Genomic DNA, 72,089 nt, shown 5'->3' with positions numbered 1-72,089 from the left:
GTAGGAGGGACCCAGATATTTAGTGCTTACTGGTGTAGGAGAGACCTGGATATTTAGTGCTTACTGGTGTAGGAAAGACCTGGATATTTAGCGCTTACTGGTGTAGGAGAGACCCTGATATTTAGCGCTTACTGGTGTAAGAGAGATCCGGATATTTAGCGCTTACTGGTGTAGGAGAGACCTGGATATTTAGCGCTTACTGGTATAGGAGAGACCCGGATATTTAGCGCTTACTGGTATAGGAGAGACCTGGATATTTAGCACTTACTGGTGTAGGAGAGACCCGGATATTTAGTGCTTACTGGTGTAGGAGAGACCCAGATATGTAGTGCTTACTGGTGTAGGAGAGACCCGGATATTTAGTGCTTACTGGTGTAGGAAAGACCCAGATATATAGCGCTTACTGGTGTAGGAGAGACCCGGATATTTAGTGCTTACTGGTGTAGGAAAGACCCAGATATTTAGTGCTTACTGGTGTAGGAGAGACCCAGATATTTAGTGCTTACTGGTGTAGGAGAGACCCGGATATTTAGTGCTTACTGGTGTAGGAAAGACCCAGATATTTAGCGCTTACTGGTGTAGGAGAGACCTGGATATTTAGCGCTAACTGGTGTAGGAAAGACCTGGATATTTAGCGCTTACTGGTGTAGGATCGACCCTGATATTCTGTGGTTACTGGTATAGGAGAGACCCGGATATTTAGCACTTACTGGTGTAGGAAAGACCTGGATATTTAGCGCTTACTGGTATAGGAGAGACCCGGATATTTAGCGCTTACTGGTGTAGGAGAGACCCGGATATTTAGTGCTTACTGGTGTAGGAGAGACCAAGATATTTAGTGCTTACTGGTGTAGGAGAGACCCAGATATTTAGCACTTACTGGTGTAGGATAGACCCAGATATTTAGCGCTTACTGGTGTAGGAGAGACCTGGATATTTAGCACTTACTGGTGTAGGAGAGACCAAGATATTTAGCGCTTACTGGTGTAGGAGAGACCTGGATATTTAGCACTTACTGGTGTAGGATAGACCCAGATATTTAGCGCTTACTGGTGTAGGAGAGACCTGGATATTTAGCACTTACTGGTGTAGGATAGACCCAGATATTTAGCGCTTACTGGTGTAGGAGAGACCTGGATATTTAGCACTTACTGGTGTAGGAGAGACCTGGATATTTAGCACTTACTGGTGTAGGATAGACCCATATATTTAGCGCTTACTGGTGTAGGAGAGACCCGGATATTTAGCGCTTACTGGTGTAGGAGAGACCCGGATATTTAGTGCTTACTGGTGTAGGAGAGACCAAGATATTTAGTGCTTACTGGTGTAGGAGAGACCCAGATATTTAGCACTTACTGGTGTAGGATAGACCCAGATATTTAGCGCTTACTGGTGTAGGAGAGACCTGGATATTTAGCACTTACTGGTGTAGGAGAGACCAAGATATTTAGCGCTTACTGGTGTAGGAGAGACCTGGATATTTAGCACTTACTGGTGTAGGATAGACCCAGATATTTAGCGCTTACTGGTGTAGGAGAGACCTGGATATTTAGCACTTACTGGTGTAGGATAGACCCAGATATTTAGCGCTTACTGGTGTCGGAGAGACCTGGATATTTAGCACTTACTGGTGTAGGAGAGACCTGGATATTTAGCACTTACTGGTGTAGGATAGACCCATATATTTAGCGCTTACTGGTGTAGGAGAGACCCGGATATTTAGCACTTACTGGTGTAGGAGAGACCTGGATATTTAGCACTTACTGGTGTAGGAGAGACCTGGATATTTAGCGCTTATTGGTGTAGGAGAGACCTGGATATTTAGCGCTTACTGGTGTAGGAGAGACCCGGATATTTAGCGCTTACTGGTGTAGGAGAAACCCGGGCCGAGGCTGTATAAACAACAGATATGCTGGCGTAGCTGGTGATGCATAGGCCTACATACATACCACATGATCAATATTCAGTATAAACAACAATAACAACAAGATTTGGCAACATTTTTATTTATTCTGCACCTATTATCAGATTACCGAGCACATTCACTGGAAAGAAAAATGTCTCATTTGATGTTACAATAAACCATGAATCCTGAATCCTGCATTTGGCAATATCGCGCTAATACTCCTTTTGCAAATGGAGACGGCTGGTAGTAAGACATCTTTCTCTCTCTCTCTTTGCCCCCGACGCCAGGCAATTATCCTAATCTACCTTACTCCTCTGCTCTCCTCTCCTCCACCGCATCACGCTGCTTTGGACCACCTCTGTGTCTTCATTATCAGCACTGGGAGTGTCTAATGGCTTGGCTCTCTCACAGTGCAGTCAGATGGAGAGAGAGAGAGAGGCTGCTGAGGAAGAGAGACGGAGGGACCGGGGAGCAGGAGGGGGAGAGGAGGAGGGAGGAAGGAGATACAGCACTGTAGGGAGACGGCACTGAAAGTTAACATCTCAATCACTCGGGACAATACTGCCAGAGTCTGTTAGCTTCAGCTTTTCAGACGTCACCCTGAAAACGAATGGCGGTGGGACAAGGTTGTCTGTCACATTACAGTGTCAAAGAGGTGGTGAGGGAAGGACACTTTGGAGGAGGACACAGAGTGTGTGTGTGTGTGTGTAGGGGTTGGTTCTTCGATCCTTGTGGGGACCTAAAATCCCCAAAAGGATAGTAAAACAAGGAACATTTACCCTCGTGGGGACATTTCCCACATCCCCATGAGGACAAAGGCTATTTTAAGCTTAGAGGTTAGGTTTAGGGTTAGGGTTACTATTAGAGTTAGAATTAGGGTAAGGGGATAGTGGTTAAGTTTAGGGTTAGGGAAAATAGGATTTTGAATGGAAATCAATTTTAGGTCCCCATGAGGATAGGATAACAAAATGTGTGTGTGTGTGTGTGTGTGTGTGTGTGTGTGTGTGTGTGTGTGACGGGATGGGATGGGCCAGCTATGGGATGGGTGTGTTTAGGGCGACTGGTCATGTTTTGAGACGGGACAGAGCGGCTGGTGCACCACAACATACAACAGACTCCCACCTCGTCTCTTGGAATCAGCAAGCCATTTAACGTACAGAAGGACTGGGGGTGGCAATTCAGTTGCACTTCGGGTTTTTGACACCCTTGACGGTTGGAAAAATTTTGGGGTCCCTGAACAGATTTCTGCAACACAAAAATAAATGTGTGACATCAAGACAGACATTTTCAAACCTAGTTTTGAACCCCTAAAGAGAGCAGTGACAAATGCTACCACACCCACACTCCTTCTGTACCGTGTTTTTCCTCACTCCAAAAATGTCATATAGTCATATACTGTGATCTGTTCTATATGGCACAAAACATACATGGCCTCATTCCAAGTGTACTGTAACTGTACATTTCATGCTTGGATGAACGGCACATATTGAGATGGTCTAACGTGTGTCTCTGCTTCCGTCTAAACATATGATGAGTTATAGTGAATATGGAGGTCTTGCACTATATGCCTTCAGAATGGTACTACAGAGCACTCCATTTAAATGCTAATGGTTAGTAACGTATGTGTTATATAATGTTTACGACATGCACACTTAATGACAACGCTTTAGCCTACACATAAACGTACCACATGGGCGCACTCCCTCACTGAAATGACTCTAGATACAGTATTTCATATTCTGTTGAGTGGCCAAATGCTATGTAAATACAATACATGGTGAGCTGTGCATGGTCTCAGTGTAGAGCCTGGGTACTGTTTGGTCACTCACAAACAATGGGGGCAGTGTTAGCCTAAAACATGGCAATAACGCAGTATTAGTCAACAGCCTGAGTCAATACACCCCACCGGGCTGCGTGTCCTTCTACAAACACAACCAATTGCTCTAGCAGGCCTCTGCAACTAGATGGAAACATAAATTACAGTAAATTACACCAAAACAATGAGAAACACTTTCATTTGTTTAATCTCCTGAGCCGTTTTGGATGAAAGCAAGCAGCGTTGGAGTAAGATAACATTACATAGCCCAACGTTATTACCCCCCCCCCCCCCCCCATGCTTATACATACAGCAAAAAGTGGGCTATTTATACTATGCTCCTCAGGACTCACTACGAAAGCGTTATTTCTCGGCGAGCATCAACTTCAAATAATGTTTTCAATGTGCGGCCCACTTTATGGAAGTAGTTGAATTCCAAATAGGCGGCTCTGTATGGGTCCCATGACCCTGAAAACCCACGGCAGCTCCACTGTTCCTCTGGAGAGCTGCAGGCATTCGGAGATACATAGCAGAGAAACTAGCAACAGCTCCATTGAAACACAAAAAGCTTTACGCGCTTGTGTAGGGGAGGAAAACGCACACATTATGTGATTAGAAAATAATTTTATGTCACAATCCTGAGATACCAAAGCCAACACCTCCTTTGGCCACCATTCCATCCAGTTCTCTGCTGCCAATGACTGGAATGAACAGCAAAAATCTCTAAAGCTGGAGACTCCTATCTCCCTCACTAACTTTAAGCATCAGTTGTCAGAGCACCTTACCGATCACTGCACCTGTACACAGCCCATCTGAAATTAGCCCACCCAACTACCTCATCCCCATATTGTTATTTATTTTGCTCATTTGCACCCCAGTATCTCTATTTGCACATCATCTCTTGCACATCTATCATTCCAGTGTTAATACTAAATTGTAATTATTTTGCACTATGGCCTATTTATTGCCTTACCTCCATAACTTGCTACATTTGCACACACTGTATATATATTTTCTGTTGTATTTTTGACTTTATGATTTGTTTTACCCCATATGTAACTATGTGTTGTTGTTTTTTGCTTTATCTTTGCCAGGTCGCAGTTGTAAATGAGAACTTGTTCTCAACTGGTTTACCTGGTTAAATAAAGGTGGAAAAAATAAAAAATAGGTCGACTTTAAAGAGGAGGTGAAAACAATGGACCGAATACAGAGAAACCACAAATGACTAGTCTACTAAATTCTAGCTCTTTTCTAGCTACTCAAACAGTCACTATGCACCAAAACAAAAAGTGAAGAACTTCAACAAAACACTGTAATGTTTCAATGAGCTGCTTCGCCATGGTTGATTATCGGGGGGTGTTGGTTGGATGCAGGGGACAGACAGATGAAGATTTGGCTGTTCCAGAAAGTTTTTTTTTTTGGGGGGGGGGGGGGGGTGTTGGAGTAAATGAAAGACAAATGCCAGTAGTGCCCACTCAGCTATTTTCCCAGTCAAAATCAAAGGCTCCGCCGGACTGGCCTCTCCGCGGGAAACTTGAAATGGGCCCTGCCTTTGTTTGTTGTTGCTAGGAGACCTGCAGACAGCTGAATGTGTTTGCAGTGGGGTACAAGATCAAAAACATTTCCAATATAAATGTTGAAGACTGCCGTGTATTCCAGGCCTTGCAACTTACAGAGGACAATAAAAAAAAGACCAACAAATAATGACGTCTGTGTGTTGGTCATGGACGAAATTGAGGATTTGCTTGATTTTTGTTGTTGGCAAAGCAAGGTAGTTTAATAGTGACTGGGTTGCATGTTTATAACACACTTGGAAGGGTACACCACTGCTCTTTTCTGTAGTACAAACAGTATGATATGTGAGTATCACACGTTATGTTACATATTTTGATATTGTTATGAGCATTAACATAATGGATAAGACAATACACAAACATTTTGTATATTGGTTTGGTTAGTCCAATGCTTGCTCTCTTTCTCTCTCGCTCTCTCTCCCCCCCTCTCTCTCACACACAGACACACACACACACATCTCCTCGCCCAAAAACAGTGTACCAATCAGGCCCACATCCAGTTTGATATTTATAGGGCAGAAGTTAACCTTAGCCACAATGCTAATTATAACATTGTTATAGTTTAATGGGCCCCATGATATTCTGGGTACATACACATGTCACTTGGCTCTCATTAGCTATTATTAGGCAAACACTCAAATAATGTCCAAACCTGCTGAGCCAAATATATTAAGGGGCCCCTCGATATTTACAATACTGTCATACACTCTTAGAAAAAAAGGTGCTATCTAGAACCTTAAAAGGGTTCTTCGGCTGTCCCCATAGGATAATAATTTGAAGAACCCTTTTGGGTTCCATGTAGAAACTACCTGGAACCAAAAAGGGTTCTACCTGAAACCAAAAAGGGTTCTCCTATGGCGATAGCCTAAGAAAAACTTTTGGAACCCTTTTTCCTAAGAGTGTAGGGACCTGAATCATACCAATAGATGTGATGGCCTTCGCTGTGGTTTGACAGTATAGGAGAGTACTCATCTTCTCTATGTTCCTGTTGACTTTCCATTCATGGTAATTTATTGTTTTGGTAGGTTTTGGTAGGTAAGTCATGTGCCTGTTTGTTTAATGAGAGAGTAATAGTGTGTTCAGTCTGTATGTTAAATAGTCCAAGTAAGCCATGCCTCTTAAATCCTCTCCTCATCCTCAATTACATAACATCGTTTGGAGGCACTTAACCCAAATGCATAATCTTACTTTGCCTGTAGCCATGTCTGAAGGATCAAGTAGTCTCCTTCCTTTCAATTCTTCCAATTAGGAATGGTATACCTTGGGCCTAATGGGTATATTGTGTGTAATGCACAATCAAATAACGTAAGACTAGTGTTAAACTTATTTGAGCCTTTTTGGCTTTCTAACACTTCTCAAAGGTCTTCACAATTTAGTAGGCCTATTAGGAACCGTGCGTATCTACTCACCTAACATAATAAACAACAAAAGGTCAACGTAATTACGGTGGCCTCTGGTCCAAGAGCGAAACCTTTTCGATGTGGTAAGTGTGTAATTCAGTTGTGGTTAAAGACGAAATGAGCTCAGTTGATATATAAAAGCTGTGGAATCTACATTATTCTTAATGTAACAAGTAAAACTGCGATCGCCACGAGAGTGACCTTCATGTCTGGAACGATTAAGATTAGAATCGTGCTGCGTCTGCCTGTTGTTTTCACAAACTCTAGCCAACTGGCACAGCACTGGCGTCCTCTCCCGGCTCCCAGTCTGCCGTGGTGACTGACAACGAGATACCGCATGGCGTGCAAAGATGACAGAAATAGTTGCACGCCAACGGACTGCTGGAAATTCCTGACAAACATCACGCGACCAGTCGTGAAAGTCGTTAAGTAGGCTAACGTTAGCTATTAGCGTGAAAAATGCCTTCTGTAGGGTGAAGGGTCATCCCTGACCCATATGTCCATTCACATTTGTAAGACACCTGCAGCATCGTAACTATAGGCTATGCTATGCCGACTAACAACTTCAAAGCACTCACTTTAGTCCCAGCCCTCAATGGGGAGAGAGATGTTACTGGGCTCTCCAGCTGCTGCACCGAGGGACCCACCCATAGAAATAGAATAATGCTATTTCAATTATCATTCTATTTCTATGGACCCACCCATGTGTGACATCACTCAGACATCACTCAGAGCGTAGGCTACTGTACAGGAGCTGTTTTCAAAACGTGCATCAGCAGTCTAATCACACTACAGCCGGTTTCTGCAAAGCCCCTGCCTTAAAAGAGGTATTAGCCTTTGGACTAGGAATGTCCTGCCATAAATACATGAACAACAGCAGAGTAAAACGAAATAGTACTGTGCCTTGTGTAAGAAATTTGGATTGTGCACTCTCAGACAATTGAGTGCGTTTAATTTCTTAATGACGACAGCGCAATTGCCGTTTTTATATTTGTGTGGTTGCATGTAAAAAATTATAAAATCTGAAACCAGGATATTAATCATATTTAACCAAACATTGTTGTGTTTGTCTAAAAAATGTCCCAGTCTAAAATGAGTAATATTGTGTTTTAAATACAATTTTGCTCAGTTACAATAAGGTGATAGCCTACCGCATGAATGAACATAATTTGTTGTCACAGCACCAGACTAAAACGAGAAAAAGCATGATCATTCGAAAATGACGATCCAGCATGGGTATAGCTAATTAAGATTAAATATAGGTAACTTAACGTGCTACTGTTTGTTTATTAATTGTGCAAGACTATATATGAGACATTTAAACCCAAAAATGTATAGGACTAAAGGTGCACAGGTGGGAGGACTATCAGTGACCCTTCGGCAAATATTAAATACCACACTCTGCAAGACCGGCACTATTTGTTTATATTATTAAAGATCAACAACAAAAACCAGGGGACATTGATGGTAAATTAGAAATGTAAAAATTGCGATCCCAAGTGAAGGGATAAACAAATTATTCTTTAACTGTTTTCAGTAGGCTAAATAATGATCATGAGACAACAATTATTCTGAAAACCCACTGCAACAGACTGTATTTTTCACTAGTCACAATATTAGGCTAAACAGGAAAGTAGGCCTACACTGTTTCAACAAGTCAGTAAAAGTTATCCTTCCTCTTGCCCTTGGCACTAATAGTTGACCTGTTGTCGGATGACTGTTGCCTGAACCCTAGTTCCCCGTGGTGACAATAAAATGCCTCGGTTAGGCGTTGCGAAGCAAAGGTATAGCCTGTGTAAGGAAAAAGATTTAGTAACGGTGAGAAAATGGAATTCTTAGTGCGAGGTCAGAGGGTCAAAGTAGCTTTTACAAGCCCCTGAGGGTGTATGTGGAGACCATCGACATAGAACTATAACAGTTAGGCCTAAATACCATTATCATACCAAAGATTTGTCTTTGTCGTCAATCAATAGGCCTATCAATCACCAATTCCACTTGACAGTTATTTGCTTTTATACAATAGTTCATTGGGATCACCAACTTTAGGCTAATCAAACAGGGTTTAATATATATCATGCCTGTGTGTCTATCCAAACCCTATAGGCCTAAATCCTTTCATCTTTCTTATTTCATTTACATAATACATGTATGTAGGCCTACATTAACTTATTTTTAAACTTCAATTTACATGACATCTTTGCCTTACCTTTTGTTGTGGCTGGCAACATGACATTATTTCTCTGCAGCTCCAAATTTACCATACAAATCAGTATCACAGTAGCCACTGACGAGCCAGTAAGCTTGCAAACTATTCAAAACTTTTCCTCTAAAACATATTAGCTAACTACACTCTTGAATAATGCAACCAAACCACATTACACTCCTGAATAATGCAGCAATTCACAAGCATGTGCAGACAATTAAGGGGTTTATTTTCTCATTCTTAAAGGCATTAAATGTAGCTTGCAAGACAATAACACAGCTAGCTAGCTAGCTAGCTAGCTATGCTAGCTAGCTAGCTAGCTATGCTAGCTAGTAACGTTACATGTCAAACAAAGTTACAGCGACAATTTTTGAATGTAACAGCCTGTATTCTTACTGTATGAATGTTGGCCTCAACCAGACAATTCTGTTTACACTGCCCTGGTTAAGGCGTCCGCATGCTTTCCACCCGAAACAGTTCGGAACAGATCGTGCATATTTTATGATACATTTTGTGATGTTTTTATTCATTTTGGTCTTGCACATATTTTTTTTTCTTGAGGCAAGCCGAAGTTGGTAACCGGAGTCCATGCCCCTTCGTCAGTGATTGGTCAACAGTCATGATTCTTCAATGAAGTGTTTGTTGTCATTCAACGATAGATTACTTTTTTTCTGCATCAAACATCTGTTAGATGTAAAATTGCGCGACTAAGATCTCCTCTGCAAAAACGTCAAAATTAATGACAGGTTTCTAGAGTTATCTTAGATTCATTCTGACTATTTTGAGGAATCTAGCTAATACTGGCTACAGCAAAGGTATTTAATTAAGGGAGTATGTGAGCACACTCGTTCGGTTAGCCTAGCCTAGGCGCCTGCCGAACCAAAGCATGCGGAAGCCTTTAGAGAGGGGCAACTGTAGGGTGAGTGTCATGCGCGATTCCAGAGGTAGCATTTGAGACGTGAAAAATACTTAAATATGTACTATGCAGAAATCACTCCGCCATTTCCTGGTTGCTAAAATTCTAATAGTTTGCCTAATTTCAGTTTATGTGACAAAACAAGCAAGTATAGTGTAGAGAATCATTGTACCATCTAAACCGCTGTGAAATATATTTTCCATAACCACATATATTGTATTTTCAGCTGTTTGAAGCTGATGTACAAAACCGAAAGTAAAAGATGCAAAAACGAAACTTAAGAACGGGAAGCATAGAAATAGTGCACATAGAACAGATCTACCGCTTCTTAGACTTGCTTTAAATGAGAATTACATATTTATAACACACATTTCTATATGAATTTAGTCGGGTCGCAGAAAAAGTTACATATTGCAGCTTTAAGTTTACATTACAGTAACCTCTCGAGAATCGATACCATCTCGAGAATCTCTCGAAATTCTTGTCAATGAGAATAGACCCTAAGTCAAATTGGTGAAGGCCTAGTCTAGCATATTGGATGCTGTGCATAACTGTTCTGGTGAACTGGTGAACAGAAAAAGAGTTGAGTTACAATCAACAGAGATCAACCTAAACAAAATAGACCTAATATTATGGGACACAGCCCTAAAAATCTATATAAAAATGGGAAAGTGACCAGTGCATAATCATCAAGGAGATAAATAATATATTTATAATGTAGCCTAAGAGAGTTGATCATTTCACAGTCTTCGAAAAATAAGTGTTATTATGGAGGATTTGGTGTGAGATTCCCTTTTCATTATGACTTTCATTTTGATGTGTGTATTTTCTGTAATTTATGTAATTCAGGGTTCATCTGTAAAAGAGACCTTGGTCTCAGTATGACTCCTTGATAAAATAAAGTTTTTTTTTTAAATCACGGTATTAAAAAGTGTCAAGGCTTGTGGAGACAGAAGGGCGAGGCTGACGTCACAGTCACCCGCCGTGTGTTCGGCGTCTCCAAGTAAAGACTTATCAGCAAAAAGTTTGGACTGACAATGTGGGTGGACAGGGCGTGAAACTACTATCATCATCAGTTTTGAATGAAAGAAAGAAAACATATATTCAACAAAAGGGGAGGCTCATTCCAATTCAGCTGCGTTGTTAGGACAACGAGAACCATCCCTCAGATGATTAGTTCCACTTCAAAATAATTTACTTTCAGCAGTGAAAACGCCCCCCTTTTGTGTCCTTACATAGGGGTTTCACAAGCCAAAAGAAGAATCGTATGTTTAGTCAGTCTGTTTATTTTTTCCTCTGTTCGCACTACAATTGTATTAAATAAATAGAAGATTTATCACAATGCCCTAGAAGTCTATAAACATGTCCAACTCCCGACTAAAAAGGTTGAATGCTCAGACATCATCATAGTCTGCGCCAAAGAATAAAGAAACATGACCTAAATAATACAAAAGGTGTAGGATGGCTGCATAACCCTACCCCACGCCATTTGGGGGCGATTTCAAAAGTTGTAAAGATATAATCCACAATTCCACCGACATGCAAAACACAAAACGTGGAAAATAAAGTGGAAAATATAGTGGAACGTTTGATTCAACCCTTTGCTTCCCGTAGGTTTAGCACTGATTTGATGATAGATTTGGAAAGAGAAGATGCCCCTTGAAAAACAGCGCTAGTTACTGGTGAGGTCTTGAAGCGTCAGTATGACGAGCATAAACCACATTTTTGGTGGATTCAAAACAGAATTATGGATTATTTTCTCGTAGATTCATTCTGAATGCCATTTTTTAAATCTGAATTTCAACCTTGTTAAATGTTTTACATTGCAAAATACAATTGTAAAATGTCTATATAAACAAAAACTAATTGATTCAACAAAAATGTCATAGTTTCATGGAACAGTGGATGGCAACAACACAATATGAACAACTGACCACAGTCAACATATGGGCTGAAAAAGTTAGTCCCTCTTTGTTAAAGGCCCAGTGCAGTCAAAAACGTGATTTTCCTGTGTTTTGTATATATTTCCACATTATGAGGTTGGAATAACACTGTGAAATTGTGAAAATTATGATAACAACACTCGAAGAAGACGCCTTGTTCTCTTAAACAGGTATGTGGTGTACAAAAGCACATTATACACTATACAGTGCATTCGGGAACTATTCAGACCCCTTGACTTTTTCCACATTTCGTTACGTTACAGCCTTATTCTAAAATGGATTTAATTATTTTTTCCCCTCATCAATCTACACACAATGCCCCATAATGGCAAAGGGAAAACAGGTTTTTAGACATTTTTGCAAATGTATTAAAAATAAAAAACAAAAATACATGATTTGGAAAGGCACACATCTGTCTATATAAGGTTCCACAGTTGACAGTGCATGTCAGAGCAAAAACCAAGCCATGAAGTTGAAGGAATTGTCTGTAGAGCTCCGAGACAGGTTTGTGTTGGGGCACACATCTGGGGAAGGGTACCAAAAAATGTCTGCAGCATTGAAGATCACCCAAGAACACAGTGGCCTCCATCATTCTTAAATGGAAGAAGTGTGGAACCACCAAGACTCTTCCTAGAGCTGGCTGCCCGGCCAAACTGAGCAATCGGGGGAGAAGGGCCTTGGTCAGGGAGGTGACCAAGAACCTGATGGTCACTCTGACAGAGCTCCAGAGTTCCTCTGCAGAGATGGGAGAACCTTTGAGAAGGACAACCATTTCTGCAGCACTCCACCAATCAGGCCTTTATGGTAGAGTGGCCAGACGGAAGCCACTCCTCAGTAAAAGGCAAATGACAGCTCGCTTGGAGTTTGCCAAAAGGCACCTGAAGGACTCTGGTCTGATGAAACCAAGATTGAACTCTTTGGCCTGAATACCAAGCATCACGTCTGGAGGAAACCTGGCAGCATCATGCTGTGGGGATGTTTTTCAGCGGCAGAGACTGGGAGACTAGTCAGGATCGAGGGAAAGATGAAAGCAAAGTACAGAGATCCTTGATTAAAACCTGCTCCAGAGCGCTCAGGACCTCCGACTGGGGCAAAGGTTACCATCCAAAAGGACAACGACCATAAGCACACAGCCACGACAACACAGGAGTGGCTTCGTGACAAGTCTCTGAATGTCTGTGTGGCCCAGCCGAACCCAATCGAACATCTCTGGAGAGACCTGAAAATAGCTGTGTAGCGACGCTCCCCATCCAACCTGACAGAGCTTGAGTGGATCTGCAAAGAAGAATGGGAGAAATTCCCCAAATACAGGTGTGGCAAGCTTGTAGCGTCATACCCAAGAAGACTCAAGGCTGTAATCGCTGCCAAAGGTGCTTCAACAAAGTACTGAGTAAAGGGTCTGAATACTTATGTAAATGTGATATTTCAGTGAGGTTTTTCTTTATTTTTACTATTTTCTACATTGTAGAATAATAGTGAAGACATCAAAACTATGAAATAACACATATGGAATCATGTAGTAACCAAAAAAGTGTTAAACAAATCAAAATATATATTACATTTGATATTCTTCAAAGTAGCCACCCTTTGCCTCTATGACAGCTTTGCACACTCTTGGCATTCTCTGAACCAGCTTCATGAGGTAGTCACCTGGAATGCATTTCAATTAACAAGTGTGCCTTCTTAAAAGTTAATTTGTGGAATTACTTTCCTTCTTAATGCGTTTGAGTCAATCAGTTGTGTTGTGACAAGGTAGGGGTGGTATACAGAAGATAGCCCTCTTTGGTAAAAGACCAAGTCCATACTATGGCAAGAACAGTTCAAATAAGCAAAGAGAAATGACAGTCCATCATTACTTTAAGACATGAAGGTCAGACAATATGGAACATTTCAATAACTTTTATGAAACCATCAAGCACTATGATGAAACTGGCTCTCATGAGGACAGCCACGGGAAAGGAAGACCCAGAGTTACCTCTGCTGCAGAGGATAAATTCATTAGATTTACCAGCCTCAGAAATTGCAGCCCAAATAAATGCTTCATAGAGTTCAAGTAACAGACACACCTCAACATCAACTGTTTAGAGGAGACTGCGTGAATCAGGCCTTCATGGTCGAATTGCTGCAAAGAAACCACTACTAAAGGACACCAATAAGAAGAAGAGACTTGCTTGGGCCAAGAAACACGAGCAAATGGACATTAGACTGGTGGAAATCTGTCCTTTGGTCTGATGAGTCCAAATTTGAGATTTTTGGTTCCAACCGCCGTGTCTTTGTGAGACGCAGAGTAGGTGAACGGATGATGTCCACATGTGTGGTTCCCAACGTGAAGCATGGAGGAGGAGGTGTGATGGTGTGGGGGTGCTTTGCTGGTGACACTGTCTGTGATTTATTTAGAATTCAAGGCACACTTAACCAGCATGGCTACGACAGCATTCTGCAGCGATACGCCATCCCATCTGGTTTGTGCTTAGTGGGAATATCATTTGTTTATCAACAGAACAATGGCCCATCACACCTCCAGGCTGTGGAAGGGCATTTTTGACCAAGAAGGAGAGTGCTGCATCAGATGACCTGGCCTCCACAATCACCTGACCTCAACCCAATTGAGATAGTTTGGGATGAGTTGGACCGCTGAGTGAAGGAAAAGCAGCCAACAAGTGCTCAGCATATGTGGGAACTCCTTCAAGACTGTTGGAAAAGCATTACAGGTGAAGGTGGTTGAGAGAATGCCAAGAGTGGGCAAAGCTGTAATCAAGGCAAAGGGTGGCTACTTTGAAGAATATCAAATCAAATCAAATCAAATCAAATTGTATTGGTCACATGCGCCGAATACAACAGGTGCAGACATTACAGTGAAATGCTTACTTACAGCCCTTAACCAACAGTGCATTTATTTTTAACGAAAAAAGTAAAAATAAAATAACAACAAAAAAAGTGTTGAGAAAAAAAGAGCAGAAGTAAAATAAAATAACAGTAGGGAGGCTATATATACAGGGGGGTACCGGTGCAGAGTCAATGTGCGGGGGCACCGGCTAGTTGAGATAGTTGAAGTAATATGTACATGTGGGTAGAGTTAAAGTGACTATGCATAAATAATTAACAGAGTAGCAGCAGCGTAAAAAGGATGGGGTGGGGGGGCAGTGCAAATAGTCCGGGTAGCCATGATTAGCTGTTCAGGAGTCTTATGGCTTGGGGGTAGAAGCTGTTGAGAAGTCTTTTGGACCTAGACTTGGCACTCCGGTACCGCTTGCCGTGCGGTAGCAGGGAGAACAGTCTATGACTAGGGTGGCTGGAGTCTTTGACAATTTTGAGGGCCTTCCTCTGACACCGCCTGGTATAGAGGTCCTGGATGGCAGGAAGCTTGGCCCCAGTGATGTACTGGGCCGTACGCACTACCCTCTGTAGTGCCTTGCGGTCGGAGGCCAAGCAGTTGCCATACCAGGCGGTGATGCAACCAGTCAGGATGCTCTCGATGGTGCAGCTGTAGAATTTTTTGAGGATCTGAGGACCCATGCCAAATCTTTTCAGTCTCCTGAGGGGGAATAGGCTTTGTCGTACCCTCTTCACGACTGTCTTGGTGTGTTTGGACCATGATAGTTCGTTGGTGATGTGGACACCAAGGAACTTGAAGCTCTCAACCTGTTCCACTACAGCCCCGTCGATGAGAATGGGGGCGTGCTCAGTCCTCTTTTTTTTCCTGTAGTCCACAATAATCTCCTTTGTCTTGGTCACGTTGAGGGAGAGGTTGTTGTCCTGGCACCACACGGCCAGGTCTCTGACCTCCTCCCTATAGGCTGTCTCATCGTTGTCGGTGATCAGGCCTCCCACTGTTGTGTCGTCGGCAAACTTAATGATGGTGTTGGAGTCGTGCCTGGCCATGCAGTCATGGGTGAACAGAGAGTACAGGAGGGGACTGGGCACGCACCCCTGAGGGGCCCCCGTGTTGAGGATCAGTGTGGCAGATGTGTTGTTACCTACCCTTACCACCTGGGGGCGGCCCGTCAGTAAGTCCAGGATCCAGTTGCAGAGGGAGGTGTTTAGTCCCAGGATCCTTAGCTTAGTGATGAGCTTAGAGGGCACTATGGTGTTGAATGCTGAGCTGTAGTCAATGAATAGCATTCTCACGTAGGTGTTCCTCTTGTCCAGGTGGGAAAGGGCAGTGTGGAGTGCAATAGAGATTGCATCATCTGTGGATCTGTTGGGGCGGTATGCAAATTGGAGTGGGTCTAGGGTTTCTGGGATAATGCTGTTGATGTGAGCCATGACCAGCCTTTCAAAGCACTTCATGGCTACAGACGTCAGTGCTACGGGTCGGTAGTCATTTAGGCAGGTTATCTTAGAGTCCTTGGGCACGGGGACTATGGTGGTCTGCTTGAAACATGTTGGTATTACAGACTCAGTCAGGGACATGTTGAAAATGTCAGTGAAGACACTTGCCAGTTGGTCAGCACATGCTCGGAGTACACGTCCTGGTAATCCGTCTGGCCCTGCGGCCTTGTGAATGTTGACCTGCTTAAAAGTCTTACTCACATCGGCTACGGAGAGCGTGATCACATAGTCATCCGGAACAGCTGGTGCTCTCATGCATGCTTCAGTGTTGCTTGCCTCGAAGCGAGCATAGAAGTGGTTTAGCTCGTCTGGTAGGCTTGTGTCACTGGGCAGCTCGCGGCTGGGCTTCCCTTTGTAGTCTGTAATAGTTTTCAAGCCCTGCCACATCCGACGAGCGTCAGAGCCAGTGTAGTATGATTCAATCTTAGCCCTGTATTGACTCTTTGCCTGTTTGATGGTTCGTCGGAGGGCATAGCGGGATTTCTTATAAGCGTCCGGGTTAGAGTCCCGTTCCTTGAAAGCGGCAGCTCTACCCTTTAGCTCAGTGCGGATGTTTCCTGTAATCCATGGCTTCTGGTTGGGGTATGTACGTACGGTCACTGTGGGGACGACATCATCGATGCACTTATTGATGAAGCCAGTGACTGATGTGGTGTACTCCTCAATGCTGTCTGAAGAATCCCGGAACATGTTCCAGTCTGTGCTAGCAAAACAGTCCTGTAGCTTAGCATCTGCGTCATCTGACCACTTTTTTATTAACCGAGTCACTGGTGCTTCCTGCTTTAGTTTTTGCTTATAAGCAGGAATCAGGAGGATATAGTTATGGTCAGATTTGCCAAATGGAGGGTGAGGGAGAGCTTTGTATGCGTCTCTGTGTGTGGAGTAAAGGTGGTCTAGAGTTTTTTTCCCTCTGGTTGCACATTTAACATGCTGGTAGAAATTAGGTAGAACGGATTTAAGTTTCCCTGCATTAAAGTCCCCGGCCACTAGGAGCGCTGCATCTGGATGAGCGTTTTCCTGTTGATTTATGGCCTTGTACAACTCATTCAGTGCAATCTTAATGCCAGCATTGGTTTGTGGTGGTAAATAGACAGCTATGAAAAATATAGATGAAAACTCTCTTGGTAAATAGTGTGGTCTACAGCTTATCATAAGATACTCTACCTCAGGCGAGCAAAACCTCGAGACTTCCTTAGTATTTGATTTTGTGCACCAGCTGTTGTTTACAAATATACACAGACCGCCACCCCTTGTCTTACCGGAGTCAGCCGTTCTATCCTGCCGATGTAGCGTATAGCCCGCTAGCTGTATGTTATCATTGTCGTCGTTCAGCCACGACTCGGTGAAACATAGGATATTACAGTTTTTAATGTCCCGTTGGTAGGATAACCGTAATCTTAGGTCATCCAATTTGTTATCCAATGATTGAAGATTGGCTAATAGGATTGATGGAAGAGGCAGTTTACTCGCTCGCCGTCGGATCCTTACAAGGCACCCCGATCTACGTCCACGATATCTCCGTCTCTTCCTCACGCGAATGACGGGGATTTGGGCCTTGTCGGGTGTCTGTATGATATCCTTCGCGGCCGCCTCGTTGAAGAAAAAATCTTAGTCCAATACGAGGTGAGTAATCGCTGTCCTGATATCCAGAAGCTCTTTTTGGTTATAAGAGACGATGGCAGAAACATTATGTACAAAATAAATTACAAATAACGCGGAAAAACACACATAATAGTACAAATGGTTAGAGGGCTGTAAAACGGCAGCCATCTTCTCCGGCGCTGTTTTCATGTAAATGTAAAATATATTTTGATTTGTTTAACACTTTTTTGGTTACTACATGATTCCATATGTGTTATTTCATAGTTTTGATGTCTTCACTATTATTCTACAATGTAGAAAATAGTAAATATAAAGAAAAACCCTTGAATGATTAGGTGTGTCCAAACTTTTGACTGGTACTGTATGTAAATGTAATATTTCAGATTTTAGTTAATACATTTGCAACAATTTCTAAAAACCTGTATTTGCTTTGTCATTATGGGGTATTGTGTGTAGATTGATGAGGGGGAAAAAACAATTTAATCCATTTTAGAATAAGGCTGTAACGTAACAAAATGTGGAAATAGTCAAGAGGTCTGAATACTTTCCGAATGCGCTGTATGTTTCCACCATATATGGGCATATATGTTTCCACCATATATGGGCATATACATTTCCACCATATATGGGCATTTATGTTTCCACCATATATGGGCATATAAAACATATAAGTAATATACATATATTGCCATATATTACTTTTCCGTATGGTGCAAAAATGTTGCATAGAATTTGCTCTTTGATAAGAAACAATTTTGTTTCTTTATGACCATTTTAATTGAAAACAATCACAGTAAGGTACTTCATCGTAACCCGGAAATGATTTGATATTAAGGTTAAAAAAACGCTGCATTGGGCCATTAAATTGATTAAATCTCCCTATTCAAAAGTTAGGCATGCTGTAGTGTTTCTGCATATCTGTATTGTAAATAATCTGTCAAAGTAAAGATAGTATACACAACTGAGCTTTGGCCCAGGAGTATCCATCCATCCTCTCTCTTCATGATCTGTGACAAATTATCTGTGATAACTCCCCTTGCGACCTATATTAATATGCTCAGGTCAAAGTGAGCCTCTCGGCACAGGACACACCAGGAGCAGTCCTTTAATGTTGGCAACTGTCAAAGCTTTGATTTCTGATTGATGAGTAAGGGCTGTGCAACAACAACATAGCTATAAAGGTAGTTATAAATGTATGTTTTGTTATAAGTGGGACAATCACAGGGATGACAAAGTGAAATAACGTCTGATGTGCAAATGAACTGCCTCTCAGTAAAAAGATGGGGGAGGCAATCCAAAATGGCTGACCCAAATATCTTCTTACACTCAACTGATGTGGCATTGAATAGGTCTAAGTCGTCGGATAAATGCATTGATTTCCCTTTGAAAGCTGATGGTAAAATAATACCTTTTGAAATCAAGATTAAATATTATTGCGTTCAGAACGTATGAAAACGTATTGGCTATAGGCTTCTGCAGTATGATATCCCTTTCATACACAGACCAAAATCCCACTAATTTACCATGCCTGTATTTTTATACCAGCTTTTCGTATATCTGAAAGGGGTAGGGGGTAAAAAACATGGAAAAATAAAAGTCATGATTCCTGCATTTTCACAGACCTGTAATATAAATACAGGTATCGGGTCTGTGTGAATGGTTCTCTGCTTTTTTTGCAGGTAAATTCATTAACACTTCCATTGTTTAACACCTCCCTAATTTGAACTGCAAACAGCCCCCATGGTTAAACAACACCACCCACTCCCCACCCCTCCCAATTTGCCAGTGACCCACTGATATGTATAAAAGGGGTAAGTGGTGAATAAGGGGCTATTTTAAAGGTAAGATATATTGCCTTATATCTTATATTTTTTACAGGTAACATACCACATTATCTGTTTGAAATGGGTATTACAGTGTAATAAGAGTCCTCTTCAGTTTCAGACACTACATACGGGAGAGAGGTCCTATTATGATTCTCTACAGTTAGTCGTAGTCTGTAGACAGCTGACCCTCTCTTCAGCACCAGTCTTCTATGAGCCTAGCATACCCTCTCTAGAGACATTCACTATGTCGATACCAGGGACTCAGAGAGAAAAATCCAAGATCAAAAGACAATGACACACTCAGAAATAAATACAATCATGTTTTAACCTAATGCACAAAGAAATCAATGCATAGCTATAACATACAATTCCCCCATTCCCATTAAAGAAGGAAAAGTCATCTTGGAAAAAAGGACACATTCTTCACTCAAGTGCAACTAATTGCTTCTTTCATCTATCCAATTAAAGGCAGAATTCTAATCCAAGTAGTTTATTTCTAACTCATCACCTGCCATAGCCTTTTAATCGGCACAAAAACGTGAGCATTGCATATGAATTATTTCACTGAGGGATGCTTTATGCTATTTACCCTGATGATTTAGATCTTCCTCTCACTGTACTGTATAGGATTCCTCTTGGGCTGCTCCGAGGACTAATTGACAGCTATATAGGAGACGTCAGAGGACGTGGTGACAAAGCTAATCGCCAACTGATAACTCTTTCCATTTAGCTCCATTTAGGTGTGCGTGGGTGTGATGATGTTGTTCAAATGGTGTTGAGGATCAATGGGATGCTGACGTTAGAGCAGGGATCTTTCCCAGAAAACACCAGGATAGGTGCCATCGCACATTGTCATGTGTGATGTTTGCGAAATGCCTCTCTGAAATCCCTCTGCTCTACTTCGAGCTGCTGCGTGTGTGGATACAGTCAGCCAGCACAGTCAGCTCAATTTCGCAGCTCTCCTAGTGATGAAATAACCCAGTTCCATGAGGTAACCACAGCTCTCACCCAGGCCCAAATGAGATGCCAATGTTTTAACTCAGGGAAAACAGGAATACACAGCACGCCACACTCTCACCAGTTCTAGAAGGAGGGTATACCTCAACGGTTTTAGAAGGAGGGTATACCTCACCGGTTCTAGAAGGAGGGTATACCTCAACGGTTCTAGAAGGAGGGTATACCTCACCGGTTCTAGAAGGGTATAACTCACTGGTTCCAGGAGGGTATACCTCACCGGTTCTAGAAGGGTATACCTCACCGGTTCTAGAACGGTATAACTCACCGGTTCTAGAAGGGTATACCTCACCGGTTCTAGAAGGGTATACCTCACCGGTTCTAGAAGGGTATACCTCACCGGTTCTAGAAGGGTATACCTCACCGGTTCTAGAAGGAGGTTAAACCTCACCGGTTCTAGAAGGGTATACCTCACCAGTTCTAGAAGGAGGGTATACCTCACCGGTTCTAGAAGGGTATACCTCACTGCTTCTAGAAGGAGGGTATACCTCACCGCTTCTAGAAGGAGGGTATACCTCACCGGTTCTAGGACGGTATACCTCACCGGTTCTAGAAGGAGGTTAAACCTCACCGGTTCTAGAAGGGTATACCTCACCAGTTCTAGAAGGATGGTATACCTCACCGGTTCTAGGATGGTATACCTCACCGGTTCTAGAAGGGTATACCTCACCGGTTCTAGAAGGATGGTATAACTCACGGGTTCTAGAAGAGTATACCTTACTGGTTCTAGAAGATTGGTATACATCACCTGTTCTAGGAGGGTATACCTCACCGGTTCTAGGAGGGTATACCTCCCCGGTTCTAGAAGGAGGGTATACCTCACCGGTTCTAGAAGGAGGGTATACCTCACCAGTTCTAGAAGGAGGGTATACCTCAACGGTTTTAGAAGGAGGGTATACCTCACCTGTTCTAGAAGGATGGTATACCTCACCGGTTTTAGAAGGAGGGTATACCTCACCGGTTCTAGAAGGGTATACCTCACCAGTTTTAGAAGGAGGGTATACCTCACCGGTTCTAGAAGGGTATACCTCACTGCTTCTAGAAGGAGGGTATACCTCACCGGTTCTAGAAGGGTATACCTCACCAGTTCTAGAAGGAGGGTATACCTCACCGGTTCTAGAAGGGTATACCTCACTGCTTCTAGAAGGAGGGTATACCTCACCGCTTCTAGAAGGAGGGTATACCTCACCGGTTCTAGGACGGTATACCTCACCGGTTCTAGAAGGAGGGTATACCTCACCGGTTCTAGAAGGGTATACCTCACCGGTTCTAGAAGGATGGTATAACTCACGGGTTCTAGAAGAGTATACCTTACTGGTTCTAGAAGATTGGTATACATCACCTGTTCTAGGAGGGTATACCTCACCGGTTCTAGAACGGTATAACTCACCGGTTCTAGAAGGGTATACCTCACCGGTTCTAGAAGGGTATACCTCACCGGTTCTAGAAGGGTATACCTCACCGGTTCTAGAAGGAGGTTAAACCTCACCGGTTCTAGAAGGGTATACCTCACCAGTTCTAGAAGGAGGGTATACCTCACCGGTTCTAGAAGGGTATACCTCACTGCTTCTAGAAGGAGGGTATACCTCACCGCTTCTAGAAGGAGGGTATACCTCACTGGTTCTAGGAGGGTATACCTCCCCGGTTCTAGAAGGAGGGTATACCTCACCGGTTCTAGAAGGAGGGTATACCTCACCAGTTCTAGAAGGAGGGTATACCTCACCGGTTTTAGAAGGAGGGTATACCTCACCTGTTCTAGAAGGATGGTATACCTCACCGGTTTTAGAAGGAGGGTATACCTCACCGGTTCTAGAAGGAGGGTATACCTCAATGGTTCTAGAAGGAGGGTATACCTCACCGGTTCTAGAAGGAGGGTATACCTCACCGCTTCTAGAAGGAGGGTATACCTCACCGGTTCTAGAAGGAGGGTATACCTCACCGGTTCTAGAAGGAGGGTATACCTCAATGGTTCTAGAAGGAGGGTATACCTCACCGCTTCTAGAAGGAGGGTATACCTCACCGGTTCTAGAAGGAGGGTATACCTCACCGCTTCTAGAAGGAGGGTATACCTCACCGGTTCTAGAAGGGTATACCTCACCGGTTCTAGAAGGAGTAATACCTCATCGGTTCTAGAAGGAGGGTATACCTCATCGGTTCTAGAAGGATGGTATACCTCACCTGTTCTAGAAGGATGGTATACCTCACCGGTTCTAGAAGGAGGGTATACCTCAATGGTTCTAGAAGGAGGGTATACCTCACCTGTTCTAGAAGGATGGTATACCTCACCGGTTCTAGAAGGAGGGTATACCTCACCGGTTCTAGAAGGATGGTATACCTCACCGGTTCTAGAAGGATGGTATACCTCACCGGTTCTAGGAGGGTATACCTCACCGGTTCTAGAAGGAGGGTATACCTCAACGGTTCTAAAAGGAGGGTATACCTCACCAGTTTTAGAAGGAGGGTATACCTCACCGGTTCTAGAAGGAGGGTATACCTCAATGGTTCAAGAAGGAGGGTATACCTCACCGGTTCTAGAAGGAGGGTATACCTCACCGGTTCTAGAAGGAGGGTATACCTCATCGGTTCTAGAAGGAGGGTATACCTCACCTGTTCTAGAAGGATGGTATACCTCACTGGTTCTAGAAGGAGGGTATACCTCACCGGTTCTAGAAGGAGGGTATACCTCAATGGTTCTAGAAGGAGGTTATACCTCAATGGTTCTAGAAGGAGGGTATACCTCACCGGTTCGAGAAGGAGGGTATGCCTCACCGGTTCTAGAAGGGTATACCTCACTGGCTTGGTGCGAGGAGCAGGAACATGCCGGGCCGGGCTGGCGACGCGCACTACTGGCTTGGTGCGAGGAGCAGGAACAGGCCGGGCTGGGCTGGCGACGCGCACTACTGGCTTGGTGCGAGGAGCAGGAACAGGCCGGGCTGGGCTGGCGACGCGCACCACTGGCTTGGTGCGAGGAGCAGGAACAGGCCGGGCTGTCGACGCGCACCACTGGCTTGGTGCGAGGAGCAGGAACAGGCCGGGCCGGACTGTGGAGGCGGACTGGAGGTCTAGAGCGGAGAGCTGGCACAACCCGTCCTGGCTGGCTGCCCACTTTGGCACTATACGTGCGGCGTGCTGGCACAGGACGCACTGGGCTGTGCACGCGCACTGGCGATACAGTTCGTAGAACTGGCACAGGATATGCGGGACCGAGGAGGCGTACTGGAGACCAGGAGCGTTGAGCCGGCACACCCCATCCTGGCTGGATGCCCATCTTCGCACGGCACGTGCGTGGTGCAAGCACAGGACGTACAGGACTGTGCCGGCGCACTGGCGACACAGTACGTAGCTCCGCATAACACGGAGCCTGCCCAGTCATACGCTTCCTCGCGTGAGTATGGGGAGTTGGCTCTGCTCTGACACTAGGCTCCGCCAGCCACCCCATGTGCCCCCCCCAAAAAAAATTATTGGGGCTGCTTCTCGGGCTTCCTCCTCGACCGGCCTCCTCCGTGTTGCCATTGCTCCTCTCCTGCCTGGGCATTTACCTTAGCCCATGGTCCTCTCCCCGCAAATATCTCTACCCATGACCACAAATTGCCCACCTGTGACATGGCTACTCTCTCCGCTTGGGCACGCTGCTTGGTCCTCGTTTGGTGGGATCTTCTGTCACGTTCGTTGAATGACGGGTCAGACCAAGGCGCAGCGTGATATGCGTACATGTTGATAAAACCAATAAACACTCGACAAAACAATAAACGAAACGAAACGTGAAGTCCAAGGTAGCACACACAACATACCTTACAAGGAACAAGATCCCACCACTCAATAGTGCCAATAGGCTGCCTAAGTATGGTCCCCAATCAGAGACAACGAGCTACAGCTGCCTCTGATTGGGAACCACACCGGCCAACATAGAACTAAACATACTAGATCCCACATAGAAAATACTACATAACAAAGAATATACACCCTGACTCAACATATACGAGTCCCCTGAGTCAGGGCGTGACAATACCTCACCGGTGCTAGGAGGGTATACCTCACCAGTTCTAGAAGGATGGTATACCTCACCGGTTCTAGGAGGGTATACCTCACCGGTTCTAGAAGGGTATACCTCACCGGTTCTAGAAGGGTTAATTTACCGGTTTTAGAAGGATGGTATACCTCACCGGTTCCAGAAGGAGGGTATAACCTCACCGTTTCTAGGAGGGTATACCTCACCGGTTCTAGGAGGGTATACCTCATTGGTTCTAGAAGGGTATACCTCACCGGTTCTAGGAGGGTATACCTCACCGGTTCTAGAAAGGTATACCTCACCGGTTCTAGGAGGGTATACCTCACCGGTTCTAGAAGGAGGGTATACCTCAACGGTTCTAGAAGGAGGGTATACCTCACCGGTTCTAGAAGGAGGGTATACCTCAAATGCAACTAATAATAGTACATCTATTGTTCCATCTTGACTTGGATTTGCATATGATGTACTTTAAATATAAGATGAAATATATGAGTCAATGGGAACTCTGTGGAAAAAAAGGAGAACAGAAACAGAATGGAGAAGGAGAACAAATCGCTAAATATGCTAACTACAGATATTAAGGAAATTATTTGGGGAGAGTAATGGCACAGAAGATTAATTAACTGAGTTGGTTTTTAAACTGATTGAAAGGAAATATGTCCACACTTAAGCTTGCAGGCCTAATTATTTCCAACCCTTACTTGTCTAAATAGACGTTGTAAACAAAAGTGCCAGTGACTTGAATTGTTCAAAGGAAATCCTAAAAAAGGCAGTGGAATTATCAAAAAACCCTGTTTCATAACTCAATGGGTACTATATGTTAGGTGTTCTAACAGGCATGACACAACGTAAAAAATCTAAACACGATTTCCGGTTTCAATACGGCTCTGAATAATACAAAGTTTACACAGAGAGACTCATGCTTTTATTACAAGCAGGCTTGACTACTGTAATGCTCTCCTGTCTGGTCTACCCAACAAAGCCATTGGTCAACTGCAAAACATACAGAATGCTGCAGCACGGGTACTGACCAAGACCAGATGGAGAGCACACATTACACCGGTTTTTAAATCAATCCACAATTGTGCACCCCAATACATGTTAGACATGCTTTTTAGTTATGTACCCAGTAAGTCCCTCAGATCCTCTGGCACTGGCCTTTTAACTATCCCAAAGCCTAGGACCAAGCCTTCAGTTACTATGACCCCAGCCCCTGGAATAGCCTGCCAGAGAAACTGAGGGGGGTCGAAACTACATTTACATTTTAGTCATTTAGCAGACGCTCTTATCCAGTTAGTGAGTGCATACATTTTCATACTGGGTTCACCTTTGAAACTGTGGACATATTTAAAAGGGATCTTGAAAAACACACTTTTCAGTCTTTCAGTTTTAATTATTCTTTAGTTTTTATCCTCTGATGTTTGTTGTGTAGTAAATATTTCTGTTTTTATTTTTATTGTTGTTTTATTTATGTTTTTTCCTGTGACGCACATTGTGTTGCATCCATGTCTGATTTGATGTCAGTGGCTTCACTTTGTCTCTGGCATCATGCTCGTATGTGTGTATTAACAATGGCCCACGCTGTTACACAAATGTATTACTGTGTTTGCCAATTCACTGATTGATATAAAGTTTCTTCCGAGAAGATGTGCAGATCATGTTGCGATGTGTCTTGAAATAAACCATAAGTACAACAGATACAGGGAGGAGATAGCCACGGGAAGATGTTTGGGGGTGGGGGCGCAGATTTTTTGGTGGGGGCTGAGCTACAGAAGGCTATATCGATCCACTAATACAGGACTAGTAAAGGCCCAGTGCACTACTTTTGTGATTTTTATTATTTATATATTATTTTTATTCTGATTTTTCAGGGGGTGCTGCAGCACCGTCAGCACCCCTACTTCCTGTGGCTATGGAGGAGAATGGTAGGATAGATTATGTTCTGTCTTAATCAACATCCGTAACGGGTCCGCGGTCAAACGACCACCCCTCATCACTGTCAAAAGCTCCCTAAAACACTTTAGCGAGCAGGCCTTCCTAATTGACCTGGCCCAGGTATCCTGGATGGATAGCGATCTCATTCCACCAGTAGAGGATGCCTGGTTGTTCTTTAAAAGTAATTTCCTCTCAATCTTAAATAAACATGCCCCATTCAAAAAATACAGAACAAAGAACAGATATAGCCCCTGGTTCTCCTCAGACTTGACTGCCCTTGACCAGCACAAAAACATCCTGTGGCGTACTGCATTAGCATCGAATAGCCCCCGCGATATGCAACTTTTCAGGGAAGTTAGGAACCAATATACACAAGCAGTTAGGAAAGCAAAGGTTAGCTTTTTCAAACAGAAATTTGCATCCTGTAGCACTAACTCCAAAAAGTTTTGGGACACTGTACAGTCCATGGAGAATAAGAGCACCTCCTCCCAGCTGCCCACTGCACTGAGGCTAGGAAACACTATCACCACCGATAAAGCTACAATAATCGAGAATTTCAACAAGCATTTTGCTACGGCTGGCCATGCTTTCCACCTGGCTACCACTATCCCGGGCCACCAGCTCTGCACCCTCCGCTGCAACTTGCCCATGCCCCCCCCACTTCTCCTTCACACAAATTCAGATAGCTGATTTTCTGAAAGAGCTGCAAAATCTGGACCCCTACAAAGCATCTGGGCTAGACAATCTGGACCCTTTCTTTCTAAAACTAGCCGCCGAAATTGTCGCAACCCCTATTACTAGCCTGTTCAACCTCTCTTTTGTAACGTCTGAGATCCCCAGAGATTGGAAAGCTGCCGCGGTCATCCCCCTCTTCAAAGGGGGTGACACTCTAGATCCAAACTGTTACAGACCTATATCCATCCTGCCCTGCCTTTCGAATGTTTTTGAAAGCCAAGTTAACAAACAGATCACCGACCATTTCGAATCCCACCGTACCTTCTCCGCTATGCAATCCGGTTTCCGAGCTGGTCATGGGTGCACCTCAGCCACGCTCAAGGTCCTAAACGATATTATAACTGTGATCGATATTAGACAGTACTGTGCAGCCGTCTTCATCGACCTGGCCAAGACTTTCGACTCTGTCAACCACCGCATTCTTATTGACAGACTAAATAGCCTTTGTTTCTCAAATGACTGCCTCGCCTGGTTCACCAACTACTTCTCAGATAGAGTTCAATGTGTCAAATCAGAGGGCCTGTTGTCTGGACCTATGGCAGTCTCTATGGGGGTGCCACAGGGTTCAATTCTTGGGCTGACTCTTTTCTACGTGTATATCAATGATGTCGCTCTTGCTGCTGGTGACTCTCAGATCCACCTCTACGCAGACGACACCATTTTGTATACATCTGGCCCTTCATTGGACACTGTGTTAACAAACCTCCAAACAAGCTTCAATGCCATACAACACTCCTTCAGTAGCCTCCAACTGCTCTTAAACACTAGTAAAACTAAATGCATGCTCTTCAATCGAACGCTGCTGGCACCCGCCCACCCGACTAGAATCACTACTCTCGACGGGTCTGACCTAGAGTATGTGGACAACTACAAATACCTAGGTGTCTGGTTAGACTGTAAACTCTCCTTCCAGACTCACATTAAGCATCTCCAATCCAAAGTTAAATCTAGAATCGGCTTCCTATTTCGCAACAAAGCCTCCTTCACTCATGCTGCCAAACATGCCCTCGTAAAACTGACTGTCCTACCGATCCTTGACTTCGGCGATGTCATTTACAAAATAGCCTCCAACACTCTACTCAGCAAATTGGATGTAGTCTATCACAGTGCCATCCGTTTTGTCACCAAAGCCCCATATACTACCCACCACTGTGACCTGTACGCTCTTGTTGGCTGGTCCTTACTACATATTTGTCGCCAAACCCACTGGCTCCAGGCCATCTATAAATCACTGCTAGGCAAATCCCCGCCTTATCTTATCTAAAGTATTCCTTCTAACCCCCCCCCCCCCCCCCCCCCCCCCAAATTGTAAAGTGGTTATCCCACTGGCTATAGGGTGAACGCACCAATTTGTGAGTCGCTCTGGCTAAGAGCGTCTGCTAAATGACGTTAATGTGCCCTTGAGCAAGGCACTTAACCCTAATTGCTCCTGTAAGTCGCTCTGGTTAAGAGCGTCTGCTAAATGACTAAAATGTAAATGTAATCTTAGGTCATTGGTCACCATAGCAACACCCACCCGTAGTATGCGCTCCAGCAGGTATATCTCACTGGTCATCCCCAAAGCCAACACCTCCTTTGGCTGCCATTCCTTCCAGTTCTCTGCTGCCAATGACTGGAACGAATTGCAAAAATCTCTGAAGCTGGAGACTCTTATCTCCCTCACTAACTTTAAGCATCAGTTGTCAGAGCACCTTACCGATCACTGCACCTGTACACAGCCCATCTGAAATTTGCCCACCCAACTACCTCATCCCCATATTGTTATTTATTTTGCTAATTTGCACCCCAGTATCTCTATTTGCACATAATCTCTTGCACATCTATCATTCCAGTGTTAATACTACTTGTAATTATTTTGCACTATGGCCTATTTATTGCCTTACCTCCATAACTTACTACATTTGCACACACTGTATATATATTTTCTGTTGTATTTTTGACTTTATGTTTTGTTTTAACCCATATGTAACTCTGTGTTGTTGTTTTTATCGCACTGCTTTGCTTTATCTTGGCCAGGTCGCAGTTGTAAATGAAAACTTGTTCTCAACTGGCTTACCTGGTTAAATAAAGGTGAAATACAAATAAAAATACAAAAACAAAGAGAGAGGGGGGTTCTCTAGAAACAACTATATTTTTGTCTTCCTCATTGGCATTATGTAAATTTACATTTACATTAGATTAGGATCTCTCACAACTTCAGTTATGTATATTTTTCTCGAAAAGACAACATATACCAAACAACCCCAACCTCAAGGTTATTGTCAAGGTTACCAACCACTAATCCTCCCTTTGTGTAACTTGTTAGCTAATCACAATGAGATGCGGCAGTGACTTGACAATGTATCTGTCAAACCAATGGGGATTTTGCATATGCACTTTATCACCGCAACTAGCTTCTCTTTTTTGGGGGACAAATTCATATTTTGAAACCCCTCCCAGTTATGCAAGGCCATTGCGTAATTCTGTCACTTTCATAACTGGGAGAATAACATGTGTGTCATTCACAACATCAGTAATGCAGGTTTATGATAATGTCACAGATATGGATGTGGAGCTGGGGATGAGTGCTAATTACCCCAGCTATATCCCCCTCTAATAACGGGCTAAAGGAACTCTATGAAATACACTGTTCTTCCATGGGGGAATGAATTTTTGATCCTCCACCCAATCAATATCATCTAAAACACAGGAGTATTCACTAGGAGTCAAGATAGCAATCATAATATCTACCTTGGTCTTTTTCAAAGTCATTGGTATGGGAAAACTTTGCAGCTTTAAAAGTTGTCAATGTTCATGTTCCTGGAAAGTAGAATGGGAGATGAGTAGGGAGGTAAGATCTGTATCATACTGCCTGACTGCATGGCATTGTGATCGACCCACAGATAGGGACACGTTATCTGTAAGGACACGTGTGTCACCTCATGGGAAAAGGAGTAGTTTTTAGAACTGGAATGTACTAGAGAGTACCCGCAGGCACTGTAGATCTCATTACCATATCATAGCACATGTCCGATTAAAGGTTATAGTACCTTATTGATCGTCAAAAAGATGAAGGGACAGTCCACCACTTTCTCTCTCTCCCTTCTAAATCCACTAGCTACCTGGCTTCCTCAAAGGGAGACTTTTGACTGCTTACCCTCTCCCATGCCCCTTCATACTCCCTGCCCTGTGGCTACAGATATGCTAAGGCTATCTCCTAAACTTCAGAGGTGCCAAAATGGCACGAGATGACATTGCTAGTTCCAGCCATCAGCGATTTGCTCTATGTTCGCATCATGATTTAGCATGTTATTTTTGGTGAGGAGTGGACAGATAAAACAGTGCTTCTGAGGTTGGTCTAAAACCTCTCAACAGTGCATATTTGGCTTCACCTTTGAACCTCTCCATCTCGGGCCTACACTGTAGGGTCAGCACCACACCAAATCCCATTTGTCCTTTCCATTAATGCCACATCCTTTAAGCAACATATCATCACAGTTCCAGAAGCTTGCTCTAACTGTCATTGAAATGGCCCCCACCCTCCATCCATCACTGTAGCCCTGGTGCTCTTGTAACGCGGAGAGGTTAACAGCGAGATCGCCACGCACACGCGTACTTACTTCCTCCTGAACAGTGGCCCCTCAGGTCCTTTGCATGTGTACATATGACACCAGCAGAAAACCGGCATACAGCGTCATGTCAAGTACATATTAATTTAGCTGTCAGGTGCCAAGGAGTGTTAGCTCGAGAGCATCAACAGAGGCGTGCTCAGCAAATGGATGGACTTCAATGGGGATGTGATCAGAAACGCCATCCTTCCTTCAGATGTCGAGTTCACAGGCTTGATTACACAGCCCCCTCGCGACACATCGTGCTACAGATAAAATTAAACACCCGCGATTACAAATGGCTTTGAAATACCCTGGACCACGATCAATGTGATCCCTTATTTAAGCTCATCCTCAAAAGATGGAGATTTGAGGATTCATACACAAAGTATTCAAATGCTATATCTCACAACAGCCGCAAATTGTTACTAATGAAATGTGATGGTGTTAAGAGACAGCAAAGACAACAGCCACTTAAGGTTTCCTGGTGTTTATCAAATCTAAGGGATTCTTCTCGTCGGGCATTTTGATCAAAGCCTCTTTAACATTCTTTCACAAGTACTGAAAATGTATTCAGTGTAATGTAAATCATTAAGCAACGACATTAAAAAATAAAGTCTAATTTCTCATAGATAATAACCAGCCACGATGAAACGCACATACACAGAAATGGGCAAAGATTTCTGCTCCAATGTGCTGTTTTAAGCATATTCATCTGGCTCTTCACATACATGAAAGCTGCCAGTTGCCCTTGCCAAGAAGTGGAGGACATTAAGGCAAGCGTCCTAGTTGATCTCTGATGACAAGGATCTGGATGAGAGATCATAGGCAAGGGGGTGAAAGCTGTGGTCATCCCTCTGAAAGGATGGCATTGCTCCTCGTGGGTGTTGGGCTTGCTAGAAGTTGCCCCAACTTCAAACAGCACGAAATAAAACCTTAGAGATGTGGAATTTGAAAGATGGACACAAACAATTCAGTATGCTTCCCCCAACCCCCCCCCCCCCCCTCCCCCCCGGAGGGTCTCCCGTTGACATGTTGTTGCACCCTGCCATGAGATAACCATTGTCAGCCGCATGGGCAAACTCCTGAGCTGATTGGCTCGAAAGAGACCTTTAAAACCTTCATTGCTGCCTAGAGACTGGCTTATCAGAAAACTGTCTGAAATATCTCTTATGTAAGGCATGGATAATGAATGAAAGAAGAGGGGAGGAAAAAACAGCTTTTTAAGAACCATCCACAGGGGTTAATTTGAATGCATCAAAAGACAAAAATGCATAAGCTACCGAGATGGGCGCGGTCTTTAGCTCCTCCCAGATGCATCTCTCCCAACGATAGCCTTTTTGGGGGAAAAGTCTGCAACCAAAAAGTCTGTGAGCGCTGTATGTTGGGGGGCTTGGGCTTTAGTTGACAGTAGAGCCCCAATTGCGAAGTGTGAATAGAGGGCTGTTTTAATAAGCCTGGTACCGGCTGAGCTACACAGGGGGGCTGGCACCAGAAAACTGCACTGCAGATGAAGATGAGAGAGAAATCCAAGGGATCAGTCTGGCCACATCACAAGATCAGTGCTCATGGGGATTTCTGATTTCTGATTCTGCATTTCGCTGCGAGAAATATTACGCTTTTACACACTCGGTTGTAATCATTGCATTGTCTTACATAAGAGTCCTGCCACTGCTGGTGTGGTTCTTTTGAACTCTTGTTAATTGTCAAGTTGTCAACGGAACATAGAGGACATGAAACAGATTACCTTGTGAATGTTCTTTGAAAACATGTCCCACAACTCAATAGTACTCTCCATGAGTAACATCCTCCTCTGACACCCGTCTTTCATCCCTCTGATTGCCTACTGCACCACCTGACCTTTAGAATCCATGTTGGGTTCGTCTTCACCATCACTAACATCACACACTGTTAGCTTCAGAGTTGCATCTGTGCCAAGCCCCTCTGAGCCCCATGTGCTCCATTTGGAGAGAGAATAAAAATGAGACGAACACAACACTGGCAGAAAGACGACGGAGGGGCAGCTGCATCCAGTTTACCATGTAAAGGGTTGCAGTTTCATGTGGCGCGAGGCAAGGACCAGATAAAACCACAAATGGTAGCATGGATAAGTGGAACTTCATGTATGGTGGGGGAATATGGTGGAGGACACTATAGCTACCACAGGCCCACACTGGCGAGTATGAAGACATGAGGGGGCCAGTGTGAAGAAGTCATGGAGGGTAGCCAAGAGCAGAGGGAGAGAGACAGATGAGAGAGAGAGAGAAACAAGAGGAGGCGGGGAAAAGGAGGGGGTGGGCAGGGATGGATGAAATGAAACCGAGTTAGGGAGCAACAACACTACTGGCTTGACCTGGCAAAGATGGATCCAATTAAAATCACACTTGGTCACCCTTATCACCACCGCCACCCCCTTGCCATGCTGACGCAGCGCCACACTGGTCGGCCTAGCGTGGTGTCTATACCATAGCAGTAGAGTGGGGAGTGGGCACTTGTGGGGGCCACACGGCCCATGCAGGTTACATAAAATGTCTTGCATGGCGGTTGGCGATGACACATCTCGCCCAAAGAACCGGTGTGACAATGCGGCCCACCCTCCGACACACTGGTGGGAATCTTGCCCTGTATATGAAAACAGAGATCGGCACAGCGGATAGGCTGAGTGTGACAGTGATTCAACGGATTCCAAGGTGAAAACGACATATTCACAGGAATTGGAACGTTACATTAGCCGCTGAAAAAAGGGTGGCTGATTCTTGTTGCTAGGCAGAGAAGCAAAATAAAGATGGAGGACACTAAACGGCAGACTGGGAAGATAGGGTGCTATCATGCAGTACCAGTGATTAGCAGGGGGAGGGGGAGGGGCAGGGGTGTGGTAGGGTTGAGTGGTTATGGAATATTGCCATTGCTTTGTCAGGGAAATTAATATAGAGCTGGATCTGTAAGAGTATTCTGCACCGATGAATGGGTATTAGGGAAAATACATCTAATTTCAGGGTTTTCAGCTCTGGCCTTCCTATGTACACATTATCACTGCGCTTACATAACAGATCAAATGGAGAAATAGATTTCCCCATGCAAACAGATACATTTTCTAGGGGAGTTATGTGCACAATGAAATTACTGTTTTCCCCAAAATGTTTTCTGAGAGCAGATTTACCATCTTGGGAGGAAGAGAAAAAATCATAGTCATTATATAATGGAGGTTACATAACCTTCACAAGGATAATAGCTGGGGTTTGGATAGGATAATGTTTATGGAGGAAAGAAATACCAAATAACCTCACTAACCTGCAACACGTCTCAGACCCTAATCCGAGAACTATCCAACCAGACAAAGTCCTTAGACAAACGTTCAATTTTTATTGATATTTGATTGCGTGGCCAACAAAAGTAAATTGAACTCAAAATCCTGTTGTTGATTTTTGGTCGAAATCTTGGATAAATTGTAAATTACTATGCATGTTGATGATTTTCGGCAAATTCAATCATGTTCATACATATGTTGAAATAATGCTGAAAAAATATTGAATTCATTAAAAAAATTGCCTGGTGGGATGTCTCTTCAATCAGACAACCTCAATAACATGAATAAATACTAAAATACTGTGTTTCGTCATGACTAATGTCCAGTAATATTGTTTTATCGTTATTTCACCATACCATATCAATTTTATCATGTTGCATCAATGTTGCTTTTTGATTAAATTGATTGAATAAAGTAATCAACATACACAGTTTAATTTCACCCAGGTCTTAAAGGTCCAATGCAGCCGTTTTTGTCTCAGTATCAAATCATTTCTGGGTAACAATTAAGTACCTTACTGTGATTGTTTTCAATTAAAATGGTAAAAAAGGAACAAAAATAGCTTCTCAGCAAAGAGCAATTTCTCAAGCAAGAATGTTGCTAGGACTGTCTGGGAGTGGTCTGAGTGGGGAGGGAAAAAAAATAAAAAAAATAAAAAAAAAATAAAAAAAAAAAAAAAAAAATACTGAAAACTAGCTGTTATTGGCAGAGAGGTTTGCAACTCTCTTTCTTATTTAAGTGATAATGCCCGAGAAGCCTGTGTTTGGAGGATATATTGGCACGGTGTTGTTAGGCCCGAGACAAAGTCGAGGGCTGGCAAACTATGCCAATATATCCTCCAAACATCGGCTTCGAGGGCATTATCACTTTTATACAACGGGTTACCAACCTATTAAAATAATGATTGACATATTTTGATGAATTTATTCATACTATGTCATCCTTCCACAAGATATAGTCCCGACACAAATTTAAGGTTACTACCCAAGACGGCTGGTCGTTCGTTCTATCGGTTCCAGAGACGCGACCCAATCGTTAAGTATTTTTGTTCTGTATCTATTGACGCGACCCAGTTGTTCGTTCTAAATGTTCTTTGCCATACTGGCTGCCAACTATCTTATCCCTTGCTTGCTAGTTGGCCAACTACGGCTAACTTACAGTCACATCAGTGCAGCCAGAATAACAGCAAAGTAGCTGAATTTACGTTTGTTTAAGCTGTTTTCTAGTGACATTTATTTGGATACATCCATAAAAATGATACCTGCTGATTCATGATTTCGACTGGCTGAGAAAAGCTGCCTGCCTGTCTGTGTCGTCCCGACTCCCGACACGTTCATTACTATTGGATAACTGGAGATCGAATGTCAATATTGAAACAATGTTGCAAATGTTGGAGAGACAGACAGCAAGGTTTATACAAATCTCCGCTGTTGAAAACCTATTGCTAGTCTAAAAGTAATGGGAGATAATGTCTAGATGCTTTTTACAGTGGAGATCATGTTTATAAATTGCTTGGCTGGGCTGATGAGACAGTGGGATTGCGCAGTGAGATGGAACAGGCATTTCAACGTCATAGATTTAGCCTGTGGTAACTTGTGGAATAGACAGTGGTTGGAATGAGGTTTTACCCAATTAGCATCCAGGATTAGACCCACCCGTTGTATAATGGTCTATTAACTAATTTACCACCTGGTGATGTCACCAGACAGGCCAAAACTCCATCCCACCAAAACAGGCTGAAATTTCAGGCGATCTTTTCAAACAGCTCTTACACTAAAAAGGCATTATCATAATTTTCACAATTTCACAGGATTATGCCAACGTCATAGTGTGGAAATATATATAGAATACAGGAAAATCGCGTTTTTCACTGCACTGGGCCTTTTAACAACATGGTTTCAAGGTTTGGTTGACATCAAATTAAATTCACGTTAGTTGACAACTCAATCAAACATCAATCAAACTGGACGTTGATCTGACGTCTTTGCCCGGTGGCTGCTGACTCATGAAGCAAGCATGACACACACCAGCTGTTGATAAAGTTCATCTAAATGAAGGGAACCAGACCTAATAATCTTGTGAGGTTCTGGAAGGAATAGGCGTGTCTCTCCCTTCTTTCTAATGCTCATATTCTTTTCTGATTGCACCTCATCTCACATTGGTTGCGTGACTTCTACTCTTCTCTCCAATCTGAGGTTCAGACAATTTTATCATCCCTCGTTTAATATTACAGTACTTTTACGAGAGGTTTCTGAAAGAGGGCAACACAAAACATCAAAAGGTTATTGCTAATTATAGGATCCCCAATCAAATGTCTGCTCCCTCGAAAAGCAAATTAGTAAGGGGATCCTTGTGGTGTGACTGGCGGATGACTTCTCAGACAGATGGCTTGGGTCGCCGACCCGCTCGTTATTTATCTCCCTGGGCCGACATAGAGGGCAAAAACCCAACCGTGGTCTAACTCAGTGGGGTTTGCAAAATACACCACCAAAACATCCTGTCTTCTCTAAAGAGGCGTCCTCATGAATATCATGTGCGACATACACTAATACGGCACACTTCAGTTTACATGAAAGCCTTAACACGCTTATCACCTTTTGCAGCATCCGGAAAAGTGCTACCTTGTGAGGAAATTGACCTATGTGTGCTGAGCTGCCATTGTTGGCGATGGGTGCTGCAGTCAAAGCAGGCAGGGAAAAAAAGGTTTAGGTGGTGGAGAACTCAAATACATGATAGGACCCACAGCTTTGTGCAGCCGTGTCTATTGATATCAAGATGCTGCAGGTGATGGGCCTCAATATAACTAAGAACAAGAACATAAAGCCAGACAGTCAGTCAATCTGAGCTGTAACCATGACATCGCAGTAGGCCATGACATCATCATTACAGGAGCATTCTGGGAGGAAGAAAATCAACAATTAACTTGTTTCAGTTTAACTTGTTCCACGATATTGGTTCTCTTTCATCAGTAGAACATTGCTTTAGAATCAATCGGTAAAGATATTTGGTGTGACAATAATGACAACACTTCTGACCTATCAAACTTTCAGAATGACACAATTATATTGTAGCCCAGCTTTGCACATCAAGAGGTAGAGTATAGTATGCATGGGGAACACAAAATGGTTTGGAAAACATTATTTTAGCATAGTTCTATTTTTCCAAAATCGTATAAGGCCCTGTCAGACACTGTCCCGACTTATCACACTCCAACATATCTATGTTGCCGACTAAACTAAATCACTGCTGTCCCCTTATAAATACCACAGAGTGTATTCTAAGAAACTGAACAGTGTGACGTAAAAGTATGGAATGGCAGACTCATAGTGTGGTACACCAAAATGGTCTCCTCAACCATAAACTGTCTGCACAAGTTTATTTTACTGCAGTAAAACACATCCATACACTCTTAGAAAAAAGGGTTCCAAAAGGGTTCTTTGGCCATCCCCATACGAGAACCCTTTTTGGAACCAAAAAAGGTTATTCAAAGGGTTCTCCGATGGGGACAGCCGAAGAACCCTTTTAGGTTCTTGATAGCACCTTTTTTTCAAAGGGCTTGAGAATAAAAGCCAGATCTATACATAGTATGATATGATCATGTTAAAGCAACAATGAGGTCATCAATGTGAGTGTGACCCTCATCGGGTGGTGTGGCTACTGTACACCGAACCCCTTTCTCCAGTCAGACAAGTGGACATGGACACTTATTGCGGGCATCATTTTCAGCCTGTCACAAATATGCGCCTAGTTAGCTGTGCTGAATTCTGTGGCCACTGCTTTTCCAGCGCCTCTCCCTTTTAACTAGACTGTAATGATTTGTGCCTGAGGCTCCATCTTTGACAGTGGGAATTGGATGTGTAAACTATGAATGAGTTATATTATAGTAATAACTATCCAGGGACGAAATCGGTCGTTTTAACAGTAATAGACTATGGATCTGTCTATGTTACTGTAATATATGTAGTATCTGTCAGTGTAACTGTCATATATGTACTAGGATGCCTGTGTTACTGTAATATCTGCACCAGGATCTGTCTGTGTTACTGTCATATCTTTAGTAGGATGTCTGTGTTACTGTAATATATGTACCAGGATCTGTCTGTTTTACTGTCATATCTGTATGATCTGTCTGTTACTGTAATATCTGTACTAGGATATGTCTGTGTTACTGTAATACCTGTACTAGGATATGTCTGTGTTACTGTAATACCTGTACTAGGATATGTCTGTGTTACTGTAATACCTGTACTAGGATATGTCTGTGTTACTGTAATACCTGTACTAGGATATGTCTGTGTTACTGTAATATCTGTACTAGAATGTGTCTGTGTTACTGTAATATATCTGTCTGTGTTACTGTCATATCTGTACTAGGACCTGTCTGTGTTACTGTCATATCTATACTAGAATCTGTCTGTGTTACTGTAATATCTGTACTAGGATCTGTCTATTTTACTGTAATATCTGTACTAGGATCTGTCTGTGTTACTGTAATATCTGTACTAGGATCTGTCTGTGTTACTGCAACATTATCAGATGAATTAATGGCTTATTAATACCGGAATAACATAGGTACACAGACATGTAAAACTGTCTGTTTTACTGTAATGTCTGTAGTATGATCTGTCTATTTTACTGTAATATCTCTGTCTGTGTTACTGTAATATCTGTACAATGATCTGTCTGTGTTACTGTAATATCTGTACTAGGATCTGTCTGTTTTACTGTAATATCTGTACTAGGATCTGTCTGTGTTACTGTAATATCTGTACTAGGATCTGTCTGTGTTACTGCAAAATTATCAGATGAATTAATGGCTTATTAATACCGGAATAACATAGGTACACAGACATGTAAACCGCTTACACAAAAATAGAACAAATTGGTATATAGTAACAACACAATCATGTGAAACTATTAATGAACAATCTTTATAAGGGATATCTAGGGCTGGCTCGCTCTATAACATCAAATAATTCATTGTTCACAAACGGATTTCACACTGATGCAAGTACACTGTGATATGAGTCGGATCAAACATCTGAATGGTTTTCTCCAAGACTGGAATTCAGACAATACCTCATAGCAGGGCTCCCGAATGGCACAGCGGTCTAAAGCACTGCATCTCAGTGCTAGAGGCGTCACTACAGACCCTGGTTCGATTCCTGGCTGTATCACAATCCGGCCTTGATTGGGAGTCCTATAGGGCGGTGCACAATTGGCCCAGCATCGTCCGGGGTAGGCCGTCATTGTAAATAAGAATTTGTTCTTAACTGACATGCCTAGTTAAATAAAGGAAAAATATATATAAATTGCAAACACCCACAGAGGAACAACGGTGTAGGTCTGTGCACTCCGCTTACAATTGGATATCAACTGCTTACAGTGATGAAAACCATGGGGTAGAAACATATAGTACAATAAACATTGTTTCATTAGTAAAAGGTAATTGTTATACAACATGTATTGAATTTCACTTTAGTTCCAAAGGTCCTGTATATAAACAGGGCTTTCGGGCAGGGCCATTACTTTTGCTGTACAAATCACTAAACATATTTACTTTCAAAACATCAGCAAACTGGTCTAATAATCTCACGTTTCACCGTTTGACAAAGATAGCCAATAGCATCAAAGAATAAAATGTAAGGAAGATATTTTCCAGACTCAACCTGACAGCATGAGAAACACCAACACGGTAAAGACCTCAAACTACGTTGACGTCAATTAGAAAATATAAGGAAGTATTAGTAAAATGTAGTTAATCACAAAGAAAGCAACCTTCACCTAGGCCTACAACCTTGAAAATGCGTACTTTGGATGGTGTGCTCTTGCATGCACAGAGGTGGAGACTGTGACGCGCATTTGAGAAAAACTATATTGTGAGAAATGGAATTGAGAAATGGGCCAGACAATCGCACAGCTATGACTGTGGCAAATACGCACGCCCTAATGTAGACCAGGTGTCTCTGTGATTTCTAGGATATCCACTTTTTTAGGATGGGTTTCTGTATAGCACTTTGTGACATCTGCTGATGTAAAAAGGGCTTTATAAATAAAATTTGATTGATTGATTGAACTGCGCACACTGCAATCAATAATGGCTTTCCCCTGCGCAATCACTGTGTGTCATCATGGGCCAAGACAGCAACAAACTTGTCATCAATACCACTGTTTGTTTGTCCTAAATAGTACAGAAACGGACATTTGCTAAAACATTCAATGATGGGCCTGTAGCCTATTGACCTCGATTTCCGCTTGATTTCGATAAGTTGCTCCTTATCAAATGAAACCCGTCAACTGTCAAGGGCGCAAGGATTTGGTTTGAATCTTGATTCATGTCTTAATACGTGTGCACTCCTAATAACATTTTACAAATGAAATTGAGAGTATATGGGCACGTGTATAACACGTTGGCCAGCTCGCGGTCGGCTATTTTAGGTGAACCAAGATGCTCAGAATTCAGTGCAGGCCTATACAGAATTCAATGTATTGCATGAAATGCTAATTCAATTCCAAGAAACCTATGTATGAAATGCTAATTCAATTCCAAGAAATCTGAAACAGTGCACGGTTATCTAGTAACACTGAAATAAACAAAGCGCATTGAGTCTGTGAGGAGTCACTGTGGCACTATAGCACATTTTCTTTGAAAATGCATTGGGCTTAATTACAGGGCCTGATCAAAGAGAATATACTTTAATTAAATATTGAATGCATAATACATATTACAGTATGTACAGTAGAATTGTAATTAAACATTTACATTATTATCGAGAATACCGTCGATTGTGACTGATGCCGAAAAAAACTATTTTACACAAAAATGCATAAAATATCCATATACAAAGAAAGAATGTCAGTGTATGCTGAGGAGGGAGGGGGCAGGCCGAAAGGCGGAGAGGCGGATCATGCTTCAGAAACTATATTCTACACTCCACTCTTCTTGGAAAAGAGCAAAGCTGCTGAAAGCTTTATAGGCCTTCCCTTCATCTGATGTTAATCATGATATTTAACAAATGAGTGTTATAATGAGTATAATGATATGATACTCAATATGTCTTTGAATTATAGTATGATACAAATCATAGGATGTCATGATTGGTTCACTTGTTATTTGGCCTCAAAATTAAACTTGACGAGAAATAATAGGTTTTAAATAATATTTTATTTCCAAGTTCTGCCTTACATTAAACACGACATGAGTAATGCACGTTTCTATGCTTTCCCACAATACGATACAGTTACATTCCACGAAGACCCAGTCCTTTACATATGCTGGTATATCCTTCCAAGTTAGAATACAAGTATAGTTCCTTTTATATCACGTTTTCCACTTTCAGATATTCATATAGGCCTATATATAACCACACATAGATATTCCCGTTGAATCCATTTCGTTTCCTTGTCCTATAGCAAGCATCTATGATGATGATCATTCAAATAATAGGCAGATGTACTGTAGACAGCATTTGTATTCATGATGTTCTATTCTAATACTCCAACAGAAGGGGGATGAATGTTCAATGTAGCCTACACGTGTGTTACAATAGGCCTGTTTCTTACAATTGACACAACTCAAGGCCCACCAGACATAGGCCTATAGAGTTTGTGCGTCACAGAACAGTTAAAGCTTACCATCACGCACTTTGCAAAGCTGTATATATAGTTTAGCAAGTTTTCAAAACTACGACACATAATAACTTCGACGTGGCACATTTTTATAGCCTACAACATCAACAAAAACACACGCAATAATAGGCCTAGGCCTATATAATCCAAGAATAACAGATGTCATAACACAAATAGACCCAAGTTGTGTAGGCCAACGTCACTCTGGCGACTTAACTGAGTCAAATGGATGATATGTTGTTATTACACTGCTTTGGTGAGAAAGCGTCCACGCCACTGTGGCACGTATACCACCCATTGACAATACTTTTCTGAAAGGGTGAGGCAGTGGAAAATGTCCTGGAGCTCTGGGCGAAACTGTGGCCTGCCTGGCTGCATGGGTATTGGGTGGGCTCAGGTCTGTAACCGCTCCTCTGTATCAACAATGGATCCAAGAGGCCCTGCGACCTATGTGAGGAGTAGTCCAAACTATTGTCGAATGTGTGATGGAAACGTGACCTCAGAGTCGACTCGTTTTGAAGCTCAGGGGATAAGGACTCTTGGGAGGTGGGCGGCTGAGGGTGCGTCACGGTGGTGGACACGGCCGTTTCGGCTTGATCCGTTACGTCAGGTGACCTGGCCTCTGCAAGGTGTTCCCCGTCCCCCTCGCGCCCATCGCTGCTTTTCGCGCTGTAGACCTTGCAGTGGAGCTTCATGTGCTTCCGGAGGGAACTTGGGTGGGTGTAACACTTCTCACACCCTCTGACCTTGCACATGTAGGGTTTATCACTGGAGTGCACGTGAGAATGCTTCTTTCTGTCGCTGCTGTTAGCAAACCTCCGATTGCAGCCCTCGAACTCACATTTAAAAGGTTTTTCACCTAAACGTGCAAAGAGAGAAATGACCGCGTGTTACGATATGGTTGGTGCCTGATGTGTACTAAACCTCTAGGTTAGGCTTGTGAACTCATCTAAACTTACATTTATATTGTTATACATTTGCACATAAAGAAGTGACGATCGAAATGATGATAATTGGGAGTTTATGACCAAGTGGTGTGTAGGCCTATAGGCCTAATTCCAAAACATTCTTAAAATATTAGAAAGTCATGTCGATTTGAGTTGTGGGTTCATTATCCCTGGGTAATGTGCAATTACAATTCATGTGAATGCCTACATTAAACTTGCTCATGTTTTAAGACAGTTGTGTTGTCTTTACACTAACCTTAGGCTTAATATTAACCTTAATATAACCCCTAAACCGTAACTTCGATTGTAGGCCTAAACCCTGAATAAAGGGTAGAATTGCACAAAGCGTAATGAACATTTAATGAAAACTGTAGCTTAATATAGGCCTACAAGGAAAATGCCCCAAAAACTACTCTAAACTGACACTTCTGTCGAAAAGTGTATCGAAGATATGACGAAGATAATCATGAAGATAATCAACATGGCAAGAAGTGGAACAGATCATTCCCATAGAAGTTTACCATACCCACGAAACTCCCTTCATATCGTCAACGATTTACCCCAAGGCTGCAGTAAATAGGCCCATCATCTACCAAGGAATATGTCAAACCGTCGATCTCTCCAAGTCTGACCCTTGTTATTAATGTGTTTTCTCGTCTCAATAAGTCCCAACAAACCATAATTTATTTCTAAAATAATATTTTTCCCCAGACAAACATTTATTAGAAATGTGATTTATTAATATTTCCATACATGCATCTGTATTTACTGTTTAATTCGATTAAAACGATACTATTCATTCAATCCAAAATCAATGTTGTCACGTAGGCCTACATTTTAACATCACAGCAAAGTTTGCTATAACGTGGCATTGGCATGTATAACATTTAAGGGTTCTTACCATAAAAGTTTGTCACTGAAGGTTTTTCTCTGTGTGTTGATTTAGATAACTCTGGCTACCAACGACATCATTATTAATTATTTTTTGTCCACACAACATTTCTCTTTAAGGAAGCATTCGACTCTTTTATTTTTTTTAAAGGACAACATAAACTGTGTTCAGTTATCTACGACCTATATTTTCACTGCACTTTAACATTTAAATCCTGTTAATCTCTGTGAAATTTAGCAGAGATCAGACTACAAAGGCATTGTGTTGTCTATAACATAACCTACATAACAACATAACCTGTGTCGTCATAACCTACTTGGCTGCTGTGTTCTACTACTACAGTACGTCTGGCGTTGTTCCTGCGCATGCGCAGAGAGGAGTCCCCCTACTGGGGCTGCAACTGAGCGAAGCTTAAAAGCTACGTCACAACTCTCCGGTGTCCCGGCATTTATTTATTTATTTATTTAAGCGCAAGAGTGGGCAAAGCACCCAAACAAATGGGCCTGAAATCTACTTGTTTACAGCAGTAGTACTACAGGTCTTCTGTCCTACTATTTGCAGTTGCCCATGCTTCTCTCCTGTGCAACTACCACCACACCAATAATGACAGGCTATAAAGTCATAACCATATTATAGAAACTACACAGACAACAACAGCACCACGAACAACATAAACAATGACAACCGACGACAATATGACGATATTAATAAAAAAATATTTATATTTATAATAATAATAATAATAACAATTATTATTATTATAATATAATTTCTTTAAATAATAATAGACTATGCACATTTTAATTGTAAAAAATCTGGCATGGCAGACAGTGACTGTCATTGAAAACAATCAAAAGTTTGTTCAAACAATTGCTTTTGCTAATATTTTTGTGCACTATAAAATGTTATTATAGTGTCATTATACATAGAGATAAGACTGAGTTGTGTTACACAATCTAACTTGTGTATATAATAATATAATTTAGTAAAATATAACATTAAACATTTAAAATGTGGTTTAAATTAGGTTATCAATATTTTCTCCGAGTAAATTTAGCCCCCCAAAATTTACAAGATTTTGGCAAATTTGATAATTGATTAGATCTTTCTCTGCCAACTTTTATGTTAGCTAATTTCTATTACTATTATTATTATTATCATTATTATTATTTACACTAATAGTTACATACCTGTGTGTGTCCTCTTGTGAATCTTGAGGTTCTCTGATCTTGCAAAAACTTTTTCACAGCCGTGGAAAGGGCAGGGAAATGGCTTTTCCCCTGTGTGGACTCTGACGTGGTTCACCAACTTGTATTTGGCTTTGAAAGGCTTTCTGTCCCTCGGACAATTCTCCCAGTAACACATGTATTCAGAGTGCTCTGGTCCTCCGACATGTTCCACTGTCACATGGGTGACAAGTTCATACATAGTCCCGAAAGTTCTGGCGCATGGCTGCTTCCCCGACCCCTCTTGGCTGTCACTCCACTTACACACCAGTTCGTGCTTCAGATTCTGTCTGGAGCACCTGAGGAAAGCGTCACCCCCTCCACGCTGAATTGCCATGTTCAGCGGTTTGTAGAGACCCAGGAACTGAGAAACAAGTTGTTGGCTATTTCCCCTGGGGCCGTTGATGCTCTGGCCATAAGGGTGCGTCCGGGTGAGGAGGTCCCCAGGTAGACCCAACATCACTTGACCGGAGAGATCTCGGGTTGCGTCGGAGGAACCATGGGCCTGCTCGTGATATGCGGTGAAAAAAGCATGGCTTCTGCTATCTCTATAGCTAGGCAGGTCACGATACCTTCCAATCCCGCCATGTTGGTTACTTCTTGATGCCAGTTGATCAGTGACGGGTGGCATTCCGGCTCCAGAAAGATTGGCTCCAATGATAATACCCCTAGGGCTGTGCTCTAACCGGTGGCTGGAGTATCCAGAGTCTGCAAAATGGGGAACCGAATGGTCAACATATGCACTGGACCTCGTCTCGGGGTAGTCTCGCAAATTGTGCGAGGGGCAGAGTTTTAAGGAACTGCCAGTGGGGTGCCCCATGTGCTCCCCTGCCAAAGGTGGCAGCACCACGCTGGGTTCAGTATTGCTCTCCCCGGGGTTGACGCAAGAAAGAGGGCAGCCACTAAACCTCGACAGGCTTGTCATGTTTTGCTGTGAGTTTGTCTGAGAGTTTGCAAAATCAACCAATTCTGTGCTCAAGATTTACCTAGAAATCTTGTTTCCATTTTCATTGCTGTTTATCATCTGCATGTGAAATTGTTGGCCGTGAACTTCCCAGTAGCAGGAACCAGACTCAAGTTCGTTAAAGTTAGTGTGAGTCCCATGCCGTTCACTTTGCCCTCTTGATTTGTGGCAATAACAGTGGTAGTAAAAATGCTCCGAAACAGGCCATGGTGCAATATAAAAGCACAGCAGGCAAACCTGCTTTTAAAAAAGGGCCTTTGGGATTGGTTGGAATGTGGTATGATTGACAGGCGCTGGGTTTGTTTTAAAAGGGACACGCAGGCGTTCACTGCACGACTCCGTTTTCAAATATCTCAGAGAAAATGCTTTGAAATGTGCCGCGGTATACACTGCCAAATGTTGGTGGCTCTTTGACTCTAGGCGCCACAATACAAGCGCCTATTCGTAAATTTCTATTTACTGGACATTTTTGTGTGGAAGTCTACAAAAGTAAGATATTGAAATGCAATGTTAAAGTATCAAACGTCAGAGCTTTTAATTTCATTTAAATGTTTATTTTACTGGTAGGAATAGGTTCCAAAATGACATTCTAGGTTAAGATTCCGGTTTTTTTCTTCAGTTCTGACGGGGGGGCCAAACAAAAACAAAGGAGAGTAGCCCTATACCCTAAAAAGACCTAAAACAATCACAATATCAAAACATTTGGCGTACTAAAAACAACAACAATATTTTGCTAAACAAAAAATTAAGTCACTTTAAAACACAATATGTGAATTGCTGATAAAAATAAGTTGACATGACAGAAGATAAAGTTTTGTTGCAAGTCAATGGAGCACAATATGTCCGGATAGCCAGACTAACATATGAAACCATCAATCTGCATGCACTCCGTTGCATGATCTTGCTGAATGGTGGGGGTACAAGGTTCTGGCCTCAAGGCAAAAGGGCAATAACCCCATCAAAACAAGCAGACAATTTGCATATGGGTTTCTACTAACTAATTTGGAAAAAAACGTATAATTATTTTATTGATATTCGAACAGGCCTACACCTTGATTTTCCAATGGCTTTCCATAAACGTGTTCCATAAACCGTTCATTTTTTTCCGTGTTCTTACCAGACTACTTTTCATTTCGCTGACAACTCTAAACCGATTGGATTTTCTCTCACGTCATGCTACATCACCTGATTTAACGAGCATGTTTAGCAAAGTCAACCTTCTTCATTTCCAGACACACAACTGTAACTGCAGTCATTCATATAGGCTACCGTAGCGCCTTTAATGGGATCCACTCTGTCCTGTTTTATGCATGTAGGCTACGATCATGAGGAGAAACTGTGATGTATAATTTGTATAGGTGTTCAACCAGCAGAATCTTTCACTTGTAGAAAATGAACAGTGAAAATATAACTATTGTGAAAAGTAAACTGTATCTCCAAGGGCTGCAGTGAAAAGCGGAACTCGGGCCATGCAACTACTCGTCTGTCTGGCAAACACATTTCAAACAGTAACTTTTCATGCCAAATGATTAGAGTTGTATTTAGCGGGTTTTAGTTGTAAATTATGCAGGCCAAAAAAAAACAATGTTCCCAAATTAATAGTCCATGCGTCTTCGTTTGGTTATAGAAGGCATACATTTTAATTTAAGCCACTTGTGGGGGTGCACATCGAATGTAGATTTAATTAGTCAACTATTATTTATCAAGACTGTGTTGTCCTCTAACTTTCAAATCCAGTTTCAACATTGTTGTTCTGATGTCACAAGGGACTAGGCCCAGACAAAACGAGCGAGATGTCTTAACATAGACAAACAGCATTGGCCAAACTTTGTAATTATTGTAATGGTTGCTCGGCCTTTAACCTGGCGCCTTTCCGAAAAAAATGGCTGAAGTCCATTGGCAATATACATTGGCCTATACTCACAACATCACGTTTCAGTCACTAGCATAGTATAGCCTATAAAATAGCCTAAAACGGGGTTTCAAGGTTTTAGGGGATATCCTCCTTTCGAAATAAATTGTAAAACAAAAAGTAGATCAATAAAGTTGGTGAAAACTCACTTTTATGATCAATTATGCACATTGCCATTTGCCTCCGCATGCACCTTTCATTGAGGCCCACTATCTTTCAGAACTGTTGTCTATTTACGTTTACATTTTAGTCATTTATCAGACACTCTTGTCCAGAGCGACTTACAGGAGCAATTGTGGTTAAGTGCCTTGCTTAAAGGCACATTGACAGAATGTTCACCTATGCAGCTCAGAGATTCGAACCAGCGACCTTTCTGTTACTGGCACAAAGCTCTTAACCCCCTAGGCTACCTGCCGCCCCTTTTATTGATCTATTGACCAATGATATTGCATATGGCATGATTTCCTTATAGTCCTAATAACAGCTACATGCAACATATCCATAAACAACCCAACATCTTTAGGTTGTGTCCTCTAACATTTTATGTGAAATTGATTGAAACACTGTAATTTTTTTTCTTGAGATCCAGTCAAAATGACTCATTTTATCTAGCAGCTGTCAACTACATTAGCGAAATTTGTTGAGTTGACTTTTTTAAAAGTTGAGTTGACTTCAACTCACTCAAAATGTCAAAACGTATTAAATAATGTTAAGTTACCAAAAAACGATGTGCTTACTCAACTTAGAAATGCACAACCATGAAGTCAAAACAACTGAAGCAACATAACAGTTGTGTTGACTAAAAATGTCAAGTTAAGATGACTTCAACTTATTCTCGAGGGGCGGAGCTCATTAGAAAGGTACCCACCATGCTTTGCAACCATACATTTTTGTATTTACATTTTTGTCATTTACCAGACACTTTTACTCAGAGCAACTTCAGTTAGTGCATTCAACGAAGGTAGATAAACAACCACATGTAAAAAGTAACAAGTACAACATTTCTGTAACTGTTACTGAGAATGTCATTGTAGTTAAAGTGGTCTGTTTGTTGGTTGACATTTACTGAGTGCACTGCCAGTTTTGAAACTGGTGAAAAAGCTCACACATGAGCAAGAGACAGATGGGAGCATAATGTTCCCTACTGAAATCTCAATGATATCATTGCTAGGGTTAGGGTTGTTTAGTCAATGTATATATAGTCTACTTAACTGGATAGCAAGTTAGATTAATAGAAAATATGAAGTCATTTCAAAATGTAGGCTAGTTATCGCTAATAAAACCTAAATTAATTCAACTATAAATAGTAAGTTATACTGACAAACTGTAAAGTTGACATTACTTTATTTTATTAGTCAAAGTAAATTTGGTATTAGTTAGGATAACTCTAAATTTAAAGTTGATATAACTAAAGTTAGTTTTGATTGCTAACTCAAGACTTAGGCCTACAGTTTACAGCTAAATTGTGACTACCAACACACTAGACAAGGGTCAGGGCTATCACTAATAGTATTGATTGCATTCAATACATGATACATGTAAGACGATCACAATAAAATGTCACACTTCACATAAAAAATACACAGCCATAGAATAGCAGAAACTGATATCAACAGTGGCTTATGAGGCCTGAGTTGTAACCTATAGCCACAGCAGAATCAACATGTACTCGGCTACAAAGAACACACAAATGCTGTAAATGGTTGTTAACATAGAAGTTTATATTATGAAGTCAATTTTATGACAGTAGTTGAATATCAGGGCAATAACCTAATGCACAGGCATGGGTTTTACCTATACTTAGCTCTATTTAGCTTTCGCAATGTGTCTGCGATGATCGAATGCTGTTTAAAATGGCACCCATCGCCATGTTAGAAAGGGCCCTCTGTAAATTGCACGGCTGTGCACATTGTTCATGACCTGTTATTACTTAGTCCTATACGATAATCAACAGGAATCATACCCAAATAAGTGAAAAACTACTCTGCTCAGGCCTTTTATTACACTGTAATAGAGAAAAATGCACAGGACTCATGGGCAGCTTCATGTATTTCATAGATGCACCCATAAAACCAGCCGAAGTGGAAAATAAACTAATGGAAAAGACAATTAGTGATATCAGTTCATAGGTCATCATTTTGGTGATTTAGACCATGTTGACTCTCTGTATAAAATGATAGTTTATCCGTGTATGTGTAACCGTGCGTGTGTGTAACTGTGTGTGTGTATCTGTGTGTGTATCTGTGTGTGTGTATCTGTGTGTGTATCTGTGTGTGTGTATCTGTGTGTGTATCCGTGTGTGTGTATCTGTGTGTGTATCCGTGTGTGTGTATCTGTGTGTGTATCTGTGTGTGTATCTGTGTGTGTATCTGTGTGTGTGTATCTGTGTGTGTATCCGTGTGTGTGTATCTGTGTGTGTATCTGTGTGTGTATCTGTGTGTGTGTATCTGTGTGTATATCTGTGTGTGTGTATCTGTGTGTGTATCTGTGTGTGTGTATCTGTGTGTGTATCTGTGTGTGTGTATCTGTGTGTGTATCCGTGTGTGTCCATGTGTGTCTAAAACTATTCACTGGCACTGCCCTCTTGTCATGACTTTATGAAATGTAGATGAATTAAGAGGTTTAGGGTGAGGCCATTTGCAGACAGATGTTCCAATAAATCGCAGCGAGGGGTCAATTAGCCATGTTGATAAGCCATATCACAGACATGATTAAAAAGCCAAGGGTCAATGGTGCATGTCTTGAACTCGTAGTAGAGTCACTTGTTCCAACCCACCGAAATGACCACAAACACCAAAGTGTGCACTGTCATGTACTATCATGTTGGAAATGTGTATTTCCTACATTAAAGGCCTTTAATGTAGGAAAGACACATTTCCAACATGATAGTAAAAAGTGTGATTTATCTGTGTTTTATATATATTTCCATACTATGAGGTTGGAATAATACTGTGAAATTGTGAAAATGATGATAAGGCCCTTTTAGTGTAAAAGCTGTTTAAAAGTCCACCAAAATGTATACCTATTTTGGTGGGATATAGTTTTGGCCTGCCTGCAGGGTAAATTAGTTAATAGACCAATAAGAAAGAGAGTTGCAAACCTCTCTGCCAATAAAAGCTAGTTTTCAGTTTTCCCCTCCCCACTCAGACCACTCCCAGACAGTCCTAGCAAAATTCTTGCTTGAGTAATTACTCTTCACTGAGAAGCTATTTTTGTTTCTTTTTGACAATTGTAATTGAAAACAATCACAAAGTAAGGTACTTAATTGTTACCCAGAAATGATTTGATATTGAGATACAAATGGCTGCATTGGACCTTTAACATCTGAGTAGAACATGTACTTAGCAGTGGACAGGTTATGAACCCTGAAAGACAATGACTGATTGATACACAAAGGTATATCTTTGAGGGAAAGGTGTATCTATGTATCTTCAAGATAGTTTACTTCCAAACTCAGCGATCTGAAAAAGTAGTCCCAAAAAATGGCAGAAAACAGCCAAAGCACTCCATCCCACGCGATGGCTAATGCAGGGAGAGATTGGGCAGATTTGTACTGTATTCCTCCTCCATATATGACCTTTATGATCTTGGCTGCCTCTGAGTAGCAGAAGGGGTACTTGTGTCTATAACATGGACAATAACATGGATAAACAGTGGTCAAATGATATCATCTGTCCCAGATGGGATGATAAATAACTATCTTGCCCAGTTTTTAAGAACTTTGCCTCTTTAACAATGTTTTTTTTTTTTTTTTACTATAACTAAAACTATAACAAACTACAGACAGAATCCAAAAATGGACTCTGACTTTACCTTAATTTAAGTTGTTATAAATATGAATATGAGTGCATGAACATGTATGCACATGTCTAATAGTCCCATTGGATATAGGCACTGTGTATTGTCCACTCTGCTCTAAGAGAAGCTCTCTCTTGGTTTTTCGCTCTGCCGATTTGGAGGTGAAAAGATAGGCCTTTCCCATAAGCTGAGCAAGTGTATTTTATACAATACTTTTTAATAATGCACTGTGTCAAAACCGCATATTATGTTTTCAGATTCACACCAAAATGCATGCCTAAAACAAGATTGGTCGAAACATGAGTGCACCTAAAATCCTTTTAGATATATTGCAATCCGTTACAGAAAAACAACACATCAACACCATGTATCAGTATCCATTAATTGACCAGTGTTTCTAACACCATTTACCGATTCATTTGAACTTCTTCATGTAAATAACGACAGACTAACTCAATTACTGTTGACCATGCAATAAATCATATTTTCCCGCGATTCAATTCAGGAAGAAATTCGGTATAGTTTACACATTGAAATGTATGTATATAACAAATTCAAACTGAATCATAATCAAATATATATATATATTGGATTATAATTCAGTTTTAATTTGTTTACATTGACAGTGAATGATAGACAATATTTTTGTTTGGTAACTATTGGGTTAACTGTTGAGCAGGAAAGTTTCCTCAATAAACTTGTCCAGGGCTACTGCACGCGCGGCTTAATCTCAGGCACCGCTACACCTCAGAGAGAGACCCAGCCATACTAATAATGAACAACCATAGCACAAAGACATCTATATTAACCTGGAATTCGAATAGTTTGTCAAATATTTCAAATGTGAGCTATCAAATACAATTAATTTGTTTACCATGTCCAGTATAGTTTTCATTGACACTGTCGATAAGAAAAGTGCATTAGGCCAACAAGCTATCTCACAATTTGTGTCCTTAAGACTGCATTGATATAAATTGCATAGGTACATTTGATTATATTTGTTATATTTTCTGGAGGATCTTTGCATCGCAAGACAATTATGAATTGTACATTATCAAGGCAATGGTGGTGCAGTATATTTACCCCATTTTCTCAACGCAGAGAGCGATTTGTATAAGAAATAGTCTTACAAGATATTAGACTACCAGAACAGTGTTTCTGCGAAGCTCATGCGCATGCTCAGGGCCAAATATTATGAGCATGCAACAGTCTACCGAAAATGATTTCCTCGCTGAAGCTACATGAGCTAAAAAAGAATCACCTTGGTAAATATAACACTTAAATAAGGCATAGCAAGCAATACATAAGTTAATTACACATTCAAATTGGGACATTACACTGTCGGCGGTTGATTAGTGAAAAAAAAAATGATGTAGGCTGCATTCATGGAGATATTTTAGCATATCAATTTGTCTGCAAGCAATCAAACGAAAGCAAAATATGTCCATGCATGACAATTTTTACATTTAACAGAAGTGTTTAGCTACACCAATGCAAACGATGAGACGATAATAAATAGTGTGTATTGTGATAGCAATTTAAATATATATATATATATATATATATATATATATATATATATATATATATATATATATATATATAAAGTGTCTAAGGCCTAATAATAAGATGCTATCATGTTTCATTCAAATCAAACCCCGTTAAAGAAAAAAATATACAGTAAGTACTGAACCAGTGTCGACAAACAAAATATACTGAGGGCAAAAGACATAGGCCTAACATTTCAGTATCAGGACCTAATCTGTTAAAATTTCAACAGACACAAGTTTTGTTATTTAAAAAAATACTCCTCCTAATTAAATTTGTACAGAGGCAAATGTAGTAGGCTACGTTTACAGTCTTATTCAACAAACCTCGAAATGTTTGAGTAGATAGCAACAACAGCAAAAAGTGTGTAATCTTGTCGACGCATCTGAGAGGCCTACGCTTTGATAATTCTAAAAGGAGTGTCGGAAGTGGGGAATTTTTTCCCCACAATATCCTGGTACTAAATCCAGTAATCCCTCTGTATGTGATCTTCAGTTTGTTACATCAACATGGCAAAATTGGATAACTTAACTTTGTTTCATCTTGTTTATAGTACAACCAGTTGGGTCACGAAATGTGTCGTTGGAAACTCAATAGGATATAGTATTTTCCAATTAAAGACAAATTAAATATAAATAAACTAACGTTTTATGTGGTTCTCGGCAAAGTTGTAGATAATGCTCGCATCTGGATCAATGTATTCGTCTGAAATTCAAGAACATTAGGCCTATAGGTCGTTTCTGCATCACATTATGTGTTTGGCTCTCCGCGAGCAACAGTTGCTTTCGATTATTTGGTGAAGACAGTAACCTGTAACAACACACGAGGCCCTTTCTGATGCCAAAGGTCGGTGAACAACTCTCGCCATAGTCTACACTCCAAGACTCTCCTAATATTGCGGAGAACTTGGTGTCTAATCTAATTGAGCGTTCCGTTGTAGAGACAACAGTGCACGTGCTTCTCATCGTTAATCATTTTATAGTAACACCATCACTGTGAACATACCATATATAATAACCTCACCGAGTCCTTTCGTTTCAACAAGCCAATAAAATATCGAAGAGGAAAAGTTAAGAAAACTTAACTGCCTGTCACTTGTGAAAGTTCACAAAGGTCGCCATAAATCTCAAGCTCTAAGGCTGCAAGGCTATTCACAGTTAACTCATGTTCCCCCTCTCTTTCACACACGGTGTGTGTGTGTGTGTGTGAGAGAGAGAGAGAGAGAGAGAGAGAGAGAGAGAGAGAGAGAGAGAGGGAGGGGGCGAAAGAGTGAAGAGAGAGTAAAAGAGGGTTTGTGTGTGTGTGAGTGTGTGTGAGAGAGAGAACGAGTGGGGAGGGAGGGATGTAGGGGGGGGGGGAGAGAGCGCGCGCGGTAGGGAGAAAAATGAGGGAGCGGGAATCATACAGTTTTTCGTTAAAAAAAATCAGTTGTTGCGTTTAGGAACGCAGCTGAGATCTATCTGCTCTAAAAGAAGCACAAACGTTTAATTTTGATGAAAAAAAGATGACTGCTAGGCGTTAAACAAGGTACCACAAGAAACAACTAAAGTTCTGAATATCATAAACATGTGTCCGGAGCTGACTTAAAAAAAAAAAAGCCTTTAAGCACAGATTTACACACCTCCACAGAACCCTACTTACAATTACTCCACGGTTGCTTTCCTTCAAAAGAAAAGTAACCTTGAGAATTTAAATATTGTATGAATATGAAAACTCACCTTACAATTTAAAACACTTTTTCTCGAAGAGGAATATGTTGTGGGAATGGTTGCGGAGTGGATAAGGCCAAAAGCAGAATGAAGGACTGATTTGAAGATTTTTCTCTTTTTCTTTTTTCAGATGTCTAAAATAAAGAATGTGAACTCCTTCCTGGGACAGATTGAGGGGTAAGGGATGTGAAAGGATTGGAGATATAAAGCGCCGCTTGAAGCACTCAACGCGTCTCTGAACTTGATCAGATGTTATGTGTCCTGCAGCGTCAGCGGCTACCCTGTGAAATTCGCTCAATGGCACGAATTTTTGGCTAAGCAAAAAATCTCAGGATATTACAATTACTGCCATCTTTCTTTATGTCTTTTATTCCTGCGTCTTACACCCTATAGAGCTTTGCAAAAAAAAGACCCCCTCCCTTCTCAAGCGGCTTCAAGAAAGCCACATTTCGGATCTCTGCCAACTGCATTCATGTCCTCAGATAATAAGAGTCAAAATACTCAAATAAGATAGATAGATAGATAGATAGATAGATAGATAGATAGATAGATAGATAGATAGATAGATAGATAGATAGATAGATAGATAGATAGATAGATAGATAGATAGATAGATAGATGTTGTAAACAGGAATTATTTACTGTTATTACACGTGTATTTTGAAATACACTATTCCCGAAACATGTAAACGTTACAAATGTATGCCCCCACCAAAATGCACCAAATAAAATGTTATATTTTTGCCCAATGCATAGAAGATTAATTGTGATTGTTGGTTAAACAGCATGCTCGTGTATGACTGAATTATTTGACATGTAAACCATAGGCTGAAATTTAAATAATGATTATTTTTTCTAAAGTTGTATCAGATAAACACATTTTCAGTAACTTTGTTAGGACAATCTACAATAAACATTTGCTATGACTATTGTCCTCTGGGTATTTACAGCTTATAATGGTGTTTATTCGACTTCTGCCACAGTTTATGCATTATAACACGGGAAATAAACAAGGGTCATGGTATTGAAGCGACAGAGTGCTTGCTCTGTTACCTTACCTGCAAAATAATGCCTGCACTAACCAATCAAATTAAACCATTGAGACGAACTGCCATTTTCAATACCAACCCGTGCCAATCAACAGACATCTAGCCAATTAACTTCCTTCTTTGGCGTCACGTGCCAAATGGGTAGCTGAGCTCTCATTGGGCGTCGTAGCACTGCCTCCAGAGTTCATTTATGTGCAGGGAGTGAGTGATTGACTTTATCAGTCCAAGGACATCATTCGTCTGGAAAGGGGGGGAAGTTTGATCCTCTTTCTCACGGATCCCAGTCACGGGAGTTTTTCTCTCTGCTGTGTAAGCGAAGGATTGTTTTTTTGTTGTTTTGTTTTTCTACTTTTAAATTCTTCTTTGCCGTTTCAACGCACTGAAATCGGGTTCCCGTTATTCGAGGTTAGAGTGAGCTCTACTAACCTGGAGTTTCAGTTTAATTTAATTTAATTTCGTTATAAATTCGCTTGAGCCCAATGACTATGCTCCTTGACAGCGGTCCGCAGTTCCCATCGCTAGGAGTGGGGGGTTTCGGAACACCGCGACACCATGAGATAGGGAACAGAGACCCAGGTTTGGGACTCAATCCCTTCGCTGATTCATCCCACTCTGCAGCTTTCAAACTCAGCCCGGTGGCTCACGATATAGCCTCCAGTCAGACTTCAGCTTTTACCCCGCAAGCCAGTGGATATGCAGCTGCCCTGGGACACCATCACGGCGGACAGGTGGGTTCGTACGGCGGTGGACCGTTCAATTCAACCCGGGACTTTCTATTCAGAAACCGTGGCGTTGGAGAGTCCGCTGCATCGAGTGCCCAGCATGGGATCTTTGCCGCTTCTGCGGGGAGCCTGCATGGACCCCCTGGAATCTCCGATAACCCAGGACATCTGTTGTTTTCAGGGCTCCATGACCAGGGCGTGAGCCATACTTCACCAAGCGGACATGTAGTCAACAGTCAAATGCATCTTGGTTTACGCGGGGACATTTTTGGAAGACCCGACCCATACCGTCCGGTCGCCAGCCCTCGGACAGACCCCTATGGCGCTCAGCTCCACAACTACAACCACCCAATGGGAATGAATATGGGGATGAATGTGCCAACACACCACGGTCCTGGGGCCTTCTTTAGATACATGAGGCAACCCATAAAGCAAGAAATGTCCTGTAAATGGATAGATGAGAACCAGATGAACCGACCCAAAAAGACTTGCGAAAGGACTTTCAGCACAATGCACGAGATGGTGACGCACGTCTCCATGGAACACGTTGGCGGCCCCGAGCAAAGTAACCACATTTGCTTCTGGGAGGATTGCCCGAGAGAGGGGAAATCTTTTAAGGCCAAGTACAAACTCGTGAACCACATTCGAGTGCACACTGGAGAGAAACCATTCCCCTGTCCATTCCCTGGTTGTGGAAAAATATTCGCCAGGTCGGAAAATTTGAAAATTCACAAAAGAACACACACAGGTAATTTACTTTTCTCATGTTTGCTGACAAAAAGCCACACGTTTACGTTGCCTATCCATATACCACTATTTTCGTTTTGCAGTAGGCCTATTGCATTGGAAAGAGAATAGGCATATTGTGGAGAGATTGTTGCATTTTATAGCTTAATGCAAGAGTGAAGGCCGCAATTTGGTTTCTAGTTTAGACTGGGATAGATAACAAATATGTTGGAACGAAAATATCCATAATATTATTTTATGCAATGAAGATTGCATTTGTTGAAGGAATTGATAGCCTCATTTAGGCCTATCTCAATATATATTAAATGTGCATATTTTGACGTTGGCATGTGTGGACATATTTCTCTATTAGAGAAGCTATTCTGCACGCGCTCGAGGTGTTGATCGAGTTGTGTGTGTATTAAGAGAGAGACGGACACATACTTTCTCAAAACTAAAGTGTGAGTGAAGTAGCCTAACTACATTAGGATGGACTCCCTTTTTTTGATGGGCTATAGGCTACTCCATCCTACAAATCAGTGCAGCAGTTGGGTAGTAGCATTGTAGCCTAGGCAAACACACTTCGACAAAGCATACAACCATTGTCTAATATCAAAGTACATACTACATCAAACCCTACAATAGCATTCACTGCACGTTGTTGTGTAGCTTAACAAATGTAGGCCTGTATTGAACACATGCATGCTATTGCTATTCACAGGGCAGACTTCATCAATGGTGAACAAGCCAGCAGAACATCTCTCCTCAAGAGCATGTTGAGTTTGCATATGTCGTGGTGGTAGGCTAATCAATCTACTGTGTATAGGGGTTAATTCATTGTGTTTCTTCCATCTTGCAGGTGAGAAGCCGTTTAAGTGCGAATTTGACGGCTGTGATAGACGCTTCGCCAACAGCAGTGACAGGAAAAAGCACATGCACGTGCACACTTCTGACAAGCCATACATCTGCAAAGTGTGCGACAAGTCCTACACGCACCCCAGCTCTCTCAGGAAACACATGAAGGTAATTAACGTGTTAATTACACCTTAAACACATTAATCAATTGACCCAGCCTGGCTAATCAAAGCATCAGCCCCAAAACAGCATCATACTCAGCTGAAAGTTTTCACTGCTATTTCACTAGGTTGGAGTGTAGTATAATGTTAATTTCCCAAATATTACTACTTACTAGGAGGCTAAGTTTGATAAGCAAATTACGCTGCAAGCCTGCAATATAATAGCAATTTGATAGATCAAAGGGTCAATTGTAAATAGCTTGTGTTGAGTGTGTATCAGTGGGTAACATATTCAACGTTCTTCTCCAAGCTATAGGCCTATATATATATATATATATATATATATATATATATATATATATATATATATATATATATATATATCAATATATCATAGGTAACTCCTCATGTATTTATTATTATTATTATTATTATTATTATTATTATTATTATTATTATTATTATTATTATTATTACAGGTACACGAGTCTCAAGGTTCTGAGTCCTCTCCAGCAGCAAGTTCTGGATATGAGTCGTCCACACCACCAGTTCTGGTGTCAGCGAACACTGAAGACCCAACAAAAACACCACCGTCAGCCGTGCAAAACACATCTGGGCACAGCGATGCAGGACTGCCACCCAACTTTAATGAATGGTACGTTTGAAGTCAGAAGCAAGCTCTCATGTGGACCAAGAGGTTTTAGGTTTTAAGGAAACCTTAAAAAGTACTCACACCAAGGTGTACACAAAATGGGATTGGAACAACACGAGGAGATGAGAGCAAGCCAGTAGCAGGCCTCGTCCTTTCTCAGGATTCGAAATTTGACTTTTATTCCGAGTTCGAAGAAAACAAATAAATCATAAATAATGAAATAATACTTTCTAAGAATTAAAAAAACATGTTTTTTTCCTTTTTTAGTTTACAGATTTCAGATAATTATTTTATTTTTCATTTTATGTATTTTCTCAAATTTTTATTTAAAAAATAAAGGAAAATTAAGAATATTTCACGGTGTTTTGTATAACGGTGACACACTACTGTCGCCTTTCAATTGATTGTTAAAACTTCAGACAGTCTTAAGAAACGTGCCAAAGTCTTTGTCTTGAACTTGAACAAAAAATAAATCATAAATAAATATATACTCGTGAATGTATTTCCTTGTTTGATGGGGTCGAATCTGTTGTCAATGTCTGTTTTCAGGTGGAGAAATGTGGTATTAGGTTACGATTGTTACCGTTAAATATAACGTTGCCTTTTGTTAATAACATTGTAAATACATATCCATGATGCCATATTTATCAATTTGTAATTTAATTATGGGTATAAGTTCTGAAACTTAAATGATATTTATGGAAATGTTTTCTAACAAGACTGTACAGTTTTGGGTCATAACCAGCTAGCATTAAACAACTATGATCAACTATAAAGCTCCAATATTGCGATTGTATCTTTTTTTTAACCAATACATGTGTCTTATTTGGATCTACGATATAGTCTATATAAATATTATGGATTAGTCTATATGATGCTGATTTTTCCATCACTTATTGTTTAGCTTGTGAGAGAGACCATTGACATGTCAATCATCTATTCTGTAAATCTGAATTGTAATCAATTGAGGTGGCAAACTATATAAAACGGTTCTGTCGATATCCTTTTGGTCAAATTAACTTTTTTGTGTATTTGACTTTTATAGAATCAGAGAGTAGAGTTCATTTGTAGCATAATTTCAGATTCGAAAGATCCATCAGCCATTGACAGATGTTATACCTAGTTCATTCATGACTTCCAAACCAAGGTGACAGTATTTTGAGTATTTCAAATTCGGGTCAAATACCCAAACATATGAGCCAGTATTGGCAGTCCTTTATAGTTCCAACAATGTCTATGTGCAAGTATGTTTAAATGTGTGCATCGGCAACAATGGAACTGTCACAACACAGTATCTTCAAAATAAAAGTTTTTTTGTCTGTCAGCTTGCATTGTTTTAAATGTAATTATTCTGTGTAACTAAGCGTGTTATTTGTTATAAGTACTGTGGTGTTGCATATAGAGCAGTTTGATTACACATTTGCTTGTTTTGTGTGAATAACCTGTCGAGAAAACATTTTTGTGTGAATTAAGTCTAAGGAATACTAATAGATATAGGCTATGTGGGTTGGGGAAAATATGTTCAGTGGCACAAAGAGTTACAGCATTTCATTGTAACCTATTTTCAAGAATTTAATCTTATGCATACCACAAAATATATTGTGCTTATGAGAACGATTTCAGACCACCAGCACTACTTTTAAAACAAAGTGTAAAAACAGTACCTCGTACGTGACAGTGATATATAAAATACGTTTATTTAAATAATTTAAGGAATATATGTTTTATATACTATTTTCTATACATTAATTTAAAATAAATACTTTTTTCTAATTCCCACAACCCTTATGCCCCATGGCCTGAAGTCGGAGCACATTTCTGATGTAGAAACGCAGCTAGAATGTGATGTTGTAACACTTTCTGGGAGAAATGGGTCACACTCCAAGTTATTCCTGAAAAGCAAAATGTTTTACTGATGAACTGTGTCACTGTGCCACAATCGAGGCAAACGATGATACAACAGCAAGCCTATTCCTTATTTAGCGGGAAGAGACAAAGGTTCCTTGTACAACTTAAAGTAGGCTATCGTTCGTTGGATTGTTTGTTTTACCAACTATTTATGAAGAAATGTGAAAATAAATTTTTGACTGAAATTAAAAAATTATGAAAACTAACGAACTGCGACGTTTATCATTCTTTGTCATTGTTGTATTAGCCTATACTCTCTGCTAAGATCATACAGAAATTACATTTGTCTTTGAGAGTCGGCACTTCACTTGAACTTGACACTGAGGAAGGCGCCATTTTAGCATCTTGTTTCTGGGAAGATGGACTGGAAAAGTTATCGACTGTAGGCTACTTGGTGCTTTCTAGGAGGTGCGATTGGACAAAACATACGCCATGTGTGAATGAAAGTGCCACTTAAATGGGATCACAACGTGAGAACTAACAAACTAACAACTACTAAAAAGTAAGCCAAGAGAGTGAGGCAAATGAGGACATGAGTTAGCAGGAAAGTATCGTCATTCAGCCTATTAGGCTACTCAGGCTGCCAAAAGTAACCACTGAGCACCACGTCAGTCGTTTTACGCATGCGTGCTGAGTGCTGCTGCCAATGTATGGACAACTACAGCGGAAAATCGTTTTGAGAAACGTTGTTGTAGCCTATAATCGAGGAGTCTCATGAAATATTAATTGTAAGTAGGCTACTCTACAAATATTAAATAATATCAATCTATTAAACTAAAATATAAGTGAATTAAAATAAGTCATAATGCTAAACAATTGATATGCATTAGCCTAGCAAAAACCCTTGAAAAAATATATGTTTACCAACTGGTCGCCTAATCCTCAGTAATCATGGGGGAGACATAGAAGCCTATCATGTTTGAATCATGATTTAACTTTACTCAGTGATGATTGTAGGCTATGATTGTAAATGAATGCTGTATAGCTATAAGACTTCATATTTACAACACAGTATTTTGGGACCTACCCCCACATACTCTACCCCCACTTCCAGCCCTGCCCTACCCCCATCTTCACATATAAACAGATTTAAGACTGTATTTAAATTCCGTTTACCCTCCTCTTGCACAAACGCGCTCTTGTATTTCACCAGGACATTTGTTTTCTTACCCATGCCAGGACATTTTTTTTCTTACCCATGCAGTTCAAGTTCTAGCGGACCCCATGACGTCAAAAAATGGGATAGGCTTTCCCTACGAGTGGCTCTGTGAAACAACGCTCACGAAAGCTGAGCCACGCATTGATGATGGCATATCGGAAGAAAAGCCTAAATAATACATTATTCAGACGAATACAACCTAATACAAGCCGATAACTCCTAGCATAATCGTGTTTTGAGATGAGAAAACGAAGTGTAGGCCTATATCCACAAGAAAAACATGAAAGGCTCCTTTCTGAGGATTCTCAATGGGATTAGAAAGCACTGGCAGTCACGTGGTAGGAGATGTGTAGCGGTTGTCTGACAGTGGTGTTTGTGAATACAGTAGTAGGCTCTATGTATGTGAATAGCATTAATATGAAGTGTTCATTCATCTTGACATATGGACGGGAATATATTTGGAACTATAGAACAGCTTTGGCACCGCACAAAACAATCTATCCACGACTAGCGCTCACAGTCACAGATGTGCTCTCATCATATCTGGAGTAGCCTATAGTCATCTATACTCAAACCTATATCATCATCTATAATCAAACCTCTTCCCAACTGGCAAAGTCTGCACAAACTGTTACGGGTATAGTACGTTTACATGCATACTAATAATTCGATATTAAACTGATTATGGCAGAAGACCGAGTACGGCAATAGTCATGTATGGCAATAGTCACCTTACTTTGCTTATCTTAATAGGCGTAAAGTCAAAATCGAAGTAAGCATACGCCGATTAAAACACCTGGTTTTCTGAGCAATCTTTCGAATTATTAGATAATGTTCCAGCGGTGTAATTGATCTACGCATGTGCTAGCACCAGCGGAGCGAGACTCCCTCTTTAGCGCGAGTGAAGTGAGTTCGAAACAACTGAATGTATGCGTTTTAGAAGTAGTTTTCACATACAAACTTTATATGTCAGAACTCAGCATCAAATATGCTTTCCAAAAATGACATGGTCACTGTGGTAGAACGTTTATTTTGATTGGCGATTTTCTGCATTTATCAGGTGGCCTGATTTCGGAAGTTCTTCTTGCAAAGCATGTAAACGTTTTAATCCAACTATTATATTAATCTGACTATCCACAATAATGGCATTATTGCGTGCATGTAACCGTTGGTGTTGGGGTCTCTGAGTGATACAATAACATAGTTCAAGTGGTCAAAACAATAGGCCTGCTATGTAGGCTAGTTGGGCCAAATTTTAAACTGGTATTTTTCTTAACTCAATTCAAATCTAAAATTACGCAAGGCACTCAAGGCCTATGTTTTCTTCTGACAAAATTAAATTTAACAAAAATAATAATGTAATTGGCCACTAAGTTGTAAATTATTGATTAGGCCTACTAAGCTCTTATTGAGTGATGCTGTGAACATGAATAAAAACCAGTAAGAGAGGCCCCTTCACAATAACACAACAAAATGTAGTGTTAAAACTTTGAATAGTCTGCCGTTTATAATAAAAATAAAATAAACTGTTCATATAGTTTCTTAAACTTCTCAAGTCAGTGGAATGACTTGATATCTTTGGACACTATTACGCACATGCGTAATTAGCTCCTTATAACCTCAGACGGGTTTAGTACTAGTTTTAAATGCTACGCATTGCAACAATCAAAGTAACACTTCATAATATCCTTAGCATTTGCATACAGACTAACAATCATCAGCGAATTACCTAACTATGCACGACCATCATTATAACCTGTTTATCAATTACCGATGCTTATTTCACCTGCAGATCGAAGCCTGTTGAATATGCATAGGTATTCACTGAGCACGGTAATCCAGGATGTGTGCCGTTAAATATTTTCTCGGACGTGTTACATGGCTTTTGTGATGGTAACGACGTGGCACAATGGCATTGTTATGTACTTCAATGATTCGTTGACTATTTAGAAATATTTAAATTTCCAATCTATTTAAGTTATCGGAAAACATTTAATTTGCAATGTTAAGTCAGTGCCTTTAGTAATGGGAAACTATTTGCATGTTACAAAACATGAATTAACTCGATACAGGTATTATTGAAAGCAAACTCTGTCACTTGAAATCATTCATAAACGATTCAGCACAACAAACACAACAACACTAGGTCTATACTTTCACACGCACATACAACCACATTTAAGATAGGCCTACATCAACGCTTGAAGTTCATGCAGATAAGATTTTGTTTGGACATTTTCAGATAATTTAGCTTGACAAGCTCCATATAAAACTGATAAACAAAATAAAGAAAAACCTCATTAAACGTTTTGTTGATCCTCTCATTGCTTCTCGTGTTAGGCCAACTGGACATAACACGTCATTATGCAATGGCACACAAAGATTTAAACTCAATAGCATAGTAGACTGTTCTCAAGATTCCAGCTCATGGTGTCATCATACTGTCATTAATTCAATATTTCAATTAAGCCCCAAAAGAATGTTTCCATTGCAAAACGGGCGCAAACGTATGATTATCAATTAGGTTGTCCAACAAGAGACAGTCTTAATTCCCGAACATCTGGGAGGGTGTCAGTGTCTTGATGACTTCCTCTTCCGCGCAGGCCTGGCAGTCACCGCTAACAGGTCCCCGGAGTGGAAGTTGACGTGCTCTACTCGGCAAAGCAGATGTTCAGCTATGTATATGGTGAAGTGCGTTTGTCTTTTGACAGATATATTTTCAACACTTGTGAGAGGTGTTAAGTGAGCAATTCACCATTTTTATACGTGCCATGCCATCGCCGAAAACCACTCCAAGCCGAATTACCCCCGTGCCCCCGTAACTCATCACCTGAAGACGTCTCTGGTGGGAGAGAGGCCAACTTTCTGCCTGGTCTCTCATATGATTTCAAATAGACAATGGTATTTATATTTAATTCTTGAATATGGTTGTACACATCACACGTTTTTTTCTATGCATGAGCCTATACAATCAATAAGCCTAACAACAAGCTAAAGATAGCCTACAGGCCTAATCATTATGCCCTGTTGAAAATGCCATAACCGCATCTCCATCAATCTCCCATATCTTTACGCATGTGTCGGATCTTGCCAGTTTTCTTAAATTAATGTCGTGTATTTAATTGAGTTTAGCTCAGGTTGTAACGCAGGTCTGCTCTTTGCAAACATGATAGTTTTCAGCTGTTGTCTCAACCCGCATGGGACAAAGTTGTGTTTCAACAAAGTTTGCACCTGAAAGCCGCCCGTCTTTTGTAATTGGGCAGCAAGGATACCCCACTGTGGCAGTGTCCCGCCTGGGGGAATGGGTAACAGCAGATCTCTGCACTCCCGCCTACCTCAGCTTTTAAAAATGAATATCTAGGACAATGCTTGTTAATGTCTTTCATTTGAAACGGTGAATTGGAAGTGGGGGTTCCAAAGTCTTTCCATTAAGACCTGGAAATACTGCCAACGGCCCAACGTAACTTGCACGCGAGTTAGAGGATGTTTGAATGGGAAGATAAAAGTTAACAATTTGGGCAATGGAAACGTATGACATAGCTGTCAACATGCCTACTAGCGCGTGCCCACCAACGTTCCAGTTACACAATGTGGCGCGCCACATGATCAACGCAAATTCCCGCGGGGTTTTATGATTATGAACATGATGAGGCGGCACAATTCGCTCTCCACGAACTGACTAATGAGTTAACTCAATTTCAATTCACAAAATAATGAGCATATGAATCTACGAATATAATAATATTTTCACAGATGTATCCAAACTATGACACAGAATATCTAGGAATGTGAGAAATAACCACCGATCTAATACCATTTACATTTCTGTCATGGAGCTGTCAATCAGAGCAAAACTGTTTCAAGACAGCTGGAACTATGGTTGCATAATAGTTTCGTGCAATATGCTCAATAGTTTTTGCGCATTCCATACAGTTGCCCCCTGCATCTCCATCCGGTTAATCCAGTAGATGCGTATGTCTGCTCTTCTCGACAGCCTTTCCCCCCTGTACAATTCCTATCACATAACACAACACACTGTAAACAAATTATTTTGGTTTGAATTTGTTTAGGCATACTCTGGTTGTTGTGGAATATCTAATCACCTTAAAATATTTCTGGGATGGCTTAGATAGTTATCTCCGCAAACTGGCAAGTTATGAACAAAGGTTGAATCAGTTGTTAATATTCCCTATCGTTCTTTCAACATGCAATACTGTCGTCTTCTATGAAAACAAACATCATTTAAGAACTTTAAACCTCTACAATATGTCTGACACAGGTTAGCTTAAGTCAAATAATTCAGCAGACTTTGCTTATGTATCGGCTCTAGAAATCCCAAATATAAGAATCATGCCTGACATTTGTAAAATTATCCCCTGTGGCAGTTTTCAGTTTCCCTGCAAGGCAGTAATATGTTTATATGTATAAAATGAGATAATAAAAACACATTTGTCCATAACTCATATCATTTTACAGTGAAAACAGTGATCTCCATTTCACCCACACAAATCCGTTATCCAAATACCATAGCCTACTTCACACTTGGATCATACATTTAATTACATTATTTCCTTAAAATTAAATTAATTGTATGATCAGGGGAAATTAGTATAATGTGAACTTTTATGACCCATGATCCACATGGATGAACCCCCCCTTTATAATACCATAATACCAAATAACAGAATGCTATTGCATAGCCAACAAATGTTCCACTTGAACTTTAAATGTCCAGGAAAACATAGGTAACACACCATGTATACATTGAGGCATCACCATAAGCAAATACATGAAGGCCACAGAGAGAGAGGTGTAGCCAAAGGGGATGGAACAGAGACAAGGACTAGCTGACAGAGAGGGGAAAGGTCAACAGACAAACTGTTCCATCACCTCTTCTCTTCCAGGGCCATGGGTGGTAACAGTGGACTAGAGAGAGCATGACAAAGTGGCAACATCATATGATCACAGTTGGGGCTAAAGTCTTGCCATGGGCATCGGACCCCTTGCACCAGTACATGAGAAGGCCAGAAGGGAAAAGACCTCAATGAGTAAAACAGTACCTCACAGCTCCACACATCCCAGGGAGTCAGAACATGGGGTAAGAGACGAGGCCTCAGGGAGCATCATCACAGCTCTGGTGCAGAACCTGTATTTAAGGAGTAGGAGAACGGATATCTTTACACAAGTGTTGATGCCTGCAATACAGACGCAGGTTGACATGTATTGTCATGAATCTTGCCCTGGAGGCAGAACTGAGCGATTTCCACTAGATGGGCCAGCTGCAAAGTCAAAATTGTATATATCATTACAATTGATGAAAACAAACATGTGCTTTTCGGTCTTAATTTAAGGTTAGGGTTAAGCATGAGGATTAGCAGTGTGGTTAAGGTTAGGGTTAAGGTTAGGTTTAAAATCCGATTTTATGACTTTGTGGCTGTGCCAGCTAGTGACGACTCTGCAGAGCTGTCTCCAGGGCAAGATTCGTGACAATAAATGCCAACCTGCAGTACAGATGTCAGGGCTAAAGCACTCAAATATTCAACAAATGTATATGGTAGTGAGACATTCTGCTCCTTATGATTGCAGCTGATATAACACTGCTTTCCACATCTCCAAATTTGATTCTCCCACTGCGCCTTTCGGCCCAAACAATAAGGCCAGGGTTATATTTTCCCTGTAAATAAATAACACCTATTATTTCATTGTCTGTCGGTTTAGTATCTTAGTGAATTATCACTGTTCCCATGTCGTTCCAGACTTCAGGTCCCCTCGCTACAACCGAGCATACAGTATTCAAAATCAATTTTCACCTGGGAACCTCCACGCTATGATGGAAAAGCATTTGTGCTATTGCCATTAACGTCTACTGGACACTATGGTTATTATATGTTATGGTCTTAGTTGCCACTACGGCAGCACCATGATAAAGACAGGTGTGGTACTAGGCTTGGAGAGGGAGGGGGGACAGGTAGTAGGGCCTGGTGAGAGGGGGATGTGGGGGTTGGGGAGCCAGGTGCTGGTGGAAAATGCCAGACTATTGCTGAAGCGACCTCATGCCAGGATAATGCAAGGGCCATAGGTGTCCCCGAGTCAATCCAAACCCTCATGCTGATAGTCTTTCAATGCCTCTCCAGTAATTACTTTTCCCTGTTTCAATTCTCCTCTGGACAAGCCCTGGGAGAAAAAAAGAGAGGACATCTTTTGTTTTCAGCTTTTCAATGCACAGCCGTTACATGGCATGTTTTAGCATTTCTTATTTATTGGAAAGTGCAAATTGTGGTTCTCACTTGGATTATTGGTCACGAACATTTAGAGTGTATTTGTTGTTGTTGTGCAACTAAAAAAATGTGAGGCTAAATGTAAACCTGGAATATATCATATATGTAATTGTGATAAAATAACCAACAACATTATGAAGTTTATATTTTATTCAGATACTACTTTACTCAATAGGTTTGACTGAAAGTGACATTTTTTACTTAAAAATGGCTTTGTGATCGGCAACATTTCTCATTTCCTACATATTATACACTTGCCTATTCACTGATTCTGAGACAAGGGACACCTTTGAAATATGTACATGATATTCCCTCAGTTAAAAAGCAATATTTCCAAATATTTCCATATATGTCTTAGAGAAATTCTATCCATACCTAGGTATGACTACCTATGACATATATATTTTGGGAGCTTCTCTCTCCAAATGTTCCACTTCTCGCCTTGAAAGTACCTCATAACAATAAAATAGCATTTGACAGTCTGAAATGGTTGAAATTAGTTTTTGTTTTTCCCTTTGTGATTTTATTATTTACATATGGGTTGTTATGTTATCATAATAACCATGAGTTTGAAATATATTCTCATTAAAAGAAGGCGATGTATTATTTATATTATTATTTATATTATTATTGTCTTATTAATTAGAGCTATATCAATCAAGGCTGGATAGGCCTATAATAAATCAAATACATGGGTTTTTACTGCTCTTCCCGAACAAAATAAGTAGGCATAAAAACACAATTACAAAAACTAAACGGTATTACCATTGGTCGTATATGTTCTCAATAATGTGCAATAAAAGCACAGGAAAGTTTAATGTCAAAATATAGGCTGTCAATGTTTCAGATGATAGCTCCCTAATGCAGCCGAACAATACTCACAAAAAGAAACTGTGCAGCCAGTGCTTTGTGTTATTAACGATTCACTTGGCATGTCCCTGAAAGGCTCAGGCGAAATGAATGTCTAGGAAACCCCAATTTCCCGTTAAAAACTACTCATGTGCAGCCTGGTAGTGTGCAGCTGTGGGCAAATTGTATACAACTCCAGTCATTTCAAGTTGATAAGCTTAAAGAATTTGCGCACTTAGTTTTACATGAGATAAAAATGGCCGCATGTTGACAATAAGATCCATGTCGCCCGTTACTACAAATTATACAAATATCACATAAAACTCTTCCTTACGTGTTGTTTAACTAGTCAAAATGTTGGCAATGTGGGCTATTCAGCGTTTCAATAGGCCCAAAGAAGAGGAATGAGGCAACATCATTGCGCATTCCCGATCCAATGAAGGATTGCTGTTAATTCATTTCTCTGAAAAAATAAACAGAATGTATCGTATTCATTTTACCCTAGTATGTATAACACCCAGAACAGTGCTGCAGTTTAGAGTGAGAAATGTAGTGCCGTCTGCACAGTTTGTATTCATTCTTGCCTGATATCAATAATGTATCGCCTCTCCTGTCTGCCTATTACATTTAATATGCCGTCGTTCATGCATTAGAAATGATACGTTGACAGAGATGAAGGGGGAGGCAAACTTCTGCTGGTGTAAAAGTGATATTGTAAGACCTTACTTTGTCTTATGTGGCCCTACTGTACTAAACATTAAGGGCCATGTTCACACCTCTCCAGAAAATGTGGTTTGACATGCATGGTTCAATGGATATGACCAATGAAAATGAATCTCTGCAACAACCAAATGGTATATCACACAAATGTGATGCTTTGTTTGTACAATACTTAACGAATGACACACTCCAAATGTACACCAGCTAACACAACATAAGACAACTGTACACCATGCATTGTGATAAAACTGTAGTCTACACGGCAAACAGCTCCCTAACCATTGCTTGAAAAATAATAGGTCTATGTGTGTCTGTCCAAATTTCTGATAGTGTGCCTGCCGAATACTCCGTTTAATATACCTTGTCTAGAAAATGATTTTTTAGTGTATTACCTAAATAAGGTGAAATCTGGGGCATGCAGACACTAGTAGACTGGTTGTCAGAGTCATTGAAGTGTGAAATTGCAACACCAGACAGCCGGCATAAAAGCTCCGAAGGGGGCTAATGTCCCTGCTACATTCACAGACATTTTTTCTAATGATTTATGCACTAGTCAGTTTTGTCATTGTTTTCCCAGATTTTATGTCTGTCTTTCTCAGGTTTTGGTGCTTTCTATATGTCAATTTTGTTATTTCATTAAGATTCACTAACGAGATGATGACCCTGAGTTCTCTTTGTTAAGGGGAAATACTATGAGGAGTGGATAGACCCATTTGGGCCCATATACACCCCCCCCCCCCCCCCCCCCAGCCCCCCACCCCCCATCAGCCACCAGCAGCCTGAAATGTCACAGAAGGAAGAGACAGAACAATTACAATTAATAACTGTGAGCAGCTCTGTTTCCACTTCACCCCACCCAGCTAACACACCCAATCACACACTGCACACATGCATGTGGCTTGTGCACACACACACACACACACACACACACACACACACACACACACACACACACACACACACACACACACACACACACACGTACAGACAGGTGTTGAAGGAACCATGTTCTAAGAGAAAAATCAACAGAAGCGTTTGGTTTGTTGGCCTTGGCCATTCCGAAGTTCATTCTAGGTGGTATCACTTCTTTCAGATCATTCTAGTATCATTACACACCAAAGAGGCACCAAATATCTCTGACTCTTCCCTTAACACTCCCTCTGGTGCAAAACGTAACCTCTCTCAGAGCTGAGGTCACTGTTCTGGTGGTCTGGACTCCCCAGTCACTGGACCAGTTCCTCCTACCAACACAACTCCCTAACAGCTTGGACTTTATCATCTCTATAGTCCACTTCAAAGGCCTTCTATTTTTCAAAGAAATACGTTTTTTTTGGAGGGGTCTGTTCAATGCTGGAAACATGTTGATCACATGACTGCCTCGCCTGGTTCACCAACTACTTCTCAGATAGAGTTCAATGTGTCAAATCGGAGGGCCTGTTGTATGGACCTATGGCAGTCTCTATGGGGGTGCCACAGGGTTCAATTCTTGGACCGACTCTTTTCTCCGTGTATATCAATGATGTCGCTCTTGCTGCTGGTGACTCTCAGATCCACCTCTACGCAGACGACACCATTTTGTATACATCTGGCCCTTCATTGGACACTGTGTTAACAAACCTCCAAACGAGCTTCAATGCCATACAACACTCCTTCAGTAGCCTCCAACTGCTCTTAAACACTAGTAAAACTAAATGCATGCTCTTCAATCGAACGCTGCTGGCACCCGCCCGCCCGACTAGAATCACCACTTTCGACGGGTCTGACCTAGAGTATGTGGACAACTACAAATACCTAGGTGTCTGGTTAGACTGTAAACTCTCCTTCCAGACTCACATTAGGAATCTCCAATCCAAAGTTAAATCTAGAATCGGCTTCCTATTTCGCAACAAAGCCTCCTTCACTCATGCTGCCAAACATGCCCTCGTAAAACTGACTATCCTACCGATCCTTGACTTCGGCGATGTCATTTACAAAATAGCCTCCAACACTCTACTCAGCAAATTGAATGTAGTCTATCACAGTGCCATCCGTTTTGTCTCCAAAGCCCCATACACTACCCACCACTGTGACCTGTACGCTCTTGTTGGCTGGTCCTCACTACATGTTCGTCGTCAAACCCACTGGCTCCAGGCCATCTATAAATCACTGCTAGGCAAATCCCCGCCTTATCTTAGCTCATTGGTCACCATAGCAGCACCCACCCGTAGTCTGCGCTCCAACAGGTATATCTCACTGGTCATTCCCAAAGCCAACACCTCCTTTGGCCGCCATTCCTTCCAG

General features: G+C 41.3%; 2 protein-coding genes across 2 annotated transcripts; one reads left to right on the top strand and one right to left on the bottom strand.

The window, feature by feature from the left end:
* Nucleotides 1-41,955: 41,955 nt before the first annotated feature.
* On the bottom strand, nt 41,956-45,724 carry LOC311104685 (zinc finger protein ZIC 5-like; the record flags this gene model as incomplete). The annotated part of the gene is made up of 2 exons (XM_084146563.1): nt 41,956-42,593; nt 44,764-45,724. The coding sequence occupies 2 exons, from the start codon at nt 45,722-45,724 to the stop codon at nt 41,956-41,958; spliced, it is 1,599 nt and encodes a 532-aa protein (XP_084002689.1).
* Nucleotides 45,725-56,258: 10,534 nt separating this feature from the next.
* Nucleotides 56,259-59,355, top strand: LOC311104668 (zinc finger protein ZIC 3-like; the record flags this gene model as incomplete). The annotated part of the gene is made up of 3 exons (XM_084146542.1): nt 56,259-57,249; nt 58,087-58,250; nt 58,723-59,355. 3 exons carry the CDS (start codon nt 56,259-56,261, stop codon nt 58,906-58,908), a joined length of 1,341 nt encoding a protein of 446 aa, XP_084002668.1. The 3' UTR covers nt 58,909-59,355.
* Between the last annotated feature and the right edge of the window lie 12,734 nt (nt 59,356-72,089).

Source organism: Coregonus lavaretus, assembly GCF_964263955.1.
Source record: "Coregonus lavaretus genome assembly, chromosome: 29".
Lineage (NCBI taxonomy): Eukaryota > Metazoa > Chordata > Actinopteri > Salmoniformes > Salmonidae > Coregonus > Coregonus lavaretus.
The sequence above is the reverse complement of the archived record's forward strand: the minus strand, read 5'-3'. Positions and strand labels throughout refer to the sequence as shown.